The 72,089-nt window shown below is 44.1% G+C and overlaps 1 protein-coding gene across 1 annotated transcript; it reads left to right on the top strand.

Annotated features, from left to right (window-relative positions):
* Nucleotides 1-34,056: 34,056 nt before the first annotated feature.
* On the top strand, nucleotides 34,057-67,978 carry LOC147897980 (thylakoidal processing peptidase 1, chloroplastic-like). Its single transcript, XM_087380353.1, has 6 exons — nucleotides 34,057-35,129; nucleotides 43,849-43,917; nucleotides 44,015-44,083; nucleotides 57,136-57,222; nucleotides 66,912-66,979; nucleotides 67,074-67,978. The coding sequence occupies exons 1-6, from the start codon at nucleotides 34,305-34,307 to the stop codon at nucleotides 67,198-67,200; spliced, it is 1,245 nt and encodes a 414-aa protein (XP_087236479.1). The 5' UTR covers nucleotides 34,057-34,304; the 3' UTR covers nucleotides 67,201-67,978.
* The last annotated feature ends 4,111 nt before the right edge of the window (nucleotides 67,979-72,089 follow it).

The following is a 72,089-nucleotide window of genomic DNA, read 5'->3' as shown; positions in this document are numbered from 1 at the left end:
AGATGAGAAGAATGGAGTAAAGAAAGAGTCCAGCAACAGTGTGCAGGCAGTACCAGTAGAGCTATTCGTAGCAATTGAGGAGATTTGCACGGAGGTAGCTCATGTACTTGTGGATGAACCTTAGATTATTGATAGTGGTGCATCGTGCCACATGACCAGTTAGAAGGATTGGTATACATCTCTACATTCGGTAGGGAATGACATCCTGGTAGCAGTCGGCAATGATGCAAAATGTCCAGCAAAAGGAAAACATACGATTGCTCTCAAGTCCAGATGGAGTTGTAGAACAGTTGTCCGATGTTCTTTATGTGCCAGATATCAAGAGAAACTTGTTGTCGGTTTCTGCGATCACAGATCGAGACCTCGAAGTTCACTTCGATAAGAATGGCGCACAGATTTTGGATCTTCAAGGGAAGGTCATTGGTAAAGGTACACGGTGCAACAACATCTACGAACTCTCAGCTTTCAATGCTCAAGCCGATGTGAGCAACACTAAGCTGTGGCATGAGAGGTTTGGTCATTTAAACCTTAGTTCTTTAAAGGAGCTACATAAAAGTGGAATGATTGTAGACCTACCAGAAATTACAGATCTGCCTGATGTATGTGAAGCTTGCATGATGGGCAAGCAGCATTGGCAGCCCTTTCCTAAAGAGGCCAGCAGGGCAAAAGCTCCTCTAGAGCTCGTTCACACGAACCTCTGTGGAAAGATGGAGACAGAAGCTTTGGGTGGTTCCTACTACTTCATGACGCTGATTGACAACTACAGTAGAAGGATATGGATATACTTCCTGAAGACTAAAGATGAGACTTTTAGTAAGTTCAAAGAATGGCATGTAATGGTTGAGAAAGAAACGGGGAGGAAGGTGAAGAAGTTGAGATCAGACAGAGGTGGTGAGTTCACATCAAGTGAATTTGAAAGTTATTGCAAAGGTCACGAGATCAAGAGGCAGAAACCCCCACCACATACATCACAGCAAAATGGAGTAGTAGAGCGCAAGATGCACATGATCTACAAAATGGGCAGGAGTATGATGAAAGGGAAAGATTTGCCAAAGACTTTCTGGGTTGAAGCATGTAACACGGCAGTTTACATTCTGAATCATAGCTACACGAAGGCTGTGAATGGGATGACTCCACTGCAGGCCTTTTCTAGTAAGAAACCTTCAGCTGCACATTTCAGAGTTTTTGGATGTGACTGTTTTGTGCATGTCCCTGATGCTAATAGGACCAAATGGGAACCGAAGAGCCGGAAGTGTATTTTCTTGGGCTACAGTGAAGAGGCGAAGGGTTACCATCTCTATAATCCTGTGACCAAGAAGGTAATAGTAAGTCATGATGTGGTCTTCTCAGAGTAGCCACATCAATTGGAGGAGGATGCTTCCTTCCCAGACAACTAGGACCAGGATATCCATCCAGTACAACCACCAATAGCAGACCAAACTCCCCCAATGGTGCTTGGGAGGATTCAAGATAAAGAAGAGGAAGAAGAGCCTGCAGAACCACAACGGCAATGGCCATTCCCGAAGTGGGTAAAGCAGCTTTTGGACGGTAGAGAACCTCCAACCATTGAGGAGGAACCATCCGAACACCGCCGGTCCAAGAGATTAGAGGAGCAAAGAAGGGCGCAGGAACACTTGGTCAACTACGCTTTGATGACAGAGGTGATCCGTGCTGAAGAACCCAAGTGTCTTGAAGAGGCACAGGGTGATGATAGGTGGATGGAGGCTATGTAGTCGGAGTATGGCTCCATAATGAAGAACAACACTTGGGACCTTGTGGATCGACCACCAAAATGCCAGGCAATCGGCACCAAGTGGGTGTACAAGACCAAGTACAAGTCTGATGGCATGTTGGATAAGTACAAGGCTCGGCTCGTGGCAAAAGGATTCGCATAGGTACATGGTTTTGATTATCAGGATACTTTTGCTCCCACAACTCGACTAACCACAATTCGCAGTGTTTTGGCTTTAGCAGCACAGGAAAGTTGGATGTAAAATCTACCTTTTTGAATGGAGATCTCAAGGAGGAGGTATACATGGAACAACCACCAGGTTTTGTGATCCCCGGTCAGAAGGTAAAGTCTGTAAACTAAAGAAGGCACTTTACGGGCTAAAACAGGCCCCACGAGTGTGGTACCAATGGATTGATGCCTACTTTCTGCAAAACGGGTTCAGAAGGAGCCCATCTGTATATCTATAGAGAAGGAGGCAGGTGTATGATTGTGGTCCTTTATGTGGACGACCTTGTCATAATAGGGAACCATGAAGAAAAGATCTCACAGACAAAGAAATTGCTAGCTGATACATTTCTATTTGGGGATTGAAGTTTGGCAAGAGCCAAAACAGATCTTCATCTCACAGCTGAAGTATGCTGGAGAGATATTGAAGGCATTTGGCATGGCTGAGTGCAAGATAGTTGGCACCCTTATGGAGGTTGACGTGAAGCTCTCAAATGAGGATTCATCACCACTGGTGGACGAAGCAAAGTACAGAAGGCTTGTGGGCAGTTTGATTTACTTGTGTAACATGCGGCTGGACATTAGTTTTGCGACTGGTGTGCTAAGCAGGTTTTCCAATAAGCCCCAAGAGAACCATTGGAGGGCAAGGATGCAGGTGCTGAAATACATCAATGGCATCACCTATACCAAGGGAAACACCTTGACCGGATTCTGTGACTCGGATGGGCAAGAGACATGGATAGTAGGAGATCAGTGATAGGTTACTGTTTCTCACTTGGATCTGGAGCTATGTCATGGGTCAGCAAGAAGCAACCTACAGTTGCTCTTTCTTCTACCGAGGCTGAGTACAAATCAGCATGTTTTGCTTCTTGTGATGCATCATGGTTGAGGAGGAATTTAGGGGACATGGGTGCAGTGCAGAACAAGCCTAGGTAGTTATCATGTGATAATCAAAGTTGCATGGCAATTAAAAAGAACCTTGTGTTCCACGCTCGCACAAAACACATTGAGATTCAATATCACTTTGTACGTGAGCTCATCATGGAGGGAGAGGTCGACTTGGTGTACTATCTGACTATAGATAATGCTATGGACATCTTCATGAAGGCTCTTGGAAGAGACTTGCTGGAGAGGCATCTTCATCAACTTAGCATTGGGCCGAAAAAGTAGTTCACTTACGGGTGGACATTGAGGGGGGGTGTTAGATATCAATGCTCCACTCTCATGTAACTACGCGGGAACCAGCTAACTCTACTTGTAAGCCCCCCATATGAGGAGAAGGCATTTGAGTAGCTCAATTATCTAGTAGGTCCTAGTTTGGACACCAAATGGGGGCCATGTGTGGCCTGATGGCTAGACCGGCTTCAAATAGAGTTGGCACAGTGCCAACTAGGCTACATGCAAGTGCGGGAAGGCATCCCATGACTGACCGCACTGAGGTAGATGGAGCATTTCCCAGGGTAGCCCACTCTCGGGTTGTGGGGCCCCTTTGGAGCCCTAGATGATCCTGGATGGCTTTGGGCCGAACGGAGACCATATGTTAGTTGCTCTATTCTGCGCCACGGTTCTAACGTGTGGTTGGTGGCCTATTTGGAGACCAACCTCTAGTGGAATGTTTTGGGTCGACTGGGTCGGTCTCCCAATTGGGTCTAACCGACTATGACCGGTGGCTATATAAGAGCAAGCCCGTGAAGCCCATATTCATCACTCACTACAGCAACCCTGATTCCTTAGCATCCAGCCTCTGTCCTCTACTGTTTCCAGCATGCCATCAAAGCTTCTCACACAGGAGCACACGGCTAGGAGGTAGTGCCATCTATTGTATCACTTTTATAGTGATCAAATTTTTGATTCTCCATACTATCTACTTTTCTCTCTTGCATATGAGATCCTGTTATCTGTTGAGCATAGACATTGTATTGTTTTCTTACAGTAAGCACTTGAAGATCAACTGCATCTGGTTGCTCAAGTACAACTCTTCGGCATTTTGGATCCATTTTCTTTATTTCCATGTTAGTTTTGAGAGATTTCAAATGTTCAACCCAAATTGGACAATCGGAACATAGATGATTTTCTCCACAACAAAACCACTTAATCTTGGATGGTGGATCTATTTTCTCTTTACCATTCTTACCTTTTTCCTTCTGCTTGGGACATGGTGGCTTACCATTCGGTGGCTGAGCATCAACACCTCATCATCTCAAAAGACTCAGACACGCTGTAGCACGGTTATTTTTACCATTGAACCAACAGTCAGAGTCATCATGCCCAAAATTGGTGAAGGTATTGCAATACTTAGTTTTGCACTCTTCTTCTATGTGTCCACCCCTAGAATAGTTATTACACCATTTCTCATTGTTGCCTAGCTTTCCTCGAATGCCCAATTCCTTTAAGACCTTCTTCAGCTTGGTTTTGAGCTCATCTTTCTTTGTTGGCTGATTGATAAGAGCTTGGATCCTAAGCACAAAGTCTTGGATGGACTGTCCTTTGTTTTGCTTCAGTTCTTTTAGCTTTGTACAAATATCTTCTTTGATTGATCTCCTACCTAAACCTCCATAGGAATGCTTTTGACATCGTATACCAATCAAGGAAATACCCAATTGGAAAGTGGTTGAACCATCTCTGAGCATCTTTTATTAGAGTACATTAGAAATAGTCCATGTATTCCTCATCTTTTGTGGCACGATTGATGTGGCAAACTCACAAGAAACTCTGCAAATCACTATATGGGCCTTCATCATTAGTGCCCTTGAAGTTTTGTAAATTTATCTTGCTGTTGGTACTACGCTTAGATTTCTTTGCTTATTCTAGAGGCAATTCCAACCTTGCTCCATAACTTGGGTAGATAGGTCTTCTGATGGAAAGGACTAAGTCATTAGTTCTCCACCTATCCTACCTTTCTTCATGCATATGAGGTCATCGCTTTCAACTATCCTACAATTGGTTCATTACACTATGTTCAAGTCTTAGGGATGGAGGTCATTATACATCTTTGGGACGAGTAGAACTTCTATCCGTGGTAAGAGGAACTCAAGCAAAATTGCCTAAGCTCCATGTTCAATTTGGTCTTTGATGGCATCTCTCTCTATTAGAAGCATGCCACTCTTCCTATCAATTGATCCTTTGGCCATCTACTATGGCTGGTCAACTTCCTTAGTATCTTTCTCAATGCCATCCCTTTGGAATACTAGCCGAGTATTGTCGAAGTTGTTCTCTTCATTTCCTAGGGTGATCAAATTCATTTTGATATTCCACAAAGGAAATGACCAACCAATTGAAATCCAAGCTTTTTGTAGATGAATGCTCAGACTCCACCTACCATGATGGACCTTCATCTACTAATCTTATGGGGTGCCTCATTTTAAGACTAGCGTTCCATCCTTCTAACTCTGTAGAGTAAAATCAACTTATACCCCTAGGTAAGTGTGGCTGAGTCTCTCTCCTCAAGATCTCCACTCTTATTGGATAGTTGATGCTTCTTCTAATCTCCTTTAGGCATTAACCTCTGGTTCTGAGACCACTCCAATTCTCATGGTAGGATGTAGCCAATTCCTTCGGCTCAGAAACTCTTTGCGCCTGGCCACATATCTTCATCTTGTTTTTGAGCGTGTGTCAGCGATTGTTCACTAAGGTAGAAAGTATCCGAGTAGCTATCTGAATACTTTTTGTATCCCACATGCTAGTCTTCAAGCAGATTACCAAACTGCGCCACTGGTCTAGAGTTACATAGAGAAGTTTCTTGTAATAGCCCACAGTACCTAGCAACTATTTCACTTTGTCATTGGTCAACATGAACCTCAATAACTCCTCAATTTTAAGCTTACTACCCCAGTTCTCTAGATCTCCTAGACTAAAAACTTGTCAACTCACAATTCAATTGACCCTTCCCTAGTAGGATTGGCAAAAGGGTTCATGGACCCATGACTAACTTAAGATGCTTAGTGCTATCTCGACCCTGCGTAGTGCTCTGTGAAGATGCTCTCTCTTGCAGTCCTAAGTACAGCATGCTCAGGTCACAAAACAAATGACAACATTAAACACTTGGAGTTTGGGGTTAGTTGTTACAGGAAGAACTGTATGGTGATGAGAGAATCCAAGTTCATACACGTAAGGAAAATAACACTAAATGCACATCATAAGTGAATATACAATGTATAGGCAAAGGAAATCAAGTTGTATTGATATACTTTTACAACCATGCCGCCTCGGCTTGCAATGAATACTCAGTGTAAGATTCCTAACCTAGCAAGCACAAGTGAGAGGGAGAGAACTTGGCACACAACAATCTTATGCTCTGCCTTTTGCTCTGTTACAATCACTTTTTACTAACTATGCAAAACCGCCTTCTAAAAGACTTTGCACTTGGTGCACCACACCACTACTTGCTACTACTGGTTGAATTGTTGTATTCATCTACACCTCAACTCTAAACGGTGCTTGGTCTCGAATGTTCTCTCCACTTTCGAGAGAGTCTACACTTGGTAACCACACTTTAACTCTACCCATGTTGTTCTAACCCAAGGACCAACAATCTAATAGGACAAGCATAATCAAAACTCTCTCTAGGAAAAATCTTGGCATGCTTGCAAAATCTAATTTTAGAGAGAGAAAGTCTAGGTATAGTGAGAGAAAATTGCTCACTATGAAGGTGAAAGGAGCAAACTCTCAAATTGACTCTATGAATAATCTCGTAGAAATTCTTGTTTACCCTACATGCAAAGAGAGAAAGTCATGCAAATCCTACATGCAATCTCCCATGTGCAGAGAGAGAAAGTCATATATTTCCTACTTGTAGAGAGAGAGTCTCACAAACCCTACACGCCATTCCTACATGCAAAGAGAGAAAGTCATATGACTCCTACATGAAGAGAGAGAAAGTACTACAAAGATCTCAAAACATGTAAATTAATTATCTCATATGGAATAAATCCACACTCTTTTGGTGCATAGTGTTCAACTCAACTTTGGTTCATGTGCAATTGTCTCCAAGTGTCCATGCTTTTGTGCACTATCAACATTCAATAGCATGTCTTACCCTCACTTCGTACTCCTGCCTTTCCTACCTTGCAACTCACCTTCTCCCCTCTCCTCCTTCCTTCTATTTCTTCGTCTCCCCCAACCACATTGTTTTAACCCATTGCCACGCTTCCCCTAAACCCTTATGTTTCCATATTAGTTTCTCATCCCTTACACTCCAACAGATATAATGAGGGAGATGAGTTTTCCATCATGGATTCTATTCTAAACCTTGGGAGGCTCCTTCTAACCTTGAACCTCATTCTAAGCCTTGGAACCTCCTTGAACCTCCTTCACCCTTGAACCTCGTTCTGAACCTTGCAAATTCTTTTGAACCTTAAACTCCTTCTTACTCTTAAAATTCCTAATGGAGATGAAAAGCTTCATTCCCCATCCATTATTATGAATGTTTCTTTCATACATGCATTTTCAACCTTTACTTTTCATGCTCAAGCATATGCCTCTTATCGAACCATGACCGAAATTCCTAAGCTACACATATACTAAAGTGACATGGATTATATCTATAGATGACAAAAAGCCTCAAAGCATTTAGGTGACAAAATAGTGGCAATATCTTGGCATAATTCTTAGGGAGACTAGCACCTGACGTTAAAGTTAGAGGCATGTGTAAGCATGTATGAAGCTAGCAAGCTTCAAACAAACTATTACTATCATAACACTCAAGGACTAGGAGAATAAAAATATTTCCAACTCTAGCCAAAAACACTAATACCTAGCTGAAACTTTTGGTTATCAACTTAGGATTCTATGTTTTCTAATCAAACAAATAATTTTAAAAAAATCATGCCATGATATATGGCTATCATTATGTAGATCTTCAAAGTTAGATTTTTCATTTTTATAGAAAAATGAGCCGCCGATATACCCATGAAAAGGTATGGGCAATAGAAAGTTAAAGATCAAAATGCACCTACCCTTATCCAAACAAGGTGAAAATTTCATTGGGCTTGCCAAACGTGGGTGTTATGTATGGCTCAATGACCCTAGTGAGAAATAGAGATTGACGGTTGAGATTTTCCTTGGGAGGTAGAATGTATACGCTCGAGTGTTCCAACCAATAGCATCCATTGATTCAAGAAATTGTTATTATGGGTCAATGTTCATTTAGATGTAGTTTAATGCTGATTGGTATATTATTGTCGGTTGTTTAATTACTTGAGTGCATGCTTTTTGTAGGAGAGTGATATTGAGAGAATTTGGGACTGCTTGGTTCTAATTAATGTTAAGGTCACCAATGATGATGATTGAATTGGTGGTGTGTAGCTTTGTGAGGCTACTCAAGAATTATTATGAAGTCTTGGGTGCTTGTTTTTTAATGACTTATATGCTACAATTACTTGTAGCTTTTGGTATGTTTGATTTGAAAAAGTTGCATTTTATTAATTCCACACCTTTTTTTAAGATGGTTGTGTATGTGATTAGTCTTGTTGTTGCTTTGTATATAAGGAAAAGAACTTTGATGAACTTCCTTGCTATCATAGTAAGAAAGTTCATCGAAGTTGAGAATTTTGTGCTGGTCGATGCTAGCTTCTTTGTCTCTTGTAGGCACAAGATGTTGAATGAACATCAAATTATTGTCTTCCAATATGTCTCGACGGTGTGCATTCAATGAGATAGTGTTTAGGGATTCTATGATTATATGGAAAGTGTTGTATGCTAGTATAGCTTTTTGCAAGCATTTCCATCTAGCTTCTGTTCGTAAGCATGATATTTCTCTCAAGACATGAGGATCACATTTGATGTGTATTTTCTCTGGCATGTCAAGCTTTCTTTGAATTTTTGGTGCAAGAGATTCATGAAAGAGCTATGTACGTTAGTCCATGCAATTGAATGTACACTATGTCTGCACAAGAGATTTGTGAAAGAGCTATGTATACTAGTCCATGCATTTGAATGTTTTGAGGGTCAAATACAACACTTGCCATTATTAGTCCTTGTGATCTGGGTGCACCATTCTTGCATTGGCTTGTTGTATTGGAAATTGCTTCCATGTTATCATGTTTGAGAATTCCTGCCCACTTGGAATTCTTTTGTGATTTGTTGTAAGGTGTCCACATTGGTGATATCATTTCATCATATCGATGTTGATTTTCCTACCATGATTTCAAGCTGACATTTCTATTTTGAAAGTTTATCCAAGCTATTGTTTAATGGGATCCAGTACTCAAATGCTTGAATGTGCCATAAGCACCATTGACTAGTTCGTTAGGGATGTCTTTGTTACCTCTGCAGAGCTTGCCTATCATTCCTTAGCCTACTATTGGTTGTGCAATTTGACTTGCTTGCTACCAGTATTGCTTCTCTTGTCTATTTTGTGTAATATATGAGCAGTTCCAAGAAGCTTGTTGAATATATATTGATCATGGTCTTCTTTTTGAGCATTTGTGAAGAAGAGGTGTGTGATTCAGTGTTTGGGGATGATGTCTTGAGGAACATGCCATTCAAGTAGTCTAGGTCTTCGTTTGTTTTCTTGCCAACCTTGGTTTTGTTTAGTGCATTTGTGAACTTTGTGTCTTTTTGGCGCATTGTTGTTCTTAGCTCATTGCATCGAATCAAGTCACACTAGTATGATCATTCGATGAGGCTAATTGAATAGAACTCCAAGCTAAAGCCTAACCCCCTAGTCTAGGCCATGAAGTTCAGCCCAGCTAGGAGAGGGGAGGAGAAAGTGTTGGAGAGGGGAACTAGATCACCAATCTTTAAAACATGAAATACAAATTAGTGCCCATAGTTGATTAGAAATGCAAGGTTTACTCCATCATTATTTCAGAAGCATTACTTCATTTTGAGAATCACTCAATACATCAAAGCATTCTCAATGATTTGGAAACAAACAATAAATCAAAACAACCATAAACCCATAGAGATAGAATTTAGAATGGATAATCTGTCAAACAATTGTATAGTATATAAAAAATAGTCAATGATGAGCTATGTACATTCCAGATCTCTATCACAAACAAGTTAGAGTCCAAAGCATGCAACTTCTAACCAGTGATTTTCATGTCTCCTCGGATATATTCCAATATTTAATTACATTATTTGACTAAATTATGCACTGGATAAATACTTTGTTATCATTGGCACACTCGATGGTTGGGAATTTTAATGAAAATTCTTGACCTAAACCCAACAAATTTTTTACTACTATCTACTAGAATAAAGGAGGTTCTTCTTCTAATGCGACATCTCATCAATCGAAGACTATGCAGTGAATAATTAGAAGAGCTTGATGCAGTAAATTCCTTCATCTACCCCTTCAAAATCTATATTTCTTCATTGAAAATCATGAAATGCATCAATCCTTTACAAGGTGATATAGCCAACCTAAAAATTAAAATAAAAGATACATGGACATAGCCAACCTCCATGACCAAGGAAACATAGAAAATGAAAATTTTAGATTCCTCTTCAAAATATATATATTCTCATGTAATGCATCAAATTATTTCAAGGTGATTTAGTGATATTAAATCAAATTTTACATTAACATAGCCAACCTAAAAGGTGCCTCCAAAGGCAAGATAAATTAAAAAAATGAAAATTGACTCTTCCATCATTTCAAATCGACCTTAGGTAGAAGATTTGGAAAATTGACCTTAGGTCGATTGGAAAACATAAAAAAACCATTTCTAGTCATTGCTCATTAACCTTAGGTAAATTTAAGCATGTGGATTTGACGAATGTGTAATTCAAATCCTAAATTAAAACAAATTAAACATTAAAAAGGGAAGCATGCAACCTAAACATTCAAAGGGTCAATGGTGGACTAAGATGTATTGAAACCTGAAGTTTTCATAAGATTTTATGGGGGGGATCAAATTTAAGGGGGATCGAGCTTGAGATTAAAAGTAGAGGGTTGGAGAAAATAAAATTAAGGGGAGAAAATATCATAGGGGGTGGGAGAGTGAAAGAAAGGGGGGGAGGGTAAAGGGGAATTTAAATCAAATTTTTATTTTTGAAAAATCTAAAACTACCCTACCTAACAACCCTCCATAGCCTAAACCTAAAGCTAACACGTTCACGCTCCTTCATGCTCCTCCCTACTCTTTGTGCTGCCATCATTGCTCTAGCCTCACCCACTCTTCTTCATGACCTTAGGCTCCCCGCCTCGCCCACTCTCCTTCATGCTCAGGCCTCCCCACCCTCATCTCCTTAACGGTCCTCCATCCTCATCTCGGGCCTCCCTGCCCACTCCTTCACGGTCCTCCATCCTTGCTTAGGCTTCGCTGCCTCCTCACTCAAGTCTCGTTACCTAATCTCCTCTTAGGCCTCATCACCTCATCTCCTCTCAAGCCTCCTTGGTGACACAGATTCGAGCATTGATGGAATGATGGAGAATGACACACACGCAAGCATCGATGCATAACAGAGCATCCATGGAATGTTGATGTAGACAAGTATGATCGATGGAGCATGACATAGATCTATGACATCTACGACAAAGCGATGCACATGCTAGTGACACTGACGAGCATGACGCATGACAGAGCATGACAACTATATCGTGAAACAAGTTGTAGCTCAGAGACCCCTGATCATGAAATGCTGAGAACTTCAACTAGATCATGAAATGCAAAGGCAAGCTTAGACTCACCATTCTCCGTCATAGTGTCGACCTTCCAAATCTCTTTACAACTACAGTCCTTCCCTCTCGACTATTTTTTCAGATTTCAAAGCAAAAGCTCTCCAAGAGGACTTTTAGGACTTCATTCACTATGTACATGAAAAGCAACATGCTTTCGAAACAAAAAGGATCACCTTGTCTCTCCTCTTACAAACAATCTTCTTTCACAATCCCTCCATTCGCTTCACGATCTCTCTCTGTGAATCTTGTCTTCTTTCATGATTTGTCCATTGGCTTCACAATCTCTCCTTATGCATCAGCCCATGGAAAGATAAAGGTTTTTGTCACTAAACTTTTATTGAACCACCTTTTGACAAGTGCAGGTCTTTTCAAGATGTACAATAAAGAAAAGGTTTGCAAGCTTACCTAGAAAGCTCCACAAAACACAAGTACCAACCACCAAGTGAGCTTTGCATCTGTTAGTCTGTCTTTCTATAAGTGACTAAAACTCACAATCTAGAAATTCAAAATTTGAATTTCAAACTCAAAATTGGCATTTGAAAAATGAAAGTGAAGTTTAAATTTAGAAATAGAAATGCAAATTTTCAAAATAAAATTATTCAAATTTAAAATTTTGAAATTTGAAACACACACATTGTTTAAAAAAAAACAAAACAAAACATACACAAAATTGACCTTGGGTCAATTTAAGGTGTAGTGCTCATTAGGCATACCCACAAAATCTAAGGCATTTAGAGATTCAAATTGACCTTAGGTCGCTTGAAGTCATGATGTAGAAATGTTATACTTTAAGAGAGAACATCATATGATTACATGCCATGCATACACTCTGCAAATCGACCTTGGGTTGATTTGAGAAGAGATAGCATAGGGTACCAAGTAGCACACCCACCCACACTTCAAATCAACAAGTGACATCTTGGGATGCTCTACAAATCGACCTTGGGTTGATTTGATGATTGCTCCCCCACACACAAACACATACACAAAAATATTCTAAGACACACCCATACACACTTGAAATTGACCTCAAGTTGGTTTTAGAAGTGGTAACATAAGGTGTTGAACACAATGGACATGCTATGAAAATTGACCTGAGTCCGATTTGATGATCACTACACACAAATTTGTTTTCCCAAAGCAACACAATACATTGGTTAAGCTCTTCAAATCAACCTTGGGTCAATTTGATGACTACTCACACACATTTATGTAGATGACCCCACACACACACACACACACACACATACACACACACACACACACACACCCCCACAAACACACATGCACACGCCCGTGCACACATGCACAGAACACACACACACACACATATTCTAAGATACACCTACATACACATCAAATAGATTTTGGGTTGATTTGAGAAGTGATAGCATAGGACGTTAACCATAATGGCTAGTATATGTAAATTGTTTTGATGATCACTCACACACAAAAACACATGCAAAACATGTTGAGAGCTTTCAAATCCAATTTGCACTTCATAATTTGTTCATGATCACTCTCCAACATACAAATACAAATGGCACATGAACACACATTGCAAATTGACCATGGGTCAATTTGAGAAGCTTGATCATCACAATGTCTGGCTATTTAAAGCAACCTTGGGTCAAATTTGATGAGCACTCACACATAGTTACTTGGATGATCACTCAGATGCACAAAAACATTCTAACAGTTTATCATAATGGTCAGGCTTTTCAAGTCGACCTTTGGATGGTTTGATGATCACCACTCACCCACACAAACACAAATGGCATACCTACACACACTACAAATTGACCTTAGGTAGATTTGTGCACTTCATGTACACAAATACATTATAATGCATTACATAAACACACAAGCTTCTTCTCGAACATACCCATGCGCACTGTAAATCCACCTTGGGCCGATATGAGAAGCTTGTTTATCACAATGGCCAAGCTCATCAAATTGGCCCAAAGTCGATTTGAAAAGCACTCGAGCACATCTACTTAGATGATAATTCAGGTGCACGTGCACACACACACACATGTTCAAAGACACACTAAAACATACTTTAAATCAACCTTGGGTTGATTTGATAAGTGATAGCATATTGTGTTGAGCACAATGGCTATGCTCTGCAAATCAACCATAGGTCGATTTGATGATGGCTCAAACGTCTAAAAACATGTTGATGGTTGAACATAAAGGCTAGGATTTTCAAATCGACCTTGGGTCTATTTGATGATCACTCCCACACACAAACAAAAGTGGCACACCCTTACATACTCAAATCGACCTTGGGTCAATTTGATGATCACTCCCACACAAACACAAGTGGCACACCCTTACACACTTCAAATCAACCTAAGGTTGAGTTGCACTTCATGAATGTTAGCAATCATTCAAATATAAATTCTATGACAAAGATATTATAAAATGTTCCCCACACAGGATGATATTCAAATTCCCAAAAACATTCTGAGAGTTAATCACAATGGCCAGGCTTTTCAAATTGACTTTTGGTCAATCACTCACACACACAAACACAAGTGGCACACCCATACATACTGAAAATTGACCTAAGGTCGATTTGCATGTCATAAATGTTAGTGATCATTCGAATATAAATTCTAAGGCAAATACATTATAAAATTTTCCCCACACATTGCACAGATACCTTTGTAGATGATCACTCATATAAACACACACAAACATATTCCAAGACACATCCATGCATACTTCAAATAAACCTTGGGTCAATTAAAGAGATGATAGCTTAAAATGTTTAACACAAGTGCCATAGGTTGATTGGATGATCAAAGAAATTTAGAGGATGCCTAGGTCGATTTAAGAGGTGATATAAAGAATGCACTCACACAAACGCTATTGAACATACACAAACACACAAACATTGTAACATACGCAGACATACATACCCAGTCATTATATGTATCATGTATCTATGCTTGGTGTACTTAAACTATAGTAGCACTAATATTGTATTAATGTGCAGTAATTCAACTCGAATTCAATGGATACCCAGAAGGAGATTCATGACAAACCCAAAAAATAAGACACTAAATGAGAAAACAAATCCAACAAATGAACAAATAGACAAGATGGAAGGTTTAGATAAAAATGTCCGGACATCAAAGGAGAAAAAGGTTTCTAAAGTCATTGATATAGCTGAATGGTATGTGGATATGTGTGGAATGGATTATGATAAATGTTTGGGGGAGATTACCATGTTTACTAAAGGAGGTATCATGCATTGCTGCTAGAGTAAAGATAAAGAAAAGTGAAGAGGTAATCATCAGGGTAGCACTGGATAACTTTGAGGTTACAAGGATGGTAGCAACTTTCAGTAATAAGGCAGATTCAATGAAAAATATTGGTTGGGAGGTGCAACTTGGAAGCACCTTTAGCGATTGTGGAATCAATTGCATGGTAGACATAATAACATGGTTCAAAACTGTAAAGGAAAACATGGAGAAGAAAAACGGTACCAAAAGAACAAAAATAGATAAAAATACTCAAAGGCAGAAGAAGAGTAAGATAAAGAGGACTTGCCTCTTGGCCCACCATTGATAGAGCCTCTTGACACGATGCTACCTGATACCAAGACATTAGAAAAAGATGAGATGGAATTTATGCCAGCTGCCGAGTCCTTAATGAGACAAAAGCTTACTACCTATTTGGATGGATAGCTTTTGAAATTGATGTCAAAAGGTTTTATGAGGCAGGAGTTAATTATGTGTGTAGGCCATGTAATGAAAACATGGCATTATGATGACTAGTCATGGACTTTTGTAAAGCACCACATTCAGTGGACACAACCGTAGACTTAGCAACCTTTGGCCCATTAAAACTTTGAAAAAGGAGGACATTCATTTTGTGGACTACATTGTTATTTCTGGGCAACACTCAATCGAAGCTACAAAAAGATTTCAAGATATCAAGGAAGTCTCTGAACCTACAAAAACCTTGTATGAGTATAATAACAATATTTCATTTTATAATATATAATATCCTTGGTTGAGATGTTTAATATGTACCTTTGGAATGAGTTATTGATTTTTTTATCAATGTTAATAGGTTTCGATGAGCTAGAGTAATCATAAATTGTCCAAATATGGAGCTAGTTGAGTGCTCAAGGACAGCAAACATTATACATGCTAAAACTATGAGAAGTTTCCCCATACTTAGACTAGCTGGCACATGCTAGGCAATAGTGGCAGGAAGCTTTCAAAAAACTAGCCAGGCTAACAAAAGTACATGATCATAGTGACCTATGGGATATGCATATTCATAATTTGTAAAGATATATATGTTTATGTTTTTCTTTGATCTTACATACTCTAATGCATCAATACTTCACAATAACTCTATCATGTGGTGATGATAAAAATTCATCGAGATGACAAAGATGAGCCTTAACAAGCTCACATTTAAACGTGACATCCACATGATCACATCCTCAGAAGATATCTTTGAAAAGTGGATGACAATTGCAAAAATGTACATAGCCAGCCAACTACTACTAGCCAGAAAAGAAATCAGGACCAAAGGCTAGAGGCTAAGCATGGCGATGCTCGAGGGCCATAGAGGAAAGGAGAACATAAGGGCGAAACGTTATCATGGGAGGGGAAAAGGAATTAGAAGGGGAGGGAATGAAGAGGGAGACTATGACACAAGGGGAAAGGGAGAGGGGGAAGAGAAGCATGTACATGATGGGAGGAGGAGTGTAAAGATGGAGACATCAAGGGAAGAGGACCATGCTTTATTTTGAAAGGAAGAGAAGGGAGAAATCAAAATACTAGATAGGTGGCTTTACAAGAATGAGCGTGTCTCATCAAGGAATAGCCCCCTCCTTTTATAGCCATGAGAGGGGGTCTCTCCCAATAAATCCATCCTCCCACATGCATGGTGTGTGTGAAAAAGTCTCCCATGTGGGCTAGGTGGTTACACACTCTCAATTGTATGAGACAACCCTTTGCCTCATTTTTCCACATAAATCAAGCCCCATATCTCAAGTCTATGATACTCCCTTGGTCTCTTCCCAATTTTATAATACGTTCAAACCTCTAGGAGGACAAGTGGAGGGTTGGCACAAGGAATCTTGCCACCTCATCCTACTTTCCCCATTATTTAACTTGCTCTCTTGGACCTTCTATACCTCCCCCACATGGGCCTATCCTATATGGAGGGAATAACCCAATATAATATCCATCTCCACCTACTTTATATTACTTCTCCCATGGACTTTGAGCCATATCTCACTAAATGCAGCCTAGGTGGAGGGGTGGCACATGGAGGAGCCATGCCATCTTACATTTTATAATATTACTACCATGGATCACACCTTATGGGTCCTCTTACATGGAAGGGTGGCACATGGTCATGCCCTACCACCTCAACCTTTGGCCCTATGCACAACATATTTTATTATACTATTGCCACACATACAAACACACACACATATTAATGCCTTTTATCTTAGACAAATTTATCCATAACAGTTCCCCCCCCCAGGCAGGGAATGCATAGCATTTCCATGCCTGGGTCCATCATGCACAAAGAAGGGCTTGAGGTAACGCTTGTTGATCACCTTCTTGCCATATGGTTCATGCAGCTCCTGAACTTGTACATACCCATTGCTATGTTCCTTGATGACTTTGTATGGACCGGTCCACAGTGACAGAAACTTCTTATCCATTTGGTGGTCCAATCTGTTATCAAAGCATAGCACAACATCCCCCTCAGCAAAATGTCTTTCCCATCCTTTGTGAATCTTAGCATCGAAGCGAGCCTTTTGTCGATTCTTTTGGATCTCTGTTTGGTGTAGTGCAAGGCGTCGGGTTTCATCTAACTTCTCAAGTTGTACCAATCTGGCTCTACATGTTCATCTTTTGTCATCCTCTGTTCTTGTGCCAATCTCAAGGTCAGAATCTCTATCTCTAGTGGTAAAACTGCCTCAGTACCATACACCAACTCAAAAGGAGTGTGACATATAGATGTTTTATGAGTGATGTTGTAAGCCCACATGGCTTCAGTGACCTTCTGATCCCACTGGCTCCTGTTCCCTGTGGCCATTTTTCCCATGGTTTTACAAAGGAGGCCATTGGTCCGCTCCGTTTGACCCATGGATGCTGGATAATAGATGCTAGAAGTGTGATGATCAATACCCATGCGATCCATGAGTAACTCCACTGCTTCATTTAAGAATGGACTCCCATGGTCGAAGACTACTTCCATGGGTGTCCCAAACCTTGTACAGATACGTTCAAATATGAAATTTGAAACTGCCTTACCATTTGCAGCGGAGAGGGCGATAGCTTCAGCCCACTTAATGACATACTGAGTGGCTACCAAAAGATACTTCTTTTTGCGGGCAATCATGGGCAAGGGCTCGACAAAATCTATTCCCCACTTCTGAAACGGATGGATGGACATCACTGGGTGATGTTGCCCAGGATGCAAATCCTTCCTACCAAAGAATTGGCATGGTTCACAGGTTTTGCAATACAAAGTGACATCCGTGAACAAGGTTGGCCAATAGTATCTAGCATGTAAAATCTTCTTAGCTGTATAGTCACTGGCATAGTGGCCTCCACAAAATCCATCATGATAATGCTTCAATACCTTAGGTACTTCATCTGCATCAATGGCCCGTCTTAGTATCCCATCCATGCCTTGATGGTACAACACCCCATTAAAGAGGGTGTAGCACCTACTATCTCTGCGGATCTTCTTTCTCTCATAGCTAGTACTTTCTGGAGGAAAGGAGAAAGCAGTCAGAATCCTATAGATACCACCATACCATGGATCCCCCACTTCTATGGCTGCTACAAGGGTTACATCGAGGCACTCCTCCAAATCAATCAAAGCATTCTTCAAGTTGGAACAACCCCCTTTTACAATTTTGAAAGAAAAATCATATTCTTGTAGAACTGCCAACCATTTGGCCAACCGGCCCATGGGATTTGGTGATTGAAGAACTTGCTTTGTAAGGCCATCGCTAGAGATTATAATGAAGGACTTTCCAACCACATAATGCTTAAATTTCTCAATGCGAAAAACCAAAGACAAGGCATGCTTGTCAGCCTCTGAGTAGCGTCATTCGGTGTCGAGAAATTATAGAGAAGCAAATCGAACGGGATACATGAACCGATTCTCTCCTTGTTGGAGAAGAATACCTACCAGAGTGTGCTCACCAAACCCAAGATTGATATAGAAAGTTTTTGACCAATCTGGATTGTGTAGAATGGGTTTTGAAGCCAGAGCACTCTTGATTTGTGCAAACCCATGATCACAATCCTCATCCCAAGAGAAATCAACCCCATCTTTTAATAGCATAGTCATGGGTCTTGTCAAAGCAGCATATTGATCAATGAAGCGGCGATAGTATCCTGCTAGATTAACAAATGAGCATACCTGACGTTTGGTTGTTGGTGGGGAGAGCTTGAGGATGGCTTCTACCTTCTCGGGGTTAGGCTTGAAACCCTCAGATGAGACAATATGTCCCAGTAACCTCCCTTGAGTGGCTCCAATGGTGCATTTCTTAGGGTTGAGACTGCCATTCGCCTCATTGACCCTTTGGAAGGCCAACCTAACCTTCATGATGTGCTCCTTACATGACGAGAATATACAAAAATCATCTAAAAACACCTCCAAGAAATCCCCCAAATAAGGAGCAAACACCATCTACATAAATCTTTGAAAGGTAGCAGGAGCATTGGTGAGGCCAAATGGCATTAGTTTGAATGCAAATGTCCCCCACTAGGGTGTGGCAAATATGGTTTTAAGCACATCTTCTTCGGCAATTCGGATTTGATAAAACCCAGAGTAACCATCACAGAAAGTATACATCTCATGACCACTTACCTTCTCAAGAATGAGGTCTTGAAAGGGAAGAGGAGGATGATCCCTCTTGGTGGCCGCATTGAGTTTCTTATAGTCGATGCAGACCCGCCACTTGTTGTTTTTCTTTGGGGTGACTACCACTAGTGAAACCCATACAGTATTGTGAACTGGAACAATAAACCCAGCTTCTACAAGTTTTTGCAACTTTGAGCGCAAAGCATCGGATTATAGGGGCCCTAATCTCTGATACTTCTAAGCCACAGGCTTTGCATCAGGCTTCAGCTCTATCTTGTTTCTATGGTAGTCACTTAGCGAAGGTGGTGGTAGCTAGTTGCGAAAAGGTCAGGGAAATCTTTGAACATTTCTAGGAACTCATCTTTCTCACTTGGAGTGAGGTCTGAAGAAAGCATAGATTCAAGCTGTTGAGGACTAGCTATTACCTTTTCTGCAGATGGTGGGGTCGGAGACACCCCCATCATGTAAACTTCCTCCTCTGAGAATTCCTCCCCCCCATCTGATTCTTCCATTGATTCAGACACCGAGGATGAGAGAGTATCACTGTCTTGCTCCTCTTCTTCTTGTGGTTCCGTGGCACCGGGTTGCATCGAGATCTTCTCCTTAGAAGCACCAAAAGGCATGTGTCTTGTCTTCCAATAGCTGACTGCATCACTCTTTCTCAACCATGGTCTCCCGAGTATGGCTGGATAACTCCCACCTGTATCTTCAATGTCCACTACATAGAAATTGACGGTGGTGGTCAACCCATTGACAGTGATGGGCAAATCCTCAATGACTCCCAGGGTGGCAAGTCATCAACCATCTGCTACCTTGATTCGAGTGGAGGAACGCCTTGTACATTTCAAATTCAATTTCTTCATGATTCGGGGCACCATGATATTACATGCAGCTCCCCCATCAACACACATTTTTGACACGGCAATTATCTATGATGACATCTACTGTATGTGGGTGCCAATCAATTTCCTCAGAGATAGAAGATACCTCTCTTACCTTTCCCTTTTTCTTGTTCCTCCTTGTTGAGAGCCCTTACTGTAGCTCATGTCTCACCTTAAGGCTTAATGCTATTAGTTGAGGGAGCGTGATGCTCAAAGAACGATGAGCAAGGTCCTGAACGACCGAATAGTCTTCTTGCCCCAAGCCGATGGGAAAATCCGAGGGAGACCACTTACTCCTGCGAGATCTTTTAGCCTTCTCTATTGGTGGTTCAGCCATCTCAACATCTGAGGGCTCTGAGAAGGACACCTTCTTCCTAGGGCGACCTAGTCCATGGTTTGGAGAGGGGTCCGGGGTGGTACGACTTCTTTTCCCGAGGTCAAGGATCTCTACATCACAATCCTCAGTGCCAGATTCACTTAGAAGATTCACCCTTGGAATATTGGGACATTCCGTGCGATAATGACCTTTCTGGTGGCACTCGTAGCATACAACATTAGCTCGGTCTCTTGGAGGGCGGTTGGCTTGATTTTTGATGCCCACCATCTCGAGCCAAAGATCATTCAGGGCCTTGGCTAGGTCATTGACTCTAGGTTCTTTTGCAGGAGGGGCCTCTTTAGCTGGAGGGGCCGAGGGAGTAGAAAGGACGGGGGCTCGTGGGTGAGGCTGGGGAAATCTTCGAGGCAAAGGTTGAGAATATACACCTTGTTGAGGGTAAGCATCTAAGGGAGTACCATACATTTGAGGTGGAGGTGGTGGATACATCCCTGATGAGGGGTGGGGGTATGCCCCTGAGTTAGACCCCCCAGGTTGTTGTTGCAGGAATTGAGGGGGTTGCGGAGGGACAATTGTCTTCTTTGAAGCGGGGTCAGACTAAACTTTATCAAACTTTTGAGCAATCTCATGTGCTAGCACCATAGTTTCTGGATTCTCCCATTTAAGCTTGAGGCGAAATTCATCACTTGCTCTTGCTACAAGGTAGCCCAACACATGTTGAGTCATTCTAGCTCGAAATCTGGCATTGCCCTCCTATGTGGCAATTAAACGGTCTAGGAGCACGATCGCTCAATCCACATATCGACGTGCCGTCTCACCTTCTAACTGCTTCAAGTTTGCCACCTGCAGGTACACATTCTCTAGCTCCTCTTCTTTGCCAAAATACTCAATCATCGCTGCTGTCAACCTTGGCCAGCTTTGGCAAACGTCTTCGGCCTGCTTCTCATACCACACTTGAGCCAAACCCTCTAGAAATGTGGGAAGAACCAATAGCCATCTGTATTCAGTAAGAAAGTTGAGAGAAACACAACGGCGCTTGAAGGCCACAAGATACTCATTTGGATTTTCTTCAACCCATCCACAAAACACGAGAATGTCAGCCATGCTTGGAAAATGGAAAAGAGAGAGACAAAATGAGCCTTATCTATGGGCAAACAATGGAAAGGGGTAGCTTGAACTGAAAATCAGGTGAAGATTCATCCATAAAGCACACATAGGCAGGGTAGGGTGTGACTGGTGTATTGTGAAATACTACATGGGAAGAATCTTTAGCATAGAATAGCACATAGACAATCTTAAAAGGACCAACCCTCATGATATCACATCCATCTTTACAAGAGAGGGTTAGAGACATGGCACTGCATGAGGTTGTTCATCAAGGCAAACAAGAATGCCATGACAAATGTCAACAATTGGAGAGCTTGCACATCACCTTCAGCTTCTTCCAGTTCTTGTAATCGCCATGCTATTTCTTCAAGGGGTTTGCGGTCTAGCATCCTTCTTTTGAGCAATGTCCTTGAGGACCTTTCTGATGATCTTCCGAAGTCGGTAAACTCGTATCAAGTATGCCCAACACTTAGTTTCATGATGACCACAACCTTTGCATTCCTTACAAATGATCACCCTCCTTCGTGGCTTGCAGCATTGTTGGGGTGGTGCTTCCACTCGCGTCATGCATGATTGAAGTACAAGCTTCACATGCCAAGAAATCAACAACTATATTTTGAGCTCGAGGGATATGCTGAATTTTAACCTCTTCAAATTGGTTGCAAAGTTCCAATGCTTGTTGATGTCGTGGAACCAAGCCTTTGCTCCGCACCTTCCACCTTCCACTAACTTGTTCACACACTAGTTGAGAATTTCCTTGCACTTCAAGTTGCTTGACATGATATTCTTGTGACTTTTGTAGCCCAAAGATGAGCGCCGAGTACTTAGCTTGATTGCAAGTACTTGCAGGTGTAGACTTGCTATAACAATACTCCTCACCACCCGGTGAAGTGAGCTTCACACCCACACTAGTAGCCTTGGTCGAAGGTTTGTAAGCTCCATCAAATTGAAGGATCCAAGATGTCATCACACCAAGACTAAAATTCAGACATCCCAAGTTTCTCGGTAGTCCAAGATAGGTAGAAGGAGAGGGTGGGGAGAATTCAACACTTGAGCCAAACGTTCAGCACCAAATAAACTTGCAATCCTTTGTTGATAGTTTATCTTTAGACCAAAAAGAATTACAACTTGAAGCTCGAAATGAGGCACAAAAGGTTGATTAGGTACAAATGGATTCCTTGGTCGAAACATTACCAACCATAGCCAAGGCCTAGAAACCTTTGTAGTGAGATTGAGAATAAACCATTCAAGATGAGCTTATCCACAGGAATTAACAACAGATGTGCCGAATCTCCCCCCAAGCTTAGGGAGCATCCCACCCTTTGATGAAGGACATCCTTTTAATTACCTCCGAAGTAGCAAGTAGCTCGATCACCGCACAATGAGTAGAATTAAAATCAAAGTTCTCCCAGTGTATCAATAGTTCTTCACCTTGAACCAACCATAGTGTATCCTCCAACCCGTTGTCTCCTTGAACAATGCACTGGACAATTAGCCGTTGAAGGTCGACATGAAGATCAAGAAAGAGATCTCGCCAATTGGTAGCCGTAATGAGCGAAGGACCAGGCACCAAATCCTTAAACTCGTCAACAAGTGACATAAATATCCACCCTCCTCATGTGGCGTGCGTCCATGAAGTGGACTTGAAAAAGTTTCGAATCGGCGATCTAGCAGAAGATGTGAATAGAGCACATGAAATGAAGTACTTTTGCTTTTTACAGCAAGATTAACTCCCCACGGTTAGAGAGTTACAGTTCTCAAGATTTCAATTTATAAACAAAAATCATTACATTTTCATCACTTCCAACTTGTTGGCCCAATGATAAGTCTCCCTTTTGTGAAGGGGGAGGTCTTGGGTTCAAATCCTACTCTTTAATAAAAAGAGAGGAGAGGAGAGGAGAAGGAGAAGGAAAGAGAAGAAGTAGAGAAGAGAGAGGGGGGGCGCGGGATCTGCTATTACAGTTTTGCAGAAACTCAGAAAAACTGTCCGTGACCAGAAGACGCAGGAGCCCAAAAAACTGTTATGCAGGTGAACACAATAGACGTGCGAATCAAATGCACGTGCAGGAACTCAGAAGGAGCACAAATGTTATAGTTCTGTAGATGCGATCGGTACGAGCAGAAGATTTGCCGGCCAAAATACACATAGGAACAGTGAGCAAAAAGCAGGCAGACTGAAAGTGCAGAAGCAGGGAGGTTTTGTAGGGAAGGTACACAGTTTGGAGGTGCAAAAGTAGAGAACTGTGCACGGAAGAGGCTGCAAAGCCGCACCCAACCCAATCGTAGGAGTAACAGATTTTACACAACTAGCCGTGGAGATTTCGATCCTAGCAGCCACACCATTTCTATTAGCCGGAAAAGAAATCAGGACCAGAGGCTAGAGGCTAAGCATGGTGACGCTCGAAGGCCATAGAGGCAAGGAGAACGTGAGGGCAAAACGTTATCATGGGAGGGGAAAAGGAATTAGAAGGGGAGGGAATGAAGAGGGAGACTATGACACAAGGGGAAAGGGAGAGGGGGAAGAGAAGCATGTACATGATGGAGGAGGAGTGTAAAGATGGAGACATCAAGGGAAGAGGACCATGCTTTATTTTGAAAGGAAGAGAAGGGAGAAATCAAAGTACTAGATAGGTGGCTTTACAAGAATGAGCATGTCTCATCAAGGAATAGCCCCCTCCTTTTATAGCCAAGAGAGGGGGTCTCTCCTAATAAATCCATCCTCCCACATGCATGGTGTGTGTGAAAAAGTCTCCCATGTGGGCTAGGTGGTTACGCACTCTCAATTGTGTGCGACAACCCTTTGCCTCATTTTTCCACATAGATCAAGCCCCATATCTCAAGTCTATGATACTCCCTTGGTCTCTTCCCAATTTTATAATATGTTCAAACCTCTAGGAGGACAAGTGGAGGGTTGGCACAAGGAATCTTGCCACCTCATCCTACTTTCCCCATTATTTAACTTGCTCTCTTGGACCTTCTATACCTCCCCCACATGGGCCTATCCTATATGGAGGGAATAACCCAATATAATATCCATCTCCACCTATTTTATATTACTTCTCCCATGGACTTTGAGTACTTCTCCCATGAACTTTGAGCCATATCTCACTAAATGCAGCCTAGGTGGAGGGGTGGCACATGGAGAAGCCATGCCATCTTACATTTTATAATATTACTACCATGGATCACACCTTATGGGTCCTCTTACGTGGAAGGGTGGCACATGGTCATGCCCTGCCACCTCAACCCTGGGCCCTATGCACACCATATTTTATTATACTATTGCCACACATACAAACACAGACACATATTAATGCCTTTTTCCTTAGACAAATTTATCCATAACACTACCTAATACATTGAGGAAGATTGAGCCACTGAAAGAAGACAAAAAAGCAAAAAATGTGATCAAAGATGGACAAGACTTTGCAACGGTTAGGCAAGCACCACATATAGCTCTTGTTTGTGGAACCTTGTTTCGCTGCTTGGAGGGACTATCTGAGGACAACATTTGAGAATTATGACATAAGATAATGAAGCATAGTATTGTCTTAAGAAAGTCAAAGAAGGCAGAGCAGTTGATAGATATGGAAGATGCTACAAGGAAGATGAAAGTAGACCATGTTCTCCAAGGAGTGATTGTAGCACATTTCAGTACACTTGTTGGAGGTAATAAGAAGCAAAGTTGGAATGTTGTCCTATTTGCTTGTGCAATAATAGATGATGAATATAACAAAAGAAGTGGATATGGCCTAAGGAGTGGATTAAACATGTATTGATCAAGACGAAGAGACCTACACCATTGTCTATTCTAGTGACGGATATGATCACCTCCCGCTACAAGCAACATGTTGGATTTAAAGGACCATTAGATAAAAAGATGCCATGGATAGTGTCAGAAGATTGTATCAAATAATAATTATTCTAAACTAATCATGCAGCTTACATTGGAGTTTGTTGGTTTGGGACCTTAAAGACGAAAAATGTTGGTTTGTCAATTCAATTGCACACTTTTATGGCTCAGTGTTAATGTAATCATTCTCTTAATATGTCGTCAGAGATCAATCTACATGCATTTATGGCTGAGACTATTCAAGATCCAATTGCTACAATCGAGAAACAACATGCAGCTAAAATTGACAAGATTCAGTGTACACCCAAAGCAACACAACAGATGATTGAGTCTCTAAAATCATAGCTTCCAACAGAGTTGGAGATATAGTCTATGCCCAAAGAATCGACACCAAAAGCATCACAACTTGTAGAGAAAGAAGATATTGAGTCCACTCCAAAACCATCATAGCTTGTAGAGGAAGTAGAGATTCATTCTAACTCCAAAGCATCATAGCCTTGTGGCAGGAAGCATCACAAAAGTCTATAGACTCCATTGTGAACCATGTAGATGATGTTATTGTAAAGTAGTCCAAACTTCTTATAATAAAAACAATATGAATTGACTCATGATGTTGTTTTTGTTAATTATGTTTAATGTTTGAAAGATTGAGGGACATTTACTCATGATGTAGATTTATTCAACATGTATTATATAATTATATGGATGTCTAAAGATGATCACCGTGGAGAAGGTGATGAGAATGGAGAAGCCGCCTTGATCAGGGAAGTGCATATCCAATCACTACCCATATTCACGTTGGGAAAGAAAATGTTGCCACCCAGAGGATCCTACGAATTCGTAGAGAAGTCACAAGGAGATGAGCCAGGAGAACTATCAAATAAACTCACTTGAGCATGCACAATGTGGTAGAATGAGACCAAACTCTATCGATATCACTAGGCCATGAACCATTACTAGATAAAATGGAAAAAGAGAAAGAGCAAGCCATTGAAGTTGTCACGCCAAAGGTAAAATAACCAATAATAAGAAACTTCATGCAATATGCTATTGAGAACGTCAACATATTATATGCTTCGCAGGGAAATTCCACCCGAGCCATATACCAATGCAAAAATTTCGATCAAAATTAAGAATTTTTAATAATATTGAGTTTGACAAACTTAATATTGAAAAAAGATGTCAAATCTTCAGGCAGTCCAAGTTCTAAGGTCAGAACATCATAGTTACATTTGGGTAGATAGTTGGATTAACTCTAGACTACATTTAATTATCTAAAATATGGCTTGCGTGAAAGACTTCTTGCATCATTTGAATATAGTGTATTTGAGATTATTCAAGGTTAGTGTTAGACTACATTTAGTTATTTGAAATATGGCTTGTCTGTTCAATATTTCCTACATCATTTGAATATAACTTTTGCTCGTAGCCCAAAATATCACTTATTAACTACCATGTCGTAGCTCATATTGCTCCCATCATGACGATGTAAGAAAAATAAAGTTATGGCTAGTTTAGTGTTTGGGACACCCAGGTCGGTAGAGTGTATTTGTGCAAAAATATTGCACTTGCCCGAAATTTTTTGCATTTGCCCCAAAATGTTTCATTACAACCTACATGGTCAAATATGTTGATATTTTTGGGCAAAGTAAAATTTTTGAGTGTTTGCACATATGGGAACACTTCCCCCAAGTCGAATTGCCAAGAAAATGCCAAATCAAGGCTAAGTGTGAGTTGGCGCAAATTTGGGCCAAACAATGCCGTCATTTGCACTGGCTCATACTTGGCCTTGATTTGGCATTTTCTAAGAAATTTAACCTAGGGGAAGTGTTGAGGGGACTATGTAGAGTGCCTTTGAACAATAAATTTGCATTTGCCCCAAAATCTTTTTCCAAAATTTCCCACTTGGGCAAAGATCCAAAATTTCCAAATTTTGATGATTTTCCATAAAAGCTTTTGAAGATTTGGACCTCCATGTGTGCGCGTATCTATTTGTGTAAGAATATGGCATTTGCCCCAAATTTTCCCACTAGTATTTTTGTCCCAAAATGTGGCATTTGCCCCAAAATATTTTTGCATTTTTTGGGGAAAAGTAAATTTTTTGAGTGTTTGCACCTGTGGGAACACTTCCCCCAAGTCAAATGGCCTAAAAAATGCCAAATCAAGGCCGTGTGAGCTAGTGCGAATTCAGCGTCAGCACGTACATGCCAAAAAAAAAAACTTCTTGTAATTTTTTTGCCCTTTCCCCCTCTCCAAGTGTCCCAAACACTAAATCAACCATAAGTTTTGCTCTTAGACTCTGATTTGGATGTTTCTTATGCCGTTGCAATGGGAGCAAGACGAGCTACAATGTGGTAGTTAACAAGAGAAAAAGTTATCATTGATATATTATCAATTTCAAGAGAAATTCTAGTAATCCTTCAGGTCGACTAATCTCAACACACTAAATTCAAATGATGTAGGGAATCTTGAACACACAAGCCATATTTCAAATAACTAAATGTAGTCTAAAGTTAATCCAAACACTAACCTTGAATAATCTCAATACACTATATTCAAATGATGTAAGAAATCTTTCACACAAGCCATATTTTAAATAACTAAATGTAGTCTAGAGTTAATCCAAATAGTAACCCATACATTTAATAAGTACATTTATTATTATTTTCACTAAAGGTACAAAACCAACCTCAACAAAATAGCTTAGACATTCTATCCATGGTACTAACAAGACATTACCCTTTAAAAAATTTAAGGAATTGCAATTTGGTCCCTAGTGACCGCTGTTATATATAGCATAGATTATGGTTTTGCTTAAAATTATGAGAATGGTGCTTGTCCTCTCTCAAAGGCAACATTTCTATTGATTTTGTACTAAAGAAAAAGAAATCTTCTTTAATAAAGAAAGGTGACAGGTTTTCTTTTTGGAATGAAAGAAGACTTATTTCATTAGAAAGGGAAAGTACAAAAAGTCTCCATTGGGGAGCCAAAAATAGTGTCTACAAAAGGGCACACTATAATACAATAGTAGTCGTCTAAAGGACGACAACACTTGCCAGCTAGATATAATATAGATGGGTTTAGTGGTAAGTGCTAAAGAATGACCACTTCCCTTACATCCGCCTTAAAAAAATGGTAAATAACTTTATGAGATTCTATCAATAAACTTCCCTCTAGATTTGATTGCTTGAATCATTTTGGCCCTCAATGCTCAATATCCTTGAAATCCATTTGACATTGCTCCCACACTTGGAACATTCCAAATGATGTTTATTCAACAAATTGTAGGGTGAAGGCAATTAAGAATCTCTATACTTCAGCACTCACGCACCATGTAACTTCCTATGCTTCCTTGCTCCACCACCAGCTGCTACCAAGCAGACTGCTTGTAATTGAGGGAGCATGTCTACTTCTTGTTGGTAACATGCTGAAATGGAACCATGAGAGTATGTGAGGAATTAGATTGGAGTTAGGTAGTTAAAACAAACAAAAATTTAGTTGCAAAATAGCATGACAAGGAGCATGCATCATGTAGCTTGCATCGTCCTATGCTTTGTTGCTACACCACCAACTACCAAGAATGGATCCATGAAAGGATTCGAAAAATAGGTTTGCAAAATGGAGTCAAAGCAACAAAGATTTTAAACTAGTATAAGGTAGAATAGGATCCATGGAAACAACAAAGTTTTGAGTTTACAACATAACAAAATGGTGAGAAGAAATTGGATTTAGGAGTTGAAAAGTGATTATGGTGAAAAGAAGAAGGATCTAGGGGTTAGAAAGCGATTATGGTGATAAGAAGGATTTAGTGGTTGGAGAGTGATTTGGGTGCATAGGCATGGTTTGGAGGAAGGTTTGGAAAGGTTTTTGGACATTTTTGGCACTTTTTTAAAAATTCAAATTTTTGGGGGGAGTGGTACCCACGAGATACTTTTTGAGAATGGGGACCATGTTGGGGTATAAAGAGGGGCAACTTTTTGCAAAGTGGGGGGGCCTCCAAGTGGGACAGGAAGGTGCACTTTCTTGGACCACCAAAGCCTAGGGAGATGTACTTTTTTGGACTCATGTGGGGGTGATGGGACCCTCTATAGGCATCGTTAGTTCTTAATCCATTTTGCTAATCCACTCCTTATGAGGCCCTTTTTGAGTCCAAAATTCCCCTAATGACTCACCCTAGAAATGATGAAAATAAACCTTACAAAACCTTAATAAAAATCTCTCTCAAGGAATAAACTCTCTCCAAGAAGAGCTTCTCAATGAGAAAATCTCTCAAACTCTTCACAAAGAAATTAATCTCACAAAGATCTCAAAAGAAGCTAGGAGATGGAGGATACCTCACAAGTAGGGCTTGATGCCTTGATAAGACGCAAGGAAGTCAATTGATACGTGGAAGCCCACATCCTGTTTAGTGGTCTCATGTATTGGAAGAGGAAAGTGAAGAAGATACCCCACTTGTTGTAGAAAAGTGCTCACACAATTGGAACAAGCTATACATGAAATAGCTTATACAATCATTTGGCCATAAGAACCATTATGTTTGTTATGGATGTGTTTAGTAGTGGCATTGTGATTGAGCATCCATTCTTTTAATTGCCATTGCATTTTGCTTCTTTTTTAGGAAAGAGGGTGGGTGCATTGGAGGCAACATGCATGGCAATCTTCAAATGGTGGGCAGGCTTGGATGCAAACCAAATTGGACCAACTGCAAATGTTCCATCAGTAGGCTCTAATTTGACACAGAAATAAGCCTAGCATTCCCCACTACTAGATAGGATCTTGATGTTGTGATGAGATAACTAAGACAAATCAATAAAGCTTCATCATCATCAACTAGTGGACTACACAGTATAGCTCCAAAGAAAGAGGCCACTTTGGTGAATATGGTGGATATGTAGATTGAGCATTTGGAACTTCAGCCCTTAAAAGGTAAGACACAATTCCTTGGTAGTGCATACAAGGGGAAAAAATAGTGTGCATGTTCAAAGATCTCACAACAACATAGAGCTGTAAAAAGAATTGGGAGATGTTTTGTTGGATGAGTATGAAACAAACATTAATAAATGTCCATATATATCTTGGGCTCAAATCAGAGCATTTTGGAGCCAATGATCTCCATGGAACCTCGAGCTCCAAAATGACTATGTAGTTGATTTGAGCCCAAATGCTCAAGAGTTGATGTCCAAGTAGTCATCTTAGAGGAGCCACAAGCTTCATGACTCAATGGTTTGAAAATAAGTATTCAAACTTAAGACATATCACATTAGAAAAGAAGAAGCCATTTGCCAAAGGGATGCATTCAATTCTTGGAAACTCTTTGTGAGAATATAGATATAGATACATATATAAATATAGTCTTTGTACATTCTTTAATGTGGGAGTACGGTCAAGTGCAAGACATCATAATATAAGGCCACAAATTGAATACTCCAACCAATTGCTAAGTTTGTTCTTCATGGTTTGAGGAGACAATAAGACTACTAGCAACATACAAAAAAATTCCCCAAATTGAATCACTCCAACCAATCCCCCAAATCGAATTACTCCCACCAATCACTAAAAAATTCATGGTGTGGGGATAAGAAGACTGCCACATTAAAAAAAATCCCCACTCTTCAGACTTGACAAGCTAAGTATGAAAGCAATATTTAAACCATTGGGAAACGTCTAGAAGGCATTTGGATGTTTGTGCAATGATAGAAATAGTAACTTGAAGATGATGGTCCATATAAGGGATGTGTGAACCACCTTGGAAATTGTATATTTTCAAAGCCATTTTCATTAGGGAGGGCTTGATCTTGGGCTCCTTCCTTTGTTGATGCTTTTAAAACATGTTTCCAATCTACAGTTGTTGTTGATACCCAAAACATTGCAAGCAATGATGAGCCAATCTTGACATTACCTTGATGAAGTGAATTCAATAAGAAGCTTGAGTCCATGTATAATAATATAGGTATGAGGTTAATCACATCTACAAGTTATGAAGCAGGAAACCAAGGATGTGAAAAGCCTAATCTAGAAGTTCACATGATGACTGATTGCAATATGCTACATAAATGCAAAATGAGAGAGCGTTGCAAAATTCTATATTACAAGAGCGTGAATCGAATAGCTGTACGTCCATCTAACTACAAGCATGGATGATTGCAAAGCTTGGCTCGCCCACTTTTAAAATTATGTTGGTGAGGTCTCTAGTTCAAACTGTCATTCGCCAGTTCTTGATTCTTAGATGGTATCTAAGCATCAATTGATAAACTCCATCTTCATAAACTTCCAATCTTCTTTATTACTTCCCAAACGAGAGAAAGTTTCATTTTTCTTGATTGGAAAGGGCCTCTTATGTTGCGGCTGCTCCCCTCATCCCCTCACCTCTACTCATCACCCGCTCCTCATGGGAAGCTCTCTCTCTCTCTCTCTCTCTCTCTCTCCCCCCCCTCTTTCCTTCACTCTACCTCCCCCTCCCCCTCCCCCTTACTTGCGGTTGCAGCCTTAGCCCCCTCACCTCTGCTCACCACCCTTTCCTTGCATCTACTCTTAGAGCCAAGAATAATAAGTAGGATTGATGGGTGCACATAATAATGCAAACATAAGAGAGGTAGTAGTCAAATAAATTCTTGGGTGTTATCAAAGCTGCTTCAGTTCGCTCATTTCTACTACTCATCCAACGCCAAGGAATTACGAAGGCACATTCTATTACTTGTCCAAGTATCACTCATCGAGAATGTAAATACCTATTGCCCCACTTGAAGGACTCGGGGCATGGCTTTATAATGCTCTCACTTGGTTTTGCAAACAAATGGTTTCCTGTTCTTTCTACAAACCAATTGGAGAGATTTCTAGCCAAGGGATGTGCATTGAAGTTATTGTCAATACAATTATTTGAGCTTTCTTTGGCTTTACTCTGGCAAGCTTCTTGTAGAATATGTATATGATCCACTGATGGCTAGCAAAGAACAAAAACGTGGGCTTTTGGATACAATAAATAGCAAAGTTGAACTCCGCGTCAGTTTCTACTTGCTTCAACCTTGCAGCGGCATTGGTTCTCTTTGGACTCTCAACCAAAGGTTTGGCTGACTGGTCTACTACAGCTGCGTGGTGTAGAATTGTGAGCTGGTGCATGCTTTGAGCTCAATGGTCTAGTGCAGTGCCAAACCCGAATGACATTGTGTGATGCAACCGTGGTGGCCGCCATGTGTCATAGTCCCGCGCTCCTCTGTCAATCTGCCCTCTGTCAATCGGCCCTCTGGCCTCTTCGCGTCAGTGATGCCATGGGTCCCCTGAGTCATGCAATGCCTTGTTCTCTTCTCTTGCAGTCTAGACTCTGCCCCTCTTTCTCTTGCAGTCTGGCCACATGGTCTCTTCCAGCCTTCTCCTCTCTCCCCAAACCTCCCTCCTCCTCCCCCGAACCACTTCTCTCCCCAAACCTCCCTCCTCCTCCCCCGAACCACCTCTCTCCCCAAACCTCCCTCCTCCTCCCCCGAACTTCTACAACTCATCCCCAAACCTCCAAATCTGTGCCATGTAGTGGGTCTCCTTGCCCTCCTTTCCATCAAGGTCGTTGGTCATCTCAGTTGTCTATCTAGGCACCCTAAAATGCAGAATACCATCTAAAATACTCCAGCACTAACATCGCCGAAAAATAAAACAACCTCATGCTTACACGTAACCATCACAATAGAGAAACATAACCATAACTATTAATAATAAACTGACATGTAATCCAAAAAAGAGACAAACCACACAGAATCACGACACATAAGCCAAGTAGGTCCCCACGATGAGATTTATTCCGAGAAAGATAACCATCACGATAGAGAAAGATAACCATAACTATTAATAATAAACTATCATGTAATCCAAAAATAGACAAACCACACAGAATCACACACATAAGTCAAATGTAGACCACTAACATCCATTTAAAAGAACACGTCACAACAAAACCCCAACATGAGAAAATGATTCAAAAACAACGAATGCATGATCGCCACATAACCACCTCTCACGTGCCAAAGGACTATGTGAGAAGGTGCTTAATGAAATCACACACCAACCGGTAGACTTGATCGACATGTGTACCGCATTGGATCACCTCGATCACCACGTTGGATCACCTCGACCGCCACGTTGGACCGTTGCCACTAGCACACTTGAACGCTGCCACCGACACACCACGCTCTACCACTCAGAAACCACCACGGCGCTCCGCGAGACCCTCCCAACTCACCTCGATGGCAGCTAGGAAGGGACACGTGAGAGCTTTTCCCGGTTTCCTCCCGGGGGAAGGTCCTCCGAGTGTACCTCCCGAACCCAAAAAAACCACGCCTTAAACGAGTAGAAAGGGGTAAACGATATTTGCAAACATTTGGAGGTGGAATGATAATAAGCAAAAAGTATGAAGTAGGAAGTAGAGTCAAAGAGGGCTTCTTTTTCTTCCTCACTCTCTCTCTGTGTGTTTTTTTCTGAGAGAGAGAGAGCTCCTGGCCTCAGCTTGGCCAATTTCCCTTCCTGTTCCTGCTTGATCTTCCCCCCCACCTTCCCATCTTCTTCCTCCCCTCCCAATTCCTCTTTGGCCTCCCTCTCCTCTTCCGTTTCATCTTCGCCATGTCTCAGTAACAGATCCCCCTCCAATCTTCGCCCTGCATCGCTTCTTCTCCTGGCTTCGCAAATTTTGGTTTATGGCTACCTATATCGCTTCCGCTGCTTTCCGTCCCTCCCTGCTTGCCGAGTCCGTGCTTCGCCGTTGCAGGCCCCCGATTGTCGTCGGCACCCCCCCCCTGCGCGAGGTTGAAGGTTCCCCTCAATTCTCGTCTCCTGCTGCTGGTTGCAAGGAGGAATTTCTTCAGGCATGGAGAGATCGATCTTCTGCAGACTCTCAAGCCAAACTTTTAGCTTCCAAAAGCAACATCAACGAATTTTGCATCTCGGGATCCCAGGTATTCCTAAGATCGAATGGCGGCATACCTTCCAAGAAAGAGCAGCACGACTTGGGCAGTTTTGGAAGAAGAATTCTGTTGCAGTCTACGTCTTCACATCCAACTTTCTTGAGCCACGGTTACCACAGCTCGTCTAGGCTCTCATTCTCTGCTGCTATGCCAAATTGCTCTCAGTTGCACCCCTTTCACGCATTCAGATGGTTACCTTGCCATGAGTTCTTTCAAACTCTTTCATCTACGGGTGGCTACAAAAGTTTTGCAACGTCCACAGCTATTAGTCCTCTCTCAACACAAGAGGTGACTGGGCACGATTTAAATTATCCCAAAGGCCCCGCCGTGGTATCCGACGGCACCAGAGAAGACACTGCACCAGGGGCTTTTCGATCCCCTTGGGATAGATTAAGTCTTCGAAACTGGATCAATTTTCCTGTCAACGAAAGTAAAACCATGGTTACGACCTTTATGGTATCGATGATGTTCAAATGGTTTATAGCAGAACTGAGGAGTATTCCATCTGCGTCTATGTATCCTACCCTTGAAGTCGGGGATAGGATCATCGCAGAAAAGGTGAGCTCTTACAAATTCAGGTTATATAACGATTTGAGTTAGCAAAGCAGTCATCTTTTGGTGTGTATTTGCGAGAGTTTTAGGATCGTTCAAGCCTTTTATATTCGACATGTGTCATGATAGACGTTTGGTATCTATTGTCTCTAATACGCCGTAACAATACATGTGTCATAGTTTGGTCCTTCTCGTTTTACAGAGTTGGGTTCCTCGAGTCCTTTGTGCCTTTCTTTGGTTAATGCTAGCCGTAGGTTAGCAATGCACATAAGCGTTATCTTTATTCCACGGTTTTTTTCTCTACTGGAAATCGGTTTTAACATACAGTCCGCTTTTATCTGAATGCTTACTTCCATTTCAAAGATTTATGTATACCGATATGACCACTTAGCTGAAGCTCTCGATGTCTTACTGATTTGGTGAAAAACAAGCGGTACATAGCTACAGTATTTATACGTGAAGACCTTTAAAATTTGGATTGCTGGATATTTGAATAGGCGTACATTTGAAAGAGCATATGTTCAATAATCTTCTGCACCCACCATTGGGCGCATGATGATGTCATTGGGATGCCCTTACTAGCTAGCTCTTGCTATACGTGATGGAGTGACGAACTGCAGCGTTTGTTTGGTCGTGTCCTAGAGCCAACTAGATCTGCTACATTGGTGGACATACAAAGCTGACCTTGAGGCTTGTGTAGTTCTCGTTGAAGTTTGTGGATTTGATGATATTGTGTAGAAAGTGTTTAATTTTAGTGACGGACTATCTTTCTAAATACGACGTGTACCTAATAGAAAATGCTAGTATCACGTACGTTCATTGGCCACCAAAAATCCTGTATACAGATCTAGAATTTGTGCATGGACGCTTGAATAGGTAGGGGGGAATATATATAACAATATCTAATTGAGGTAATGGAAGGAAAACCCAAAATTTGAATATCCACACGTCTTGTTTATACCACAGTTTGACCAACGTACATGTATGTATACCTCTACTCGGGCTAAAAAAGGGCCTCGATTTTGAATTTAAGTGGTCACTGGTATCATACTTCATGTCAAATGTATGGGAGATAGAGATTAAATATTCGCCTTCACAACCAGTTGTAGCGTGGAAATTGATGTGAGCTTTTTTTGGGTTAGAAATGTCAGTCTTACGGTCTTAAGATTGTATTAATAGAACATACACCACGCTGCATTGCTGTGCTCCACCTCGTCGTAGGCTGACCTGTCTTGGTCTTATTTGCAAAAGTAGCTCCAATGGTGAGTTTGAGAGCTTTTTTCCAGGTGTCGTTTCCAAGGAGTGAAGGGAAAGCTTGAAGCTTGATGTACAGCATTCATTACGTGAGGACCTGAAGGCCTTCCCACCACCTGTTGTTACAGCTGTATGGCAGCCTGGGCAGGTGAAGTGGACCTCAAAGGGAGCATGGTGCCCTAAGGATCTACCCACATGGCATGGACGCTGCTATATAGGACATAAAATTTCCATATTTCTCAACACAGGACGCACTCTCAATCGGACAGACTATTGTGTGAGGCATGCTCTCCTTGCAACCATTATAGGCATCGATGCCCTTGAGAGGAGACATTTAATGCTCTACTCTGCCACCCCCCCCAAGCCAAGCAGCCACTTCCTACTTACGAGACAGGCACCCATAGGACTACTAACCTAGTGTTAGTGTATTACGAGACAGGCACCCATAGGACTACTAACCGTCCTAACTAGTGATAACTAGCCCTTGGGCTACTTAAAGCTCATTACTACTAGCGACCATTGTCTAACCTCTTATTTCCCAACATAAGACAACCCTTCAAGGCCATAGCTACTCATCAGCATATAGAGTTGACATCCTTGGCAATATTATTAGGCAAATCGCCTTTTGAGTTTGCTTGTAGGTTTCCATGTAGCATTCTTTTTTGAATCATCTTTGCACTTAACTAGATATCTTGAATTAGTGTATCTTCTATATGTTCTTTTTTGACAACAAGAATTCTCTCACCCAAAGGACCCAAAGTCCATGCCACTCACCACATCCTCGACCTCTATGGTTACCACCACTATTTCACCACCATCATCCGCCTCATCATCTACGCCACCTCTCTCCTCCCCCTCTCTTGCATCATCATCACAGGTCTCCTCTCCAGTAGCCTCACCATTGGCCCCACCGGCCACGGCTCCACAGTACTTTCCCCTCGTATCACCTCTACCTCTCAGTCAACCACCCTTCGTCACCTCATCCGGCCTCGCTACTCCTACATACCACTCCCCCGCCCAGATCATGCTGTCCCCACCCTCAGTACAACGTCAGCAGCCCACCTTCATTCCAACCCCTCTCGAGATCCAGTTCCCACCTGGACCAGGACATCTTAGGCCCCCACCAGATGGTTGGGACTCCCTATTGGCTGAGATACATAGCATCCGGGCCTGTCAGGCAGAGCTGACACATTACTCCCAGGAGCAGGCCCGCATTATACACGAGCAAGGCACCCTTATCCAGGGACTCAGGCACGACATCACACAGCTTCGAGAGGAGCTCGGGACCCTCAGAGCAGTGCCTGGAGGGACCCCAGTCATAGAGATGGAGGCACAGATAGCCACGATACAGTCGGCTATAGTAGAGACGACTAGATGGGTGGATGTGGCGAAACGGGAGCCCGCAAAGGCAACCGTTTCAGCCGCCATACAGGAGCAGTAATAGAGGGCCTTGAAGGCCCTCAACATCCGGATACGAGGGATCACGCGAGACAGCACCAACACCACTACGACGCCCATGGAGGAGGCGATCACCTTTGTGACCACTACCATGGGGGTCCCTGACCATGGCATAGAGGGAGCATGGCGTGTTGGGAGAGATCCCAACCGAGAGCAGCCCCTAGTCATTCGCTTCAAAGATTCACATGCTCGACTAGCGACACTCCGACGCCGAGCCGCTCTACGAGATCATCCCACCCTGTCCATGGACGAGGATTTGACACCACTACAGATTGAGGAGCGACGAGTTCTTCTGCAGCAGCGGGATGTTGCCTGCAAGGAGGAAAAATGGGCCGTGGTCCAGGTTGTTGATCGGCACCCGTCAGGCTCCCACCCGTATCTCCTAGGGGGACGGGGCCTATGAGACTCAGGTTTCCGAGACCCTAGATTGCACCATTTGGAAATGTAATGGTACCTTATGGTCAGACCCAAGGAACTTCTCGGAGTCTTATATAGGACGAGACATAGTCTTTTACACGGAGACACACCAGAGCCCTGAGCGTCCACTACCGATAGTAAGTGGCTACACATGGGAGTCAGCCTTCAGGGATGAGACGAGGGATACAGGAGGAGTTCGAGGATCAGGTAGGGTCGCAGTATTGTACAAGTCTTTCCTCGCTAGAGCCATCTCCATTGAGAGGAAGGACGCACACTCCTGATTCATGTGGATCCGGATCCGACGCACAGACACCCGTGAGCTTTTCATAGCAATATGCTACTTCCCGCCAGACACATCCCACTTCGCCAGAGTGGCATGAGAGGAGGGTGAGACATTGCCATATGCACCCTTACATCAGGATATCCCAAACATTTCAGCCCGTGGGGAAGTTCTCCTTGTTGGGGACTTCAACGCCAGGACGAGCACGCACCAGGCACCACTTCTGGACTTTCGAGACGACTCTATCATGCTACCAGACATGGACCTAGATGGAGCAGGTATGACCAGGACCTCATCGGACCGACACGGCCCTGTTACACCATATGGACACGCGCTCCTTGATCTGGGCAGGATGCATGATCTCATCATCTACAACGGGTTTGACCTATGGCCCTCCTCAGGTGGCTTTACTTGCTTCCCACACGGGGGGGGCACTAGTGTAGTAGATTACATCATGGGATCCCCTACCTTCACTTCATGTATCAGCAACTTCACTGTAGTATCACTCCCTCCAGGAGCTGATCACACATACCTATTCTTCACTATCGCCACCCCACACTTAGCCACACCACACACACCATATAGGAAGCACGACACCTACCACGACATACACTTTGATCATAGCCTCTCACCGGCCTACTCTGGACGGCTAAACAGACTCCTAACGTACATCAATCACATACCACTCATAGAGGACCATGCTGCCCTGATTAGTCGCACACTCCACGAGGCTGCCCTCCAAATCTTTCCCCACACCACACGGTCCACTAGACCACCACCTCTTGGTTACGTACCCTGCAACAATTGGTACGATGCGGAGTGCAAGGCTTATCGCCGACAACTCTGACTTGAAACCAAATGCCACCTCCCGAACACACCAGACACAATACGCAAGTACCGACGTCTCGTACGTCGGAAGAAGCAGGCATTTCTTCGTCGAAATGAGGAGCAGTTGCTGCACATCTTGTACAGCAACAACTCTAAGGATTTTTGGTGGAGATTCCTTGAGCGTAGGTCTCCATCACCCCTCACCGACACGAGAGTCTGGCACACGTATGCACACCATCTTTATGATGTCCCACACCAGCCCACTCCAGATCTCATACACACACGTTGCCCCACCACTTGCTCGTTGTTCACCAGAGGGGGAGCCAAGGACGCGACATTGAAACTGCACAATGGCCGAGCTAAGGATCACGAGGGGCTATGCACTGAGTTTATCGCATATGGGATCGACACGTTAGCCCCGATCCTAGCAAAGCTATTCAATGACGCTGTTTGCCTTGGCTTCCCCCGCACCTGGACACTCAACACCATCACCCCCATCCACAAGGCAGGGGATCCCATGGACCCGAGTAACTATAGGACTATCATGATTGGACATGTGATGTCCAAGATCTATGCTGCTGTATTGGATGCGTCGGTCAGCCTGTTTGCAGAGATGAGAGGGCTCAGAGCAGAGGGTAAGGCCGGTTTCAGGCGAGACCATGGGACTATGGATCACATACTCACACTCAGGAGTGTCATTGAGGAGGCCAGATCACGGAAGGAGAGGGTATATTGCTTTGTGGATTTCCACAAAGCCTTTGACACAATACCTCGAGCTCGTCTCATCACACGCCTACAGACACTGGGATTTGATTAGGAGATCATCTGGGCAGTCATGGCACTACATGAGAGAGTCTGAGGTCGAGTTCGGACAGGCGCAGGTTGGACAGATGAGATCTTGAGTACCATAGGAGTCAAATAGGGTTGTCCCTTATCACCGACCCTATTTGGCCTCTACATCGATGAGCTTGAGACTTTCATGGGGGCGTTTGGAGGGACCGGTTGCTCACTTGCCGGGATCATCATCAGGATTGATTTGGAGGTCAACCTTTGCAAGATCAAGGTCATGATCTTTAACACCTCTCGAGCAAACATGCAATGGAAGCAGTTTACTTTTACTTTCGATGGGTCACCAGTTGAGATCGTATCCTCATACACTTACTTGGGGGTCATCTTCTCCGGCCCAATCTTCACGATGAGACCAGCGATGCAGGCCAGACTGAGCAGGGGATACGCCTCACTAGCTCGGCTAGAGAGACAATGCTTCCACTCCCCCTTCTAGGACCCTCGGACCAAGGCTCTTCTCTTTGGCTCCTTGGTCCGACCAGCCGGTATGTATGGCAGCCCTTGTTGGGGGCCTGACATGTCAGAGATAGAGTGGACACGGGTGGAGCGCCTGCAGATCCTCATGCTCTCACGGATGATTCAGGGGAAACCGTCTGTACCACATCACATCATTCAAGCCGAGTTTGGTGCTTCTCCACTCCAGCTAGATGCAGCCTTTCAGACCATTATATATCTACATTGGGTTAGATCATATGGGGACTGCACATCAGGGAGACAGAGGTTGCCATGGTTGGCTCTCGATTCCTCCATGAGGTTAGCAGCAGAGGGAGACGAGCGATGCTGGTATGCACGGACTTACAGATGGTTTGTGAGACTAGGGCTCCACATCGATAGGATACCTCCTTTTCAGTACAGTTTAGATGCCTCTCTGGTACTCCCACCCACCATCTCGATCGGGCCACACACCAACCAAGTCATTCGTGAGGATCTTCTGTAGCTACACACCTTTAGGACCTGGTTGGAGCCGAGGGAGCTTCCAGTGAAGCTAAGTTTCTACAGAGATTACTGTCTTCGTATTTCAGAGGAGGGATTCATCACACCACCGGGGTACACTGAGCTTCATATGCCTCACTCACTACGGATCTCCATCGGACAATTTCGAGTATCATCACACCGCCTCCGCATAGAGAGCGGCAGAGCAGAGGCGATTCCTAGGGAGCATCGCTTATGCATATTGTGTGACTGTCGAGAGGTCGAGTCGGAGGAGCATTTTATTTTCAGGTGCCCAGTGTACTACGAGATCCGAGGTCGCTACCACTGCCTCTTTAAAGACAGCTCCGGGCTCCTTTCCAGATTCCTCGCCTACCCAGATCAGAGATGCCTCGTGGCCTTCATTCACGAGGGGGTCCGACACAGAGAGTACGTACTTAGGCGACGGGGCTTGGCCACATCATCAGACACCTCTCAGAGCAGGATCACAAAGTTCTTCCCATCGAGTGACATTGATTGTCCAGTCTCTAGCTGCAGACATGACAGAGACCCTGACCCGACGATCGCAGCACGACACACGAGACATCGAGGGGACACAGATCACTGTGGGAGACCTCCCATCATTGTTTAGACTCGGGATACGTCCCACGGGAGTCATGGTGGCTCTAGTCTTGCGTCGAGCCTCGTCCAAGAGACCAAGACGTACAGCACCCCTTGACGGGCACCAGCGTCCCATCACCGGCTATGCACCAACTAGGGTGACATGACATACGGAGGATTCCGCTCCACTCCAGTCCTTTTCTTTTCATTGTTACATCCAGATGTATTTGGTTTGATTATGTATGATCAGACTTAGGATTCAGCATGGGTGATGATGCTCATTTCAGTAGCTCGATCCTTACTGTGATTTGTATCAGGTTTTCTTTCAGTCTCATAGACCCATCGGTCTTTCGAAGACTCTAATAAAATTTCTTTCTTTCTTTCTTTTCTTTCTTTCTCTGGGTAATAAAGTCTAGAAGACTCTCTTCTCCTATTAAACTATCACTTTCAAGTAGTAGTTTTTTCAACCGACAAATATGAAATTTGGATGTCTCTACAACCTTCTGGTAGGGCCACTTTGTATGCAAGCTCTCCTTTGAAGTGTTTGTGAATGGTCCACATTACCTGCGAGACAATTTTGGGCACTCCTCAGCTTTTAGCGTTTTAGAGTACTTAGGTACACATAAAGCTTTCTCACCTTCCTCAACTTCAACGTTGCATTTATGATCCAACAGTGGCCACTAGTTGAGCTTTATAACTTCCGTCCTTTCACATGTGCGAGCTGCTAGAAGGAGAGGGTTTGCTGCGAAGTCTGTTCCAGCCATCAGAGAGTTGTCTAACTGCTGCGATTAGGGTTTTCGAGCCTTCCTTGAGGGCTCCAGGACTCCTGCGACTTGTACCAGGAGGCTTGCGAATCTTAATCCAACCCTGCATTTTACATCCTCCCTCACATCAAGTCTTCTCGTGCAGCAATTTCAAGAGCATGGAGAGATTTCTTTTTTTCACCTTTGCCAGATTGCATTGCTGACTGCCTACCAGAGGTCCTAGTTCTGTGATCCTGTGCCCGGGGTCGGTTTCACAGATTTGTCCCCGTGGCAGCCCTCTCTTCTGCCCACCTGGCTTCCTCTCTTTGCCCTCCCATGCTGCTGGTCTTCCTCCCCCATGTCCTCCTTTTATGGGGCCTCACAGGTGAGGTAACCCCTAAGCCTATTACATTTTATTGCTAAAAGATCCAACTTCTAGGGCTGATGGCTGCTGTGTAGATGATAATGGGATTTATAACAACAGTTTTCAGTTTTCGAAATCAATATGATTTCTATTACAGGTATCTTGGTTGGCAACTTTAAGATGTATGTTGGTAATGGAGAAATTGTTGCAAGTTCATGTTTTGCTTTTGTTACTGACATAGGATGGAACTGTGGGAACTGCCTACCTGGTCTCTAGCAATGATCAATACTTGGACTTGTGATCAACAGATGCAACCTGCTAGCATCTCAAGAGCTCTGATACCTCTGCAAAAAGGATGCTACATGGACACTCCTTTTTATAAGATAGCACTTTCATTAAACTGCCATGTTGCATGGTGGGTGCAGATTGTTATGAGCAACGATCTGTTGTGGGTGTGGGTATGTGCGCATGTGTGAGATCATATGTCACAGTAGCTAGGCCCACAATGTGAGTGAATTAAAGCTATTATATTTTTAGTAGGAAGAAATTATTTTTTAATGAAAAATCTCTCCATTCTAGAATGAGAAAGATTTATTACTTCAAGGAATAGATAACTTGTCTTTTTCACGGCAATTTGAGGTGGTGGAATGACTGGATCAGTGCTTGTTGTCGAGTTTTTCTCTTGGCTAGTCTCTCAGAGAAGTAGGATATGTATACAACCATTGAGTGGGGAAGATTTAATATTAGACATCTATAATAAGGTTGTGTACCTAAAGGTATTAGTTTGGGAACTGAGAGGACCTTCAAACAACCTACATGAGGATCACAATGCTTGGCTGATTGGACAATTTCTTTACTTTAGATCATAGGATTTTTGATGTGATGTGTGCTTTTTTAAAGTCTCACCAATCACACTAACTATTGCTTAGTATAGTAGTTGAGTTTTGAATCTAGCAATGATGAAGACTATGTCTTGAAATTGATAAGATTGTTTTTCCCCCCCAGGTTTCGTACTACTTCAAGAAGCCAGAAATCAATGATATCGTCATTTTCAAGGTTCCACCAGCCCTGCAGGTATGCTTTTAATTTTATAGTTTCAGGGTATCTGTGGAAGTTGATGATGCCAAATCTGGATGTAAATTGACTACCTTGCTCTTGTTCTTGGTCGCAGGAGTTAGGTTACAACCCAGGGGCTGTTTTCATCAAAAGGGTGGTTGCAAAGGAGGGAGATTCAGTAGAGGTAATGCTATTTTTTCATCTGTTGCTGGTTTCGGAGCCTTCTTTTATGTGATGCTTGGATTGAAGATAATGAGGAGTGTTAGAGGTTGGATTGGAACAGACCATGTCTAACAATGTGGGCGATTTAAAAGGGAAAGTTATATTACAAATGTATCATTATGAAATTTTTGCAGAGATGGCTGCAGTGAATCTAATGACCCTAATCCTGCTTCTTGTTGCATTCTGCTTATGCATTAATGTGCATGCACCCCTGTCAAATGAGACATTCCGCTTTGATATTGTCCTTCACTAAATCTCAGGAGTTTTTTGTGGAAAAGTCACCTCCCCATCTGTAATCCCCCATATGAGGAGAGCATGGGGGAGGTAGACTTGGAGATGATGTGGCTGCCACATGAACGGCACATAGGCTGCCATGTGGGCAGCATACTCAGAGAAAAAAACATTGACATGGGGCTGCCTCATTGGCAGCACATAGTCTGCCACGTGGGCAGCACACAAGAGAAGGACCTTGCAGTGTTGGAGCTCACCTCATGGACAACTGTATAGAATTGCCACGTGGTATGCAGGAGCAAGGTGTTGACATATCTCACCTTATGATCTTTAATCATGGGATATTCTAAACGGCAGCTGCAGCAGCAGGAGTTTTGGGTGTATACAGCTTGTCTACCTTTCAAATGATTGGGCCATTCTTGCAAACACATCTGAGGCTCTTCATATCTTAAAACATGTAGATAAATGTTGACATCTTGTTTTGCTCACCCATGCCTCAACGAATCTTCACATCATTGTTGATCCTTTCTGGAGCAGCTCACTGTTGTTAATAAAACTAGTCACAAGTGAAAGGAACACACAACCTTCGAGGAGTCAGAGCTTAAATGTAAGGAGTCCTAGCTAAGGACTCTAATTTGTGATCATTAACTAATAATGAAAGAGTTTGAGAAGTGGGAGTAAGTGAACAACAGAGTGACCACGATTTACGGAAAGTAATTATATTCATGACTGGCCTCTCTTAATATGGAGAGTGAAGAGGTACAACTGAAAGGTCATGCACACCAAGAGTTATGTACTTGTATGTGTGTATCCGTTGGGAAAGGGTATACATGTCTTTAAATATAAAAGTTTCTTTTCCATAGAGGTATATGTCTCTTGTGAAGGGTTATGCCTCATGGGGCGTGTCCCGTCGAAAGGGCATACAAATGTCTCTCCACAAATCCATCCTTAATCAAAGGTACGAAAGGAATATAAGGCACAAATAGTGACATCTCTCCCACTCAAACAAAGGGCGAGGAGGAAAGTGGAGTTTAGTGTAAAAATCGTTAGATCGAATGCTGCTGAAAATCCTCTTGAACAAGCAATGGGTGTTGCTGCAGTTCTTGTGTGTCTGCCAAATAGGGTTGCAGTCATCAAGATCTCTTGAGTGGATGAGGCGGTGAGAGGCTTCTTGTTGATGATGAGTCAAGTATCTTTCTTGGGAGAAGTAGCACTTAATCATCTTCGATTTCTGGGACATAGGAATCTGGAGAAGATGGCTTCATCACCTGGAATAAATAATTTCAGCTATAATATGTGAAAAGAAGGGTGGATTTCCCCCCAAGATGGAGGCAAAGCCAACTTGTAACTTAATTGTGAAATTTTTCTGAGAACCCAGGATGGTCTAGAGTATTGTGGCAATCACTTGGAAAAACAGACTTCTTAGTCTTGTTGTGATGAGGGCCCTACAAAGAGGAGCATATGAGCTTATAAAAGAATATCTTGCATTTCTTGGACTACTTGATCTTGGATTTCTTGGTACCCATTCTTGCTCTTGATCCCGAACTTGTAAAAGAATATGGTACATTTGTTGGACTACTTGATCAGCAAGGGCCACTTGGTGTTGAACCACAAAGTTGGTAGTTACCGAAGGAGTAGTATGACCGTAGGCTGCTTGGAGAAAGTCATATTGATAGTACAAGGGAAAGAGTTGTTGTAGGCAAACTCAATCAATCGTAGATACTTTTCCTAGGACGATAACTATCCTTGAATATAAAGTTGCAGCATGGCTTGAGGACTTGATTCAAACTTAGCCATCGCTTTTGGGATGGTAAGCGGACGCAAAGGGCAGAGTTGTTCCTAAGGACTGAAACAGTGATGCCTAAAATTGATTGGCAAGCTTAAGATAATGATATGCTTAGGTAAATCATGTAGTAATGACATATTTCATTCCATATAAGAAAAGTGCCGCAACTTCTAGAATCTTGGGCATTGCAAACCATGTTGTAATAAGAAAGGGGTCTTGTTAATGCTAGGATGAGCTGCATAGGGTACAGCACGCATAGGGTACAGCACTGAAACCTCTCAGTGCTCTCTAAAGGGGAAGGGAAAGATTGTTTTGTATGAGATTGTGTAATATTGCTTTCTCTTAGATTTGCAGGATGAAAAGGGACATATATAATATTGCTTGAGAAAAGATGAACACATGATAAAGGGGACAAGACACGCCCCCCTCTTATCCAGGTTCTTAATGAGATACAAGCCCAAGGTGTTGAAGTAAATCTTATTAACACCTTCCAAACTTGAGACCCAACTAAAAGGACTTAGACTATAGCTAGTGTTGGGGTAAAGGCACATTGCCACCCTTTAAATGTTACGACCGCTATGACTGTCTTAAGACAGTCATAGGGTGAATACCTAATCCTAATAAAACCTTTGAGTTTGTGGTGTGGCTCAACACATTCTTACACACCCACACTCCCTAGTGTCAACTGTCTCCTAACGTTCCACCCCCCTCTTTCCCACACAAGTGGTATCAGAGCCTACCTCCTCCCTCTCTCACTCCGGTCTACCCCTCCCTCTCCCCTCGGGCCTCGTGCCCTCTGTCAGCAGGCAGCACGCGGTGTGCTTCAGGGCGGCAGCAGCAAGCAGGGCGAGCTCTTTCAGCTCGCAATCGCTGCTCAAAGCAGCAGCAGCCGCGCGCAGCAGGTGCGCGAGCAGCCATAGCTGCAGCAGCAGCTAGCTGCTGCTAGCTGCTACCAGCAACCGGCGGCTGCAGCCTACAAGCAGCCAGCGCGCGCAGCGCGCAGCATCGGCCGCGCGCAGCCAGGCTACACAGGCAGCTGGTCGCGACCGCGACCAGCCGCGACAGGCAGCCGGCCGTGCAGCTGTTAGCTGCCGGGTCGTAAGACCAGCAGCAGCTGGCTGCACACAGGCAGCCGACCTCCATCAGCGGGCGTGCACGTACAGGTACAGCCGTACCGGCTGTACCCTCAGCCAAGGTTCGAGTGCTTTTTTTTTGAGAATTTCGACATTTTTTTTGGGGATCCGTGCCCTCGCAAGTACAGGGTACAGCAGGTACTCTGTGCAGGCACAGCAGGTACTTGCAGGTACAGCAGGCACAGAAATTTTTTTTGGGGGAAGAAGGAAAAGAGTGAAGAGGACTCTGCTCTTTTGCGTGGTACATGCAAGTACGCGCAGGTACAAAGTACAACAAGGCTGTTTATACATTTCCCGAGGAAAACTGTGTTTTTTTAAAGGTACAACAAGTACTCTCATTGTCCCTCTTGCTAGGAGGTGACCGGGGCGCCAGTGTGTGGTTGTTTGCACAGTTTTTGACGGGAGATCATATGCCTTGATTTTGCAGAGGGCTTTTATGCTTTTGCTGAGTGCAAATCTTAGTTTTCGGGTGACAATTTCATAGGGCTTTTGCCTGACAGTGAATGCAGTGTATGCCTTGGGGCAGTGTGGAGCCAGGGTGCCCACATTGGTCTCGTTTTCCACAGTGTATTAGTGACATTTCTTTGCAGGTCACATTTTGTGTACGACACTTAGAAAATCTCAGTTGAGCCATGCTTGGCCCGGGCGCATCGAGTTTACTCGGTCCCTAACTGTCCATCGTTGACAGTGCTCAAAAGATCTTCTTTTCGGTGTTTGTACGTTGGGATCTGTGTTGCTACTGTGCACATAGGCAGTTTATGCATTACATTGTCAGGTGAAAGTGCCAGGAGAGCGCTGAATTTTGTATGCTACCTCATTGTTGAGGGTGTTTATCACTTGGTACAGGTATTGATCAAGGGGCTTTTGCCCAGATTGTGCTTGAGAGCACTTTGGTCACTGTGTAGAGACTTCAGATGTCTTTTATCCCCTTGACATAAGGGTGATTTGTTGGGATTTGTCCCGTGCTTTGTTGCAGGTTTGTGACAGGCTGAGGTGTTTGGAACATTTTTTCAGTGGTCAGTATAGTGTATGCCAGGTAATTGATGCATGTTTAATCAGTGCAATACCTCATCTGAGGTGGGAGAAGTGATCAGGACATCAGTGTTTTGTGTTTCGTCAGATGATGATGCACTTGTAAAGCACTTGTGGAACAGCTGCAGCATTCTGTAGTTACTGTTTTATGCCTATTTGAGCATGGTACAGTGTGTCAGAAGGTACAGTGACTGGAGGGAAAATTTTCTGTTTTGCTGCAAGTTTTTTGACAGTTTAAAAAAAATAAAAATAAACAGCACTATTGTGAGTGCTCCTGGCTCTTGATAGAGCAGGTTTTCTGAGAAATCAGAATTTTATTTAGTCATTTTTTGACTTACAAGGAGTCAGGCACTTTCCTTGTCTGATATGGCATCAGGGGGAAGTGAATCCTCAATACTGAACATAAAGAAATTGGAAGGGGCACACAATTATGCATTATGGGCAGAACAGTGTTTGAATGTACTTCTGCTAAAGAAGATTTCTAAGCCCATAAGGTTGAAGGGTGTCAAGCCATCTGGGATGGCAGATGATGAGTGGGAGGAGCTTGATTTGTCCGCAAGGGCGGCTATCATGCTTACTCTCACTGATTCTCTTGTGTTCAATGTTCAGGCAAAAAAGACCTCTTATGGCCTATGGTAGAGGCTAGAAGAGTTGTATGCCCAAAAGAGTTCAGCCAGTAAGGTTTATTGGTTGAAGAAGCTTGCCGACCTTCGCATGAAGGAAGGTACAGCTATGACCTCACACTTGAGTGAGTTCAATGCCATCTTTACTCAGCTTATTGCACAGGGTTTGAACTTGGACGAGGAGTTCAAGGCTGCATTTTTGCTGTGTACCCTCCTTGAGAGTTGGGACACTTTTAAGACAACCCTGTCTAATTCAAATGTCACTCTTATGTATGCTGATGTGGAGAGCTCTCTTCTCATGGAGGAGATGAACAGGAAGAATAATGCGGGCAGCAAGTCTTCCAATGCTTTGCAAGTACAGGAAAGAGGTAGGACTCAGCAGAAGGGGAGATCTGTTGGCAAGTCCAAATCCCGCAGTCATTCCCGTGGCAAAAAGGATATTGAATGCTTTTACTGTGGCAAGAAGGGACACGTGAAGTCTAAGTGCTTCAAGTTTATACGGGATCAGAAAGCCAAGAAGGCTGAGGCAAAGGATGCAGGCAGTGGAAGCAAAGGCAAAGGCAAGGCCAAGGGAGATGACACTGATGCAGTGAATGTTGCAGCAGAGGACAGTGACAGTGACAGACATGATGTATTATGTTCTTCTGCTGTAATTGCACATACATTGGTTGTTGATGGCCATGACATGCACACCTGGCTCTTGGATTCAGGTGCTTCTTTTCATGTTACGCCTCATAGGGAGTGGTTTACTTCCTACACTGGTACTCATGGAGTTGTTCACCTTGGGAACAACTATGCATGTCAGATTGCAGGGATTGGCAGTATACAGATAGTATTCCTTGACGGACGCATATTTATGCTTGATGGTGTTCGCCATGTGCCGCAAATCAAGAAAAATCTGATTAGCACTGGCTTGTTGGATGACAGTGGTTACCACACCACATGGGGGATTCCAAATGGGTGATTACTGATGGCCAGGTTGTAGTGGCTGAGGGTTATAAGAGTGATACCTTGTACCCTCTTTATGTTTCCAGTGTAGGTAATCATGTTGTTGCCATAACCGAGCTGCCGAAGGTTTCATTGTGGCATAGCCGGTTGGGACACATGTCCGTTAAAGGAATGCAAGAACTATCACGTTTGGGTTATCTGCTGTCTCTTTCATTTTCAGATTTGCCTACTTGTGATCATTGCATTTTTGGAAAGCATTCTATGACTCCTCATAAGAGGAGAACTCCCCAGAATAGAGCACCGCTTGATCTAGTGCACACTGATTTGTGTGAGATGCCACAGCTATCACTAGGGGGTGCAAAGTATTTCATTACTTTTATTGATGATGCCACACGCAAAGTGTGGGTCTATTTCTTGAAGCATAAGAGCGATGCCTTAGATGCTTTCAAGAAGTTTGTCGCTCAGGTTGAGAATCGGACAGGATGCAGGCTGAAATGCCTCAGATCCGATAATGGGGGTGAGTATGTGTCACATGCTTTTGTACAGTTATGCGAAGCTAAGGGCATTAAACAGGAACTCACAGCCCCTCATAATCCATCTCAAAATGGTGTGAGTGAGCGGATGAATCGAACTATTCAGGAGAAAGTTCGATGTATGTTGTCTTATGCTGCATTGCCCCATGGCTTTTGGGCAGAATCCGTGCAAACAAGCAGTTCACCTAATTAACAGGTCGCCGAACAAGGCTTTGGAGCTGAAAGTGCCAGAGGAGGTGTGGTCTGGCAAGCCACCTTCATACAAGCACTTACGTGTGTTTGGCTGCGAGTGCTTTGCTCATGTATGCAAAGAACTGCGCACCAAACTGGAGCCAAAGTCTTTCAGATGCATCTTCATGGGTTACGGTGACGAAGGTGAAATGGGGTACAGGTTATGGGATCCTGTTAAACGGAAGATTATACGCAGCAATGACGTCATCTTTAAAGAGGATAGTGTACACAAAGAACCCATGCAACCTGTGGAATACAGGAGGGTTGTTTATGATGATGTCGGACAGCAAAGAATGCCCATTAATATGCAGCAGCAGGCTGCTGTAAATAACCCTGTTCAAGAGGGTATACAGGCTGAAAATCAGCCAGACAATTTTGCCAATGATGCACCACTGGATATGCCAGCAAATGGCGCTGTAGGACAGCCAAATATGGTGGTACAGCCACCCGTCATGCATGACGAACAGGCTAGACAGCAGCCTAATACGGAGCATTTTGTTAGGAGGAGCACCCGTGTATAACGGCCTCCTGACAGGTTTGTTCCAGGAGCCAATAATGTGGCTGATTTTATCATGCTGACAGATTGTGGTGAGCCTTCCAGCTACAGGGAAGCTATGGGAAGAACAAAGAAAAGGAAGTGGGAGAAAGCCTTGCAATCAGAAATGGACTCCCTACTTCAAAATGATACATGGGACTTGGTGCAGCTACCTGCAGGCAGAAAGGTTTTGCCATGCAAGTGGGTTTACAAAGTCAAAGTGGATTCAAATGCTTTACCGAGGTATAAGGCCAGATTGGTTGCTAAGGGATTTAAGTAGGAGAAGGGCATTGACTTTGATGAGATCTTTTCCCCTGTAGTCAAGATGACTACTTTGAGAGCAGTGTTAGCTCTTGTTGCTCATGAGGACATGGATTTATGTCAGATGGATGTGAAGACTGCTTTTCTTCACGGAGATCTCCATGATGAGATCTACATGAGTCAGCCAGAGGGATATGCTGTTAAAGGGACAGAGCAGCTTGTGTGTAAGCTCAAGAGGAGCTTGTATGGACTCAAGCAGGCGCCAAGAGAATGGTACAAGAAGTTTGATGCCTTCATGTAGTCCCAAGGGTATCATAGGTGTGAGACCGATCACTGCTTGTACACCACTCATTCTATATGTGGATGACATGCTGATTGCCAGCAAATCTCAGCAGGAGATTATTGCTTTGAAGAAGCAACTACATAAGTCTTTTGACATGAAAGACTTGGGTGATGCAAATCACATACTAGGTATGCGGATTACTCGTGACAGGTCTAAGGGACTTTTGTTTCTGTCACAGGAAGAGTACATTGGCAAGGTACTGCAGAGGTTTAAAATGGAGGGGGGGAAGTCTATTAGTACCCCGTTGCCTCCACATTTAAAACTTAGCAGTAAGGACAGATGATGATAAGGCTGAGATGGCCAAGGTTCCATATGCATTTGCAGTTGGTTCTTTGATGTATGCCATGGTTGCCACTCGTCCGGATATTGCTTTTGCGGTGGGAGTCATCAGCAGGTATATGGCAAATCCAGGCAAGCGGCACTGGGAAGCGGTGAAAGGCATCTTGAGGTATCTCAAGGGTACCAAAGACTTGTGCATATGCTATGGTAGGCAGGATGCATTGGTGCATGGTTTTACAGATTCAGACTATGCAGGAAATGCAGATAACCGGAAGTCTACTACCGGTTATATTTTCACATTTGCAGGAGGTCCTATATCATGGGTGTCTCGGTTGCAGAAATGCATTGCACTGTCAACCACTGAAGCTGAATATATTGCAGCCACTGAGGCTTGCAAGGAAGCAATATGGCTTACTCGGCTGGTGGGAGATTTGGGCATTACAGGAGATATGCCAGTTTTGCATTGTGATAGTCAGAGTGCTATCATGTTGGCAAAGAATCCGGTCTTTCATCAGAAGACCAAGCACATAGATGTGAAATACCATTTCATCAGGAAGGTACTGGAAGACAAGCGGCTTGAGCTTGTGAAGGTGCATACTGATGATAATCCTGCAGATTTGCTCACTAAGAGCTTGCCTACAGAGCGGTTTGCACATTGTCGCCGCATCATGGGATTAGGATGAGACCATTCTTATTTTATGGTCTTGTATACAATAACTGTATATTGCTGTAATTTTTATTCTTTTCTCCCCTTTAGGCACATTGGCCTTTAGGTGGGAGGTTGTTGGGGTAAAGGCACATTGCCACCCTTTAAATGTTACGACCGCTATGACTGTCTTAAGACAGTCATAGGGTGAATACCTAATCCTAATAAAACCTTTGAGTTTGTGGTGTGGCTCAACACATTCTTACACACCCACACTCCCTAGTGTCGACTGTCTCTTAATGTTCCACCCCCCTCTTTCCCACACAGCTAGAGCTATGTACGAGATGTGAAAATGAAGCTCAAGGCTGAGCAGTAAGTCTATATACATAACAGTGTCTCAAAAGATAGGCTAGCTAGGGTACTCAAAGGGCTCTCCAATCCTGAGGGAAGACGCCTACACAATCATCAATGTTTTCACACATCAGTAACACTTAGCTAATGCGTCGAAAACAAGATTCTGATTTAGCGTAACCGTGCTGCAACTTCAAAAGCTTTGCATAAAACATTGTAAATCTGCTACAGATTTGCCTCAAAGTGTGAGTAATAGCTGTTGGGAGAGAGTAGGATTGCATAGGTAGTGTTTTGCTGCTCTATGGTCATGTGGAAGTTAGCCAAAGCTTGGCGAGCATATGAAGATCTAATTTGACTATTTGAATGACATTGGTTTTCATTTGAGGCCAATAATAATAAGTGGCACTAAGACATCTGTAAGTCTTGTTGATACTAGGATGAGCTGCACAGGGTACAACACTACGCTCTTTGAGCAAAAGACTGCAGAGAGTCTTGTCATGTGGTACACAGATGCAATTTTGATAATACAGAAGATCATCTTGCAAGGAATATGTGGAGAATATTTAGGACTCCAAAGATGAGGGTGTATCCTAGTGAAGAAACTTAAAGGCGCTGAAATCTTAATCATGAGTATACTGTCCTTTAAACAGCTCATAATACCCATGGACACGGTAGTAATGCCAACAGAAACCATGAGAAGTCTGCTGAGCGCATTTGCGACAACATTGCATAAACTTGGAATATGGTCGATGCTTATGTTGAAGTTAGCCAAAAACTCTACCAATTTAGCTTGGTGAGCATTTTTAATGGGAATATGAACTTAAGGAATGATAATTTGTTCTGACCGCTGCATCTGGGCCAGGGAGGTAGTGTTTCTGCGCTAAGGAGGTAATGTTTCCCGTCACAAGAAGCATGAACTATGGCCAAATATTATGTCATAATGGGATTGAATGTCTGAAAACTTATGACTATCCAATGTCAAAGGCAATGGCACGTCCATCTTACATAGGCACCATCAGAAGCATCGGTCATAACCCTTAAAGGAGGTTGGGATCAGGGATCACCTTGATCATTGTAGAGATAAGAGCTTGTTTAAGTTGTTGAAACTATATTCGGTTCATGTGTCATTCGATGAGAAGATTCATACTTATTTGACCAGCCTGGGTCCAAACAATAGTCCATCTGAGAGTGTTGAGTGTTGGAGATATCATAGCCAAAGAGTGTGTTGATGGGATGTATTGGTGTGTAGTACTAGGAGATCTAGTGTTAGTCCTTGTGTGAGCTATGTGTGAATGCCATGTGTCGCTATCCGTGCAAGTGTGTGAGTGTGTAGCCTATAAGGTTTGTACTTCACTTGTCTCATTTAGTGATGATGAATGAATGAAAGACTTCATGGATTCTACATTTGTCTACCATTTCTTCACTCCCTAGCCTATCTCTCTCTCTCCCTCACACCATGTTTTTAACATGGTATCAGGGCAGGTTAACCCTGCAATAGCTGCCACGTCATCTCTGACCTAATCCTAACCCTAAACCCTAATTCTGCTCAAGCCCCACTCCTCTCAGCCGCCTCAGCTGGAGCCTTTCCTTTCTGCTCATTTCCACCACAGTTCAGCTTCATTTCCATCTCCTTCCAGCTGCCTTCTACCCGTTTAGGGTTTTTGCACAGCCGCCATCTCTGCAGCCCTCATTTCGCCTCTGTTTTGCATCTTCTTGTGACTGATCATCAGTCGATCCGATATGTGTTTGAAGGGGATGATTTGAGGGGCAAGAAGGTTTGATGGGCTGCGTTGATGCAGGATTTTGATTTTGAGATTCGATATAGAAAAGGTGCTTTTAATAGTGTTGCTGATGCTTTAAGTCGAATTAAGATGGTGAATGTTTTGTCATTTATCGAGATATCCTCTGACCTATTTCACTCCTTGAGAGGGATTTGCACGATTGATAGTCATTTCAGTCATTATTGGCAGAAGGTCCAGGATGGTACCGGTATGATTGACCAGGACTCGAGGATTGTGCCACCTATGGTTCAGGCGGTGGGAGGTCAGTGGATGATTCAGAATAGCTTGTTGTTCCAAAATGAAAAAATGTGTACCAAATGTGTCGGGTCTTCTTCTTCGGGAGTGTCATGACACACCTAGTGCGGGACATCCTGGAGTACACAAGACTTTGTCTTTTGTAAAACATAGTTTTTATTGGCCTAAGATCAGAGAATTTGTTCAGGACTATGTGGTAGGTTGCCGTACTTTTTAAGTGACCAAGGCAGAACGCCTTAGAAGCACGGGGTTGCTACAACCCTTGGACATCCTTGGTAATAAGTGGGAAAGTATTTTCATGGATTTTATTATGGGATTGCCACGAACACACAAGGGTCATGACTCCATATGGGTTCTCATGGACCGCTAGATTTATACCTACTAGATCCACAGTCACAGCGACTCAGTTGGCTCAACAATTCGTTGACTAGTTGTTTCATCTATATTGGATTACCGGCTGACATAGTCGGTGATATGGACTCTAAGTTTATGAGTGACCAGTTGTTTTGTCTGTATTGGGACTCAAGTTTACAAGTGAATTCTGGACGCTTGTCTTTGACAAGTTAGATACCACTCTTAGTTTGAGTTCCTCTGAACATGCCTAGTCTGATGGTCAGACAGAAGTTGTGAACCAACTTCTAGAGGATATGCTTTGGGCATATGTTTCCAAGAGGTAGTCATCATGGTAAGACTACTTACCTATTGTTGAATTTGCTTATAACAGTGCAAAGCATTCTAGTACTGGTTTCAGTCCTTTTATACTTATGTACGGGTTTCAACCTAAATCTTCAGTAATGGTCGGATTCAAGGGAATCAAGAATGATGCTGCAAAAATATTTTTGCAAGATATGCAAGAGATGTTGCAGTTTGCCAAAGAGTCTATTAGAAGCGCCCAAGACAGGGACATATTCTATGCTAATAGACATCGTTCGCCTAGGGAGTTCTCTACTTGTGTTTTTTTAAGGAATCCAAGAGTCTCAGTACTAGACAGGTTAGGAAGTTATCTCCCAGATACTGTGGTCCATTCAAGGTTATCCGAAGAATTGACCACGTTGCATATGAAATTGATTTGCCTCCTAATGTAAGGATTCATCCAGTCTTTCATGTTAGTGGGCTGAAAGAAGTGATGGGTGATGAGGATCAGGTAGTTACTCCTTAGAAACTTATAGAGGTTGAAGATTTAACCTTTATACCACACGAGCTTGAGAGTATTCTTGGCTTTCGTGAACGTCAAGTTCAAAATAAGATGATCATGGAATATAAGATTAAGTGGAAGGATCGTGTCGAGGAGGACTCTACATAGGAGACATTGACTAATCTTTTAAGAGAGTTTCGAGACTTTGTTTTGAACTTAAGAGTGAGTTAAACTTGCTGCTACTCTCCATTTGTCAAGCATGTTTCAGTCGATGTGTCAGCCGTCTCTTTGGGGCTAACATCATTTAGTTCTTTCATTCACAAGCGCCAACATGATTGTTAGCCTTCTCTTTGGGGCTACCATCATGTACCTGTTTAGTTGCAAGCACCAACCTGATTGTCTTCTTGCTGCTGCAAGCCATGTGACAGGCCACATGTCGACCTTTACATATATCCAAGCCAATTTCTTAGCTCATATAACATGTTGAATCAGAATGCTTATGGGCCACATTTTGATGTGTGTTGCATGTGCATAAATACACCACCTAGCCATTCACATTCATGTGCACCATGTTGTGCCACCCAGTTGCTTGTAGGATTCGATTTACTAGTGTTATAAGGGCATCTCATGTTGTACATGAATTCTTGTGCACTCTTGGATTTCAAATTTATTGCCATAATTTGATGTATGTTGTCTCGATTGCATGTGTATGTGAATTATGTCTCCTTAATTTGTAGACACCTAGATTTTTCATCAAAAGGAATTGAGATTCTCTTTAAGCTATGATTTGAGGTTATTTCTAAGGTACCTAGCATTAATCTCCTAGTTTGCAGTAGAAGGATTTGTAATTGATGTTAGTTGGTGTCTCTCTTTATACATTTGGGTGACAACAAATGCTCGTCTTGTTTTAGGTGCGAAATGGCGAACTCATTGTTAACGGGACTATGCGCGATGAAGATTTCATTGCTGAACCTCTCAATTATGACATGAGTCTAACGGTGAAGTTTCTTCTCTTTGAATAAGGGTGTTTTTTTTTCCTCATAAACATTTGTTCATGACAATACTACACATCCATGAGTCTAAAAGTTTAGCTTGCACAAAAGCAAATTGGCTTCTCATTGTAGAGTAATATTAGGTCATAAAGGCTTTGATATTTTTATTTTATGTTGGGAAAACATTGTAAACGGGTATACAATCAATAGACAAAAGTAGATATCATTATAAAAATTTGTGTCTAGGTACTTTGATTTAGAAAATAAATGATAAGTGATAATATGGCTGAAAGGAGGTCCAAATAATGTTTAAAATGCTAGGCCTCAACAAAGCAATGTTGAACGTGTACATGGAATGAAGGATACGTCAACTATGAGGGTTAATTGACGTATCACAAAGTATGCAAAGGAAATAAAAGACACTCCTAGTTTTTGCTCTTGCGAGCTCCCTCCCCCTTCGCTCCCCGTCTACCCCCCCCTCGCTACCTGCGCGGCCCTCTCCCTCCCTCCGTCGACTGCTGCCGTGCAGCCTTCGCCCCCTCTCTCCGCTACGCTCTCCCCCTCTCCGCCAACTCCTCCGCCCGTCGCTACCCCCCCCCCTCTCCTCGCTACACTCACTCCGTCCCGCTCTGTCTCGCTCCCCTCCTCTCCTCTCCTCTCACCTCACCCCATCCCACCTCCCTCCGTTCCGCTCCACTCTCCTCGCCCTTCCCGCCTCGACCCCCCTCTCTCCGCTCCACCCCGCCCACCCATTCCGTTCACCTCACCCCGCTCCACTCACCGCACCCCGCTCCACTACGCTCACCTCACCCAACCCGCCTCACACCACTCCGCTCCGCTCACCTCACCTTAGTTCACCTCACCACCCTTAGTCCTCGCCTTTTTTTTTTTTTCCACCCCTTGTCCCCGCCCACCTTCTTCCACCCTTAGCCCTTACCTCTCACCCCCCTCTTCTTCTCCCTTCACTTGCCTCGGGAGTTTGCAGTTAGTCAAGCGATATGGCGGCTACGTGCCCGGAACCGGTGGCCCCGACGGACCCCCCCCTCCACCAGCCTATCGCGTTACCTTGATAGAGCACCAGGTCTCCTTGGTGAAGCAGGCCGCCACGGACTTCTCCCAGACATCAGTTTATGGGAGGGTCATTGGCTTCTCTCCTTCACGAGCAGACATCAGGGATTGGTTGCAGTCCACCCTCTACCTCGAGGACAGTCACATTGAGGAGGTGGCACTCATGGGACGTGGCATTTTCTGGCTTAAGCTCTCCTCAGCACAGGCTGTGAGCGACATAGTCAGGCGATCCCCTACTTCTGTGGGTGGGAAGATCATCCTCATGGTCCCTTGGTACAGGGGTTTCAGTGTAGCGGACTTCGATTCCCGCTTTCACATTCCTCGACACCCAGTTACCCTTATCTTCCCAGGTCTCGCAACCGAGCTTCGCCCGATCATCAAGGACCTAGGGGCACACTTTGGTTGGCCTATGCAGGATACTTACGTTGATGCGGCGGCAGCCCAAGGGGTGCCACGTGTCAAAGTGGCAGTCCTTGATCCACAGAGCATCCCGTCGGAGTTCGAGATAGAGACAGACACAGGAGTGGTGACGCAGCGCATTCTGGTCACTGGTCCCCCAAACCAGTGTCTGAGATGCCATGGCTTCGGGCACCAGGCTCGCTCTTGTCCTCGCTTCACGGGTACAGATTCCCAGAAGACCCCCGTTCAGGCAACTCAGGATCCTCCGCTCCAGTCAGCGACATCCCCTCCCTAAGGGGAAGGCTGGACGGAAGTCAAACGAAAACAGAAGGGCAACAAGGCAGGCCCCAAAAAACCTTCCCAGCCACAGCCAGAGCCCCCTCAGATGATCCCTACTCATCAGCAGCCCGGTAAGGGGAAGGAGAAAGGAAAGGAGAAGGTCAGCCAGCCTCCCCCTCATCCCTCACCCCGCCCTCCCCCACCTCCCCCCTCCTCGATTCTCTGACCCCCACCCCCCCTCCAGGATCACCCCCCGCACCAGTGGTTTCCGCTCCACCCTCTTCCTCGAGCATGACCCAGAAGGAACCCACCCCCCACCTGTGCCATCTTCAGCCCTGAAGCCTGCACAGACCTCACCCTCGTTTATCCTTCCGGGCCCGACGGCGGGGATAGGCCTTTCCCCACAGGTGGCCAGCACCCCTCCCTCCGGTTCAGACTCCTCATCTTCATCCCCATGCCCAAGGGCTGCTCCTAGAGCTCTTCCATTGGAGTTTTACCGAGCAGGTCCTTGGGACTACTTGGATGCAGCGGGTATTGGCTCCTTTCCCGCATGCCTAGACATCAGCATCTTCTTCCTCCGCAAGGGAGCGGAGGGTAAGGTGTCCATCCTGGCTCCGCACGATGGTCCTAGCTATTCCTTCACTATCTCCAGTGAAGGGAATGAGCAATGGACGAATGAAAATGTTTGGGAGACGATACAAGACCAGACGCAGGAGCAGGTGCAGGACTAGATTGGTAGCAGAGCAGCGGAGCTTCTTCAGCAGCAGTGGCAGGAGGGCGATGTTCGTCTGCGTTGGCGCCACAGCGCTAAACGTTTCCAACTCCTGGTCATTATCAGACCACCGCTGGAGTGGGCCTACGCGGAAGGGCTTCGCCCCTGGAGGACTTCAGAGGTTGCAGACTTCTACAGCATTTCCTTGGCAGAGGCGTCGAGCTGGTTAGAGAGAGCTTACTACCACGGGACGAAAGGCCTTTCCCCTCTACTGAAGGTTTTAGAGGATGGGTCCGATGATCCGGCCTCTCCTTCGAAACCTTCACAGAAGCGCCCTCGTCTCTACACAGGACATCCTCCGACCACTTCGACTTCGACCGCAAGCAAACAGCTGTTTGTGGCCCATCTTCCCTCCTCATGAGTTTACGCATTATCTCTTGGAATGTCAACGGGTTCCACTCATCAGGCACCCGTGGCCCCAGGAAGATGGTGCTCAGACAGGAGCTCCAGCCAGTTTTGGTGGGAAAGGTAGATGTGCTCCTACTACAGGAACACAAGCTTTCGGCTTCACAGACTAGTATTTGTGGGAAGGTCCTCATAGGACGCTCCCACACCTACTGGGAACCTTCGATTGGCGAGCAGGGGAGAAGCGGAGGTGTCTGTACCTCCATCGACGCTTCTCTAGTTCAGCATGTGTTTGGTTCTTGCACTTTGATCCCAGGACGGGCGCTTTGGGTGGGCTTGCATATTGAGGGATCCTGCATCGGCATCCTCAATATCTACGCTCCGACTGATCTCAGACGTAGATTCATTTTTTGGAGATCCTTGACAGACCTATTACCAGAGATGGACTCTTGGATTGTAGGAGGGGACTTTAACAACCTTGAGACCTTAGAGGATCAGCAGGGAAGGGGCCCAGAGTTTCTCGGTATAGCTCAGGCAGAGCAGGCAGATTGGGACTCCTTCCTCTTTGCAGTTGGAGGCCGGGACAGCTGGAGGGAGCCTTCCTTTCGCAGATGGCCTGGGAGTCTGGACTTCTCTTGGGGTTACAGGAGGGAGGGAGGCAGACTCCTGGAGAGACTGGACCGTTTCTATGTCAGTGATTGGGCGCTTGGCAGAGGAGGAGAGTCAGGAGTGGTTCCAGGGACGACACTTTCAGACCATGCCCCAGTCATCCTAGTCCTGGACTCGGCCTCTCAGTCCTCACCTCCACGTTCATGCCGGATCCCAGATTCCATATACACCAGAGCAGCGGTTCACAGCAGGATTGTGGACCTATGGGAGCAGGAGTGGGACCCTACGAGGGATATGGCAGCACAGGTAGCGCAGGCACTTGATGAATCATGAGTCTAGCCGCATTTGCCAGCAGGAGGCGATTCAGGTCAGACAGCGGTGTTGGGCGCGGGAGAGGGGTCTCAGACGTGACCTCGCCTCGATTCAGAGGATGCAGCAGTCTTCTCCAGGCTCTGAGGAGCTCAGACAGCAGGAGGTTCGGGCCTGGGCCATGCTAGAGGAGATCACCCAGCGTCGCTCAGAGTTTTTATTTCATGCTTCCAAGTCCTTCTGGGCTAGGAAAGGCGACAGGATGTGCAGGGAGTTCTTCAGGACTCATGGACAGAGGTCAGCAGGGGAACAGCTCCGTTCTCGTAGGGCGCAGGATGGTAGTGTCAGGACAGATCCAGATGAGGTCCGGGACTTAGCGACAGACATCTACAGATCTTTATTCCAGCAGGAGCCCCCAGACCCTCGTGGTCGCATTTGCAGGGAGGAGGTGTGGAGATCTACACCGAGACTCGTGCAGCCCAGCATGAGCGATACCCTTCTCGCATCCTTCACAGTTGTGGAGATGCAGGATGCGGTGAGTGCTATTGATGGGCAGAAATGCCCAGGTGAGGATGGCCTCTCTAGAGCTTTCTTCACCACCTTTTGGGAGCAGATCCACCGGCCCTTGCTTGCAGCCTTCCAGCACATCTTCTCCAGCGGGCAGATGCCAGAGAGCCTTGCAATCGGCCTGATTTGCCTCATCCCCAAAGGGGGGGACCGCTAGGAGATCAGACAGTGGCGCCCAATCACCTTCCTCCCGACCGCCTACAAAATCCTCGCCAAGATGATCAGCAGTCGCATCCGCCCCCTGCTACACGATCTGATTCACGACACCCAGACTGGTTTTGTCCAAGATCGCAGCATCTTGGACAACATCTTCACTTTCTCAGAGGCGACCGAATGGGCCCAGCACAGTGGACAGCACCTTGCCATACTCCTTCTCGACTTTGAGAAGGCGTACGACAGGGTAGACTGGTCTTTCTTGGAAGGTACACTCGCTCGGTTCGGTTTCCCGGACGAGTGGATTAGAGGTATTGCTAGCCTTTACAGATCGGCCTCCAGTCGGGTTATCATTAGCGGCAGGATGGGGGAGAGATTCACACTTGAGCGCTCGGTACGTCAGGGCTGTCCCCATTAGCGCCTTACCTCTTCCTATTTTTCGCGGAGGCCATGACACACTTCCTTCGAGCTTGCACCATTGGTCTTCACGGGATGCGTCTCCCTATTCGAGAGGATGCCGAGTTGTTGGACTCCGAGTATGCAAAGGACACAGTCCTATACGTGCAGGATGATGTCGAGTCACTGGAGTGTGTGAGACTGTCCCTAGAGATGTTTTGCCTTGTGGCTGGAGCGAAAATCAACTGGCATAAGTCGGTTGGTTTTCTTACGGATCCGGGAGCCAGCTCACAGTGGGGTATTTTCCTGGGGTTTCGTTGGATCCCTAGAGGACAGACGACACGTTACGTGGGATTCCAGGTAGGCCTGGACATCACACCGGCTCAGCAGTTCTTGCCGGTCCTAGCCTCCATACGACGGAAGCTTGCTTTCTGGAGCACGGCTCGACTTTCCTTGGCAGGCAGGGCCCTTGTGGTCAACCAGGTCCTTCTTGCCACTGCTTGGTATGTGGCCTCTTGCTGGTGTTTCTCGAGGTCTTGTGTAGCCCAGCTGAGGAGACTGGTGCGGAACTTCCTATGGTCTGGTTCAGGCGGCTCCAGCACCACCCGAGCTAGGATCGCCTGGCAGACGGTCATTCTACCCCAGGCAGAGGGCAGCCTCGGCATCATAGATCCAGAGCTTCAGAGTCAGGCACTTCTTGGCAAGCTAGTCATCCGCGGCCTGACCCCAAGAGGACAGACGTGGAAGCTCTTGCTACAGCATGGTCTCAGTGGGTGTACCCCCCAGTTAGGGGGTGTTTGGCAGTGTTCTATCCGATGGATCTTCACTTCAGCACCTTTGACTCAGCCCCGTTCCTCCTTCCTCCGTAGCCTCATTTCAGTCTGGAGGAAGTTGCGACACAGCCTCTCCCAGGTCCCTCCTAGCTGCCGAGAGGAGACAGACAGACAACCCCTGATCTGGAGCAGCCAGGTGACAGATGGTACAGGTCGTCAGCTCGGAGAGAGATCCCATATCCCTTGGGCGCTCTGGGCGCGTGGGCCCGCGCACTCGTTCCGGGTTTGGAGGGACGTCTACAGTCTGCTGAGTCCAGGCGAGCTGGCAGCAGCAGTAGGCACGGCTCGTGGGATCCAGGCTCGGTGAGCGGAGATTGATGCTGCCATCCCTGCAGGTTGGAGGATTCCCGTAGACACCAGACAGCTCTTCTCGGGAGATGAGAGGTGGCTCGGACAGTTCACTCCACGAGGCATTCCTTTTGTGGTGGTAGGCCTCTTCTCGGACTCTTCGGTACACTTCTTCTCCATCACTGATGACAGTCGCCTACAGAGCAGAGAGGCCATGATCGACCCCCAGCTTCCCTAGCAGCGCCTTCGCATTGTAGGGCTGCAAGGGAAGACGTGGCATATAGACTCCCTGATTATACAGGACTAGGATTGGAGACTCCGGATTTGGGAGGGCCGCTCCTTGTCAGAGGTGGAGTGGGACCCAGGGGAGTGGCGTTGGCCACCATCGGAGACCTCAGAGAACCCCACCCCCTTCTTTTCTTACAGTGCACGCACGGGTCGGCGTGCTCTTGGGGCTCTCCAACGTGGGCTACCCACACAGGCACATAGCTGGTATGCCCAGGGGATATCCTTGGTCTTTCTTCGCACTTTCTGGAAGACTCTTTGGGCTAGCTGGCGTCCAAGGAAGATCTCCTACTTCCTTTGGATGGTGGTACACAAGGGGCTTCCAGTTGGCAGTTGGCTGAGACAGATGGGGTAGGAGGGGCATTGCTAGATGTGCTTTCAGGAGGAGGAGACCCTAAAGCATTGCCTTTGGAGCTGTTCGCATGCGCAGACGGTTTGGAAGGGAATCATGGGGATCTTAGCTAGGATTACACCCGAGCTAGGACCGATCACTTGGGGAGCCGTTTGTTGGTGCAGCACTGAGCCGGGGCATCACTTGGCCTATGAGTTCTCTAGATAGGATCCCGTCTTTTTCATCACGCAGCTTACATGGACAGCTTCCCTTGGCATCTGACAGAGACAGATGCAGGAGCGTTGCCTCGACACCCAGTTTGGGAGATCATAGGGAGCATCGCAGGCTGGCATATCTGGACTTCCAGATGCGCGCAGACTGTAGGAGCTCAGACTACCTCTACTACTCAGACCCTAGCAGATATCTGGAGCACGATCATTCACACGCTCAAGGGTCAGTGGGATCAGATACAGGGAGAGTCCCGAGCAGGGAAGGAAAAGAGACGACGTTTCCTTCGCAACTGGGATCACTGGGAGTTATTCTTCCAGCACTCCACTCAGAGTCTTCAGTGGCATTACGCCCCTCCACCGTGGCTGTTTGTCCACTCCCCGATGATTATGCCCTAGGAGGCTTGTATTTAGCTTTTTGACTTCTCGGGCTGAATCTGTTTTGTGATTACAGCCCGCTGGCCTTTAGGCCTTCTTGTACTCTGGCTTTCAAGTAATATAACTAGCACTACTTTTTGCGCAAAAAAAATGCAAAGGAAATAAAAACAAAGAGGAAGTTTTTTGGATGAGCACTTTTGGTGTCAGAATACTATGATTTTGTGTAGTTTGCATTAAGGAAGAATATTACAAGCTTGTAGTTTGATGCTTTGACGAAATTATAAAGTATTGGTATCTCTCAATCAATAGGAACAACACAAGGCCATGCAAGATGAAGGGAAAACCAGTAACTTACAGTAAAATTTTCCATTGAGTAAGTAGATGTACTTAATGAAAACAAAAATAATTTACATTCCGTGATGTAGAAATCTACAAACATATACGAGGGAAAATTAGATTTAAGGTTTTGATTAGAAATGGAGAATGGCAAGGGGGCAATTGGAAGAGTGGTTTGAATAAAAGTTCAAGAAGATTAGTGAAGCTTTCAAGATTCTCTTCACTCAAACTATTAGTAATGTTAGGTAAGCCTCCAATCATTTGTGGTTAGATTCGTTATTTGTAAGCTGTCATCTTATATCCGTAGAGAGTGGGGGAGGTGGACCCGTGTGTCCCCCTGGTGGGTCGATGAAGCCCTCTAATGAAATCCGTAGGCAGTGGTCTCTGTAGAAGCTGAGCTTCACAGGGAGCTCACGAGATGCCAACCAAGTCTTGAATGTGTGTAACTGTAGGATGCTAGATCACATCCTGTATGTGAGTAGTGAGCGGAGAGAAAGAAAGAAAGAAAGTTTATTAAAGTCTTCAAAAGACCAATGGGTCTATGAAACAGTGAAAAGTCCTGATACACACCAGCTGTGTGGGTGGAGCTACTAGATGAGCATCCATTGCAATGCAAAATGCAAATAATAAATGCCGAGAGAGAGAGAGAGAGAGAGAGAGAGAGATGTGTTAACATCTGCGTGAGGCCTCACGGGCCTACGGTACAGTGCAAGCACACCAAAAGGAAAAACTCACACAAGCCTCAAAGGGCACACTAAGACCCTTTGGTGGAATAAAGAGCTCAATAGCTCGAGCAAAATCAAGTACAAAAACATATGCTATCTGAAATAGGCGACGAAGAACTGGGACTCAGAAACCAAAACCCGGTACTGTGGTGGCTCGCGTGTGAGCGGTGAAAATGTCTCAGATCTGTTTGTCAGGCTGTCTCACGCTGTGATGGTGGAGGGGGACGTGGTCTCCTCGATCTCTGAAACCGCTGAGCTATGTTCAGAGTGACCCCTCGTCTCGAGTGGTCTCCTATGAGGAAAGATGTGATAGGCCGGACCTCAATAGAATGTGCTCTAGTTGCTCTCCGTATCGCGGGTGGCCTCTGCGTCCCCACTCTCGGTAATCCAAACTGCCCGCGTATCAGCTAGCTCCTCCTCCTCACCCCGTTGTGTCCGGAGCTGGATCGTGGGACAGTGTGGAAGGCCTTCTGGAAGCCTACAAAGCAGCTGTGGACTTTCTGTGATCTCAGCTTCGCTGCCTCAATGATAGCTCGAAGGGTGAAGATGTAATCTAGGGTGGAGTGCTAGCAGTCTCTCGAATCTTGCCTGGGCTAGAGCCTGCTGCCCATTGGCTATGTGTAGCCGCTGATCTCCCTCTCCCTCTCTAGTACTAACTCGTAAATCTTGGCCAAAGTGTGGCCAATCATGAGAGAGAGAGAGAGAGAGAGAGTTTATTAAAAGTCTTCAGAAGACCAAAGGGTCTATGAGACTAAAAGAAACTGATACAATGAGCTGAGGGGTGGAGCCACTAAGTGGGCATCAACACCCATGACAAAAATACGGAGGAAAATCCATAATCGGATACGTAGAGAGAGAGCTCTTTGTGCCCATGAAGTGGGAGCCAGTGGGGGCATCAACCTTGGGAAGGGGGTAATGATGTGAGGCTGATGTGGCGGCATATAATTTGTGATAGATCGCTGGCGACTGTTGGCGTGTGTGGTCCACTGCCGTCACTCTTGAGAGAGAGAGGAGAAAGGGGGGGGGGGCGGGGCGGGGGTGGACTCTGGTTTTAGTGCAGATCTACTGTAAGATGGCTGCATGTACTTATCTGCTTTGTCTATATGATGTGCTGTTCCTATAATTACGACTCTCTGTAGCATGCATTAAAATTTTCATGTAAAATATACACAATTCTGCAAGATATTGCAAACCTTGAGACACGATGTGTAGTGATATTTTCATAAGCAAGTCAGGCCCCTCCAAATCCGTAATCTCCCTCCTCTTGTCACAAATCACATATTTCATCTGACTTGAATTTTACATAAGCAGTGAGTTTTGCCCTTTTTGATTGATTTTATGAATTTCCTTAATTTGTGATTTAATAGCCATTGATCAAGTGGATATTGATGGCAGTATATCCCAAAAGGTTACGTGTTTGTTATGGGTGATAATCGCAACCACAGTAATGATTCACACATCTGGTAAATATTAATCCTATCAGGCCTCTGACTATTAGTGGTTTCTGCTTTCCATTCTTGTGTTTGAAGGTTTTCTCATTGCCCGGTTTTGTGACAGGGGGCCGTTGCCAATAAAGTATATCCTGGGTCGATCAGTAATTAGGTATTGGCCACCAGATCGATCAGGTTGCACAGTGTGGAGAAGTCCAGCTTCTCCCTCATTGCAAATGCTAAGTACGTCATGAGCTGTATCTGTAAAAATCATGTGTGCATATTTGCAGTTTCTGAAAATGAAGTGTAAAGCATCAGCTTGGTGGTGCAAGAAATCGAGATGGCCATGCAGCCTCTTTTGAAGTCAGGGGGGTGATGCTTGACCAAAAACTGATCCAAAGATTGGATTGTATGGATGACCCAAAATTGAATGTGGATGTGGGCAAGAGAGGCTGACTCTTCCAAAGGGAGACGGCTTTTGGAAGGATTGCAAATGTATCTTTTGGACCCAAGGGTATGCTTGAAGGATTATTAGACCATTTATTTTGCTTTACAGAAGCATATGAACATGTATGGTGGCACGGAGAGATTCGAAGTCGGGTTCTGTTTTCTACTGATTTTTTGCTCATCTTCATGGAAGGTCTCGGGGAAGGTCACAATGTGGGGGCAGGACATTTGTTTCTATTCTTAGTTTATTCAAGCCTTTGAGGCATGCCCTATTCTATTATTTTTCACGGCAGCTTCTCTCGCCATGGTACTGTTGCTGAACTAGATTGTACTGAATGCAAATGTGCATTTGGATGCTGTATGATTTTTGTGAACATACTTTCTTAAACAATATAGTCATTGGTGCTGTCGATGTCAGCACCATAGGCCTTTTAGATACTGAAAGTATAATTGCCTCTTATTTTTCAAAGCCCAGCTACAATCATGATCAAGCTAGCAGTGGAGCGTTTGTAGGTATTTTACATCTGTACCAGGCTGAGTATATTTTTATTTTGGGGGAGAATGATATTTTGTATTTTCATATAATGATGTCCAGTTCCTTACTCCAACAGATAAACCTCGTCTCACTGCTGTCATGTCAAAATGTACCTTTTCCTGCTCACAATGTCATTACGGAAGACCTTGTATAATTTACTCGTGTGAGTATGAGGACGGGCATCTGTGACTGTATTTTGTGGAGACAGCTTTTAATTTAGTCCCTGCAATGCATGGATTTGAGTCTCCAATCTGGTGGATGATTAGCATGATGCAAACATGTATTGATCAAAATTTTAGCATTGTTCCTTGTTTCAACCTAACTAGTAGCCATAGGGCTTTGGAACTGATGACAGCGGAAGTGTAGCGTTGCTTATGAGTTATTCTTATTTATTCGTCCTTACTCTTTGCTTTGTCATATGTCCTTACTCCATCAAACTAAACATCTCTCTCTCTCTCAGCAAGGGCCTTAGTGCACCCTTTGCTCCAGCCCTTTGTGCCTTGTATGGTTTTCCCTTTGGTGTAGTCTGCACTCTGTCCCATAGGCCCGCGAGGCCTCCTGTGGACATTAATCTCTCTCTCTCTCTCTCTCTCTCTCTCTATATATATATATATATATATATATATGTATATCCTTACTCTTTTTCTCTCATTGGATTTCATTGGTCTCACAAAAAATATAATTTTGTACGATTGTGTATATTTCATTCTTATGACGCTATATGTAGAGCATATAGAAAGTGTACGGTGAATATAGTATCAGGGTTATTCATTATGTCATCTTTCTCATTCAGCCCATGAGGTGTCCATGCTACTAAGTGTCTTGAGGATATCAATGAATTAGAAAAATTATCTCAAATTGCACATTTCACACCGACTCCAATGTGTAATACAATGATGCATCTGCGTAGACGGACGCAATGTTTCTTTCTTTTGAAGAAAAGATGGTGTGAACTTCTTATTGGTTGCCAAGTGCTTGGCACCTCAATTGTCTCTAGCTTCAAGGAAAAGTGAAATCAGGCCTTTCAAAAATGAACCTATTTTAGGATGCCTTCAATCAATGCATACCTCCAAATAAAATTCCGTTACCATATCAAGTTGTTCACTTTAACATGTTACATTAATTGTGCTCTCTGCTCAAGGGCACTCGTGTCATTTCCACATGATCTTTTCATGCTATATTTTACTTTGTGACAATCTTTGTAGTCCAATGTTAGGAATAGAATAGATTTTTTCATTTCTTTTGTCTTTGCTAGTGCTCACTTTCTATATAGGATCGGCATCTAGTTGAGGCAGCCACCACATTTTGTTGTGCCCCCTTTCCTATACTCCACTAGGAATGTGGGAAAGTTCTACTTTGATGCATGTAACCATAATGGGCAGCTTGAGATGATATTTACATTCAACTCCTCTTTTGTAAAACTCCATGTTTTTTATCTTCATGAAAGTGAAAGGCTGAAAGGATGGGGCTCATCCATCCAAAGGCGTCCTTGTTAGGCTTTTGAATGTCATCTAGCTCATTCTTCGTCTCCTTGGCCTGCACCTTCTTAGAGGCAAAAATTGGGAAGTTTCTTAGGTTGAATCTTCCATTTTTTGTGCTCTCAAGGAATTCTAGCTCACCCACATGGATTGCCTTTGTCAAAAGGAGAATTTGTATATCATTCTTCAAGTATTTGGTTTGATCAAGGGGAAAGTCTTGTAGTTCTTTTTCGTTGTCCTTGTTAGATGCTTGTACAACTATATCGTCCATGCAAAAAATTTTTGCCAAGGAACCCCTTAATGGCATAGGGGAACCAACTAGGCACTTAGTCCTTACAACTGGTTCTTTCTAGCTAAACTCCCAGGATGGTGTTTATGAGGCCTTTAAGAGGTCCTCAAGTGGAATGATTGAGAAGCAAAGTTTGAGGGATTGACAATATTTTTTTGCATTGTCTTCTTGTAGGCCAGTCGCCATAGGTCAAATTTAAAAATATGGCAATTAGTGAACTCTAGCTCCCATGCCGAAGGGCTTATGAGATCAACAACGTAAGAGATTTGCAAATTTCCATTACCTCTAGCCTAGGGCTTGAAGGGTGGAAATTAACGGTGAGGAGAGGTTGGGGATTTGTAGGCATCCTAGGTGAGCTCCTATCTCCCCTCATTGACATCCCTAATAAGGTTAGCAATAGTTTCCCCTATGTTGCTAGGAGGATCAAATTGCTCAGCTAAGCTTGTAGTTTCAAGATCTTTGCGCTAGAGAGCTTGGAAAGTCCTCTTAATGCAAAGTTTGACATGGGACACCATGCTTGTCTTGGAAGATGTGTAGGTGGACTGGGCTCTTTACTTCCACAATTGGGCACAAAAGTTAGATGCATGGCTCTGGCCCTGTCCCACTCTTGACCTTTCCCATAATTTGGCTACAAAGTGCCAAAGTTTGGGGAGGAGATTGACCAAGGGCAAGGTATTTCAATCCCATTTATTCTAGCCACTCAAATTTCAATCCTACTACTCCCGCTATGAGACATACCCTTCTCTAACAAGAGGGATGTATGTTATCAAGAGTCATCTACTACATGATAAAATTAGTGGACTAACGTAGCTTATCATGGAAAAGGTTCATGCTACATTGTGGTTGGTTAGTGGTTCAATATCAAGGGCAAGCCTTGGTATTGTGATTGTTGATAAGCATATGGATCTTTCTCAAGGGAGCATTTAGCCATCATTTGGCCCTTGTGTTCGACTTTCCCCTAGACGTCAACATTGGATGGTTGTGTTTGATTCTACCTCAATGCGTCTTTAGTGTTCTAGGTCAACCATCACATATTTTTCTCTATTTACAATTGTGACAACTAATCTTGCCATCCTCATCCAAGGTCATCCTAGTGTTGCATCATAAATCCCAAGTTTTAGGCACGTGTAATACTACAAAGTGAAGGACAACCCTCCAAGTTTGATCGAATGTCCTTGATAATGCCTAAGGCTACAAGCTTTGTCTGATAAGCTAACCTAATCACAAAGGCGGCCTTTGCTAATGGTGGTTTTTCCCAGGCATTGTGGTTGGTCATGGATATCATGTAACTCTAGCACCACTATCTAAGATAGCTTCAATTGTTGGGTCTTTCTTATGTTTTAGTGGAATGCTAGAATTTGGAGCATCAATATTTAAATGTGCTCTGATTTTACTCCCACTTCTTGCTTGGGATGGCTACCAAACCTATTGCATCAATCTCTCCCCATAGTTGTCATAGATGATTAATTCATGAGAGGTAGAGAAGGATGGAAGATCATCTATAGTCTTAGGGGTTTACCCCCATAACTTGCTCTTCCCTTCCATATTTGGGTAGTTCCTTTTGTAGGCTTTAAGCTTGGCTAAGCACGTCCTCATGGGGAGTTCCTAATCAAATGAATCTCCGGATCAATGATACCCAAGCCTCCTAATGCCTGCGGCATGGTCATTGTCTGCCAAGCGACCCAGGCTCTAGTTTGCATGCAAGCTTCTACGTAGTTCTACGAGATGTCCTTACATCACTCTGAGGAGCTTCTTCTTCCCGGTCGGTACGTGAACCATTCTCTTCCATGAGAGTCGGTAGAGGTGACTCTTAGTAGTAGCTTGGAGGCGACCTCGTGCTTGTGGACCTCATGGATTGAGTGGATCGCATCTGCTGGCTGTCACGTGAAGAGGCGTTGTCTGTAGTCGGTTGATGGTGATGATATCATTTCGGTTCAGATCGCTCTTGTAGTAGTGTGTGTTCCTTATGATTGTATGAGCCTGTTTGGCTATGCTGGTGTGGAACACCTCCTATCTTGTAAGAGCAACAAGCCTGGTCGGGCTGAGCTCATGTTAGTGACAATAAACTGTCTTTTGTGAGAGTTATTGAGTCATTGCTCTTTCATCTTGATTTCACCCAAGTTACTTGTTGCATGCAATTAGTGTTTTAAGATAAATTAGTCATCAGTGGTATGCTCCAAAAAAGATAAGGAAGCCTAGGTCGAAGAAAGTTCCAAAATCGTCATTAGAGGAATTAGCTGAAGCTTGCTTCCGTGTTCGATTGAATCCCCTGCATCACTAAGATGGATACAACACATAGAGAGAAGTCTGGTCGTGGGACTGCACTCATCACCTTTAGTGGTAAAAATTTTCCGTCCTGGCAGCTAGCCACTTGATTATTGTTCATGCAGAAAG

This window comes from Dipteris shenzhenensis, chromosome 10 (assembly GCF_047967505.1).
Source record: "Dipteris shenzhenensis isolate YYH24624 ecotype China chromosome 10, Dip_SZ_1.0, whole genome shotgun sequence".
NCBI classification, from domain to species: Eukaryota; Viridiplantae; Streptophyta; class Polypodiopsida; order Gleicheniales; family Dipteridaceae; genus Dipteris; species Dipteris shenzhenensis.
Note: the sequence above shows the minus strand (reverse complement) of the source record. Positions and strands in the feature narration are given on the sequence as shown.

What these genes read in the sequence shown, in the direction of transcription:
- LOC147897980 (XM_087380353.1), top strand. Translation starts at nt 34,305, where the DNA reads ATGGCTACCTATATCGCTTCCGCTGCTTTCCGTCCCTCCCTGCTTGCC. An exon ending in AGGAGGGAGATTCAGTAGAG is followed by an intron (nt 44,084 to 57,135) that starts GTAATGCTATTT and finishes GTCTTGTTTTAG; the next exon opens with GTGCGAAATGGCGAACTCAT. An exon ending in AGTAATGATTCACACATCTG is followed by an intron (nt 66,980 to 67,073) that starts GTAAATATTAAT and finishes GTTTTGTGACAG; the next exon opens with GGGGCCGTTGCCAATAAAGT.